The sequence below is a fragment of the Musca vetustissima genome, unplaced genomic scaffold (genome assembly GCF_032173495.1).
Source record: "Musca vetustissima isolate MV318-11 ecotype Yass unplaced genomic scaffold, APGP_CSIRO_Mvet_v1 utg70926, whole genome shotgun sequence".
Classification (NCBI taxonomy): domain Eukaryota; kingdom Metazoa; phylum Arthropoda; class Insecta; order Diptera; family Muscidae; genus Musca; species Musca vetustissima.
This window is the reverse complement of record NW_026884520.1, coordinates 1-56,421: the sequence shown is the minus strand read 5'-3', so window position 1 is coordinate 56,421 and position 56,421 is coordinate 1. Positions and strand designations below refer to the sequence as shown.

Genomic DNA, 56,421 nt, shown 5'->3' with positions numbered 1-56,421 from the left:
TATTATTTCAGGCGGGTATAACACGGTGTAATATTGATGAATCTATTGACTCAACAAATTCCAGCTCTACGTGCCATAGTCCAATGACATATCAGCGTGACGAGGCACAACTTTTGCAAGCAAGTAAGTATTCATTATTTAAAGATGATCGGCAATACATGGTTATCCATTTCATGGTTTAAAAAATAAACGTAAATAAAACGCATATCAACTCTTTTTGTATGATATAACTTTTCATACCCTTCTTCATATATATTAAATTTGCCATTTCGTTTGCAACACCTAGTCACAGGATACCACAGAACGTATATATATTCTAGTTCAGAGTAAAATTCTAATATACATGTATATCCATCGGTTATTACTCATAGGATGTTTAGCATTAAAAATGTAATATATCAGCCCACGTTTTGGTATAGCCCCCATACATCGGAAGCGCCATTACTCCCGAATATTCGGTATTTTTGGCAAGTTTGTCAACCAAATTGGCTTTTATTTTGAATTCGCATTGGGTTCTAAATCTTCCTACTGATCAATATTGGTTCACTTTTATGATAGCCCCCTATAACTGCCCAAACTCCTGAACATACAGAATAAGGTTCAGGAGATTGGGCTATTTTTTACTCTGATTGGCTAATATGTTGGTACTTTTAATGCACATTGAGTTTGCAAATCAACCTATCAAAAATTATCGATATTGGACTATTTTGTCGAATAGCCCCCACAAAACGGTACTTCCTAAATTCGGGTCTTTGGTCGCGTTTTTCAACCGAATAGCTTTAAATTTTATATTGCAGATTCTCATTGAGTCGAAAATCTCCATAACAAAAACCAGTAAGGAAAGTAGTAAAGTCGGACTGGGCCGACTATATGATACCCTTCAACACTTTATGGATATTCTACATATGTATCTTTACAGATGTCGTCTTTTCGAAGGAACATTGACATGAAATTGGACGTACTTAAAAAGCGATCTTTATCTATAAGTAAACCTACTACCATCAATCCTTACACATGCCATTCTGCAATATATTCCATACTTTTTAAATAGACTTTAAGCAAATTTTACGCACGCTAATTGGTATGATTCACTGCTTAAAATGTAATATCAATCAAGCACCCATTGATTATTTGGTTTACAATCATCATGAATAGGTCGAAATTATATATGGAAGCTATGCTATATCTAAATCTGAACCGATTTCAAGGAATCTGGCCCGAGATTAATTTATACTAATTTCAGTTCGTTTTGCAAATCGGCCTATATATGGGTCTTTAGTACACCATTTACTTAAAATCGGACGAAAGTATATATAGTATATATAGAAGCTATATACACAAGGTTATAGCAACTTCAGCACATTGTACAAAATTGTGCAGGTCGGACAATCTTTGGTTCTTTAGTGCACAATTTACATTAAATCGGATGAAAATATATATTGGAGTTATATCTTAATCTGAACCGACATTCTGAACCCAATTCAGTGCCCTATGCCAAATTTCATGCAAATCGAAATATATATAGGGACTTTGGAGACCCATTTATCTTAAATCGGACGAAAATATATACGGGATCTATATCTAAATCTGGACCGATTTTCGCGAAACTTAGCACACATCATTCTAGACTTAATTCAGTACTCTGTGCCAAATTTCATGCAAATCGAAAGGTATATAGGAACTTTGGTGCACCATTTACATAGAATCGAACAAAACTATATATGTGAGCTATATCTAAATCTGAACCGATTTCCACGAAACTTGGCAGGCATCATTCTGCACCTAATTCAGTACTCTATGCCAAATTTCATGCAAATCGAATGATATATAGGGACTTTGGTGCACCATTTACCTTAAATCGGACGAAACTATATATGGGAGCTATATCTAAATCTGAACCGATTTTCTCGAAACTTGGCACACATCATTCTGGACCTAATTCAGTACTCTGTGGCAATTTTCATGCAAATCGAAAGATATAGGGGGACTTTGGTGCCCCATTTACCTTAAATCGGACGAAAATATATATGGGAGCTATATCTAAATCTGAACCGATTTTCTCGAAACTTGGCACACACCATTCTGGACCTAATTCAGTACTCTGTGCCATGCAAATCGAAAGATATAGAGGGACTTTGGTGCCCCATTTACCTTAAATCGGACGAAAATATATATGTGGGCTATATCTAAATCTGAAGCGATTTTTCCCAATTTCAATAGGGTTCGTCCTTGGGCCAAATAATTGACTTGTGCCAAATTTCATCCAAATCGTATTATAAATGCGACCTGTACTTTGTTTACAATTTAACATCTACAGACGGACAGACGGACGGACGGACATGCATACATCGACTCAGAAAGTGATTCTATGCATATTCTCAAAAGCAACCATGTGTCTATCTCGTTTCCTTTTGCCTGTTACAAACATATGCACAAAGACATAATACCCTGTACCACAGTGCATACCCTTCATAGAACGGTTCCTCTTATTATTCTGTACTTCGGGGACTTAAGGCTTCTCAGCCAAATTTATGGTAATTTGATATTTTGCTTCTCACGAGGTTTTAAATCTTTAAATATTAATAACGACCTACTTTTAATATATTTCCTATATAACGGTACCACCTCACCTTCGATATTTTCAAGGTTTTAAGCACATTTCCAAACAATATAAACGTAATTTGGGATTTGGGAGGCTGGCATGCATATATGAAGAAAATTATCAATATGGGTCAAAGTTTGGACATAACTTCCATTTATAAGTACTGCCTTATTTACGGTATTTTGAACGTTTTATGTGCATTCCCCCTAAAAAGGGATGTTTTCCACGCAAACTGCTGCAATTTTCGATCACTTTTTCACACATTTTGGGCCGGTATTTCAGCCATAATATGATAAATGTTTATTTTAAGTGCTCAAGATTTGAAGGTTCATGTAGCTTATCTCGTAAGTTGAGAAATATATTAAAAATCCATAAAATTCTGCTCCAATATGAGGGTTCTTCCAAAATTCGGATCAATACGGAGGGATGCGTGATTACAACAGACGGGCGGACATTGCTAGATGACCTAGGCATTTTAGTCTCATCACGAATATACATACTGCGAATCGAATCTTTAAAAGTAACAAATTAGTATACTATGGTGAAAGTTACCACGAGAACCCAAATGTTCAAATTTCAGTCAATTATTTTGGAATACTCAAAGTTTATATTGGTGCTATACCCAAAAGGTACACCGATAACCCATTTTCGAACTTACTGTTTTATAAACCATATGTACTTAATTGACCTGATGCCATCTATTATTAGGGCTACATTATATACAGATGATTTTCTGCTTAAAATAAAGTGGTCTGTTTCTACTTAGCTTTCGCGATTGACACTACGGGTTTTTTCATCGCTACATTTATAATAGCATTATAATGTATCAATTGTCTAGCGATGGCTTGTTCAGCCATTTCTTTTCAATGGTGCGTGTAGAATAATAAAACATTTAGATTAAAAAAAATATAAACATGAATTGACGTGATTTCTAACAAACTCAATGAATTTGCAGACTAATAACATTTAAGACATTGTTTCTCCTTATAAATTCCATTTTGTGGAAAATTATAAAAAATGTTTTTATGTAGGGCAGGCATATTATCCTGGGAATAAAATAAAAAACCATGATGTAGAGAAATCATCAAAATGAAATATTTTATTTTTATATCCTCCATCCTGCACTTCTTGTTCACATATTTTTCGCATTTTTATTATTTTCTTGTTTCTTCTTTTGCAGATTCCGATTCCGCCGAGTCACAACAACGCAATAACAATACAGAGGCCAATATAAACATGAATGCCAATTTAAGTCCCACGATATCATTCTGGTTTCGTTTGAACCGCATCATTCTAAGGCTGTGCAGTACACATCAATTTAAAAATTTACAGGTGAGTGAATGGCACCAAAGATAAATGTCATTGTTTTTCTCAATTTTGTTGTTGTTGTTATTTGGATAAATTGAAACATTTTTATTTGAAGACAAAACAAGGACTTGACTGAAGAATAAGCTGGAGTGCTATTTATAAAATGGTTGGAAATAAATATGTTTTCATAAATAACAAAAAAGTGGTTAGTGCAGGTGTTATAATTTTTATATATATGAGGGATACATAAAAGGTGAATTAAAAAAAGTTATGAGTGCACATTTAATTTTTAATTAAAGCCAGTTCGGACCCTTATACAAGTACAATCTTAAAACACGAATTTACCTTGTAAATTGTCTGCAATCCGAATTTTTATCCTTCATAGACATATTTTGACTGATTGAATAATGCGACTAGGACCTCCAACATACTGAAAATATTTGAGACCTTTAAATGGGGCCGTGTAAAAATGGATCAATAAATATTTGCGAAAATGTTTTGTACTCAACAATAGTTTGACCACTGAGTTTGGAAAACACTTCTAAATCCTTCAAACTACAGAAATGTTGTTGAGACGCAATTACTGACGAATGATAAAAAAAATTGGACTAAATTTTAAAATTTTCTGCGGAAACGATCTACAATCCTTTCGCCCCTTATATGAGGGCAATTTTAAAACACCGATTTGCCTTGTAAATTGGCTACCAGAAAGGCTATTGTCTTACCTGTAAGGTAGAACAATTCACGTATGACCTTCAACATACTGAACATATGTTGCCACCTTCAACGGTAGACCGATATTGATAACGCGTGGTAGAGTGGAACATATGTATGAAATCTTCAAAGAATTTTAGAGTGCAAAGTTATATGAGACAATGACTAAAGGGGACTAATATTGATTTCATAGCTAGGAATTAGGGAACATTTGGAGTTATCATTATATGAGGGGCTATGCCTAATAAATGACCGATATAGCTCAATTTAGAACCCAATATTTTAGTTTTCTATCTCAATACTTTCCTTCAGGAGGTATCAGGGGGGAGATGCCTAATGTGGATGTGGATGTGGAAAATGCTACTTCATGTTTTCAATTAGTGAAAACTCAAACTTGGTTTTTAATAAATAATTGCAGCTCTGATTGTAAAAGTAATTTGAAAATGTTTTAGCACAATAGTCGAATTTTTGCTAAATAGTCTAATACTCTGTCTTTCTCAAATATAAAGAAGTTATGTAGTTCTCTTGTCTTCTTTAGCAAATAATATACGTTTAGCTGTAATTACAATCGGTGACTTTTATTCCCTTCACCACACTGTAGTACAGGGTATTATGGCTTTGTGCATATGTTTGTAACAGGCAAAAGGAATCGAGATAGACCCATGGTTTCTTTTTGAGAATATGCATAGAATCACTTTCTGAGTCGATTTATGCATGTCCGTCCGATCGTCTGTCTGACCATGTTAAATTGTAAACAAAGAACAGGTCGCATTTATGGTCCGAATTGGATTAAATTTGGCATAGGACACTTATTCGAACCCTATTGAAAAGTCCCTCCACATATCTTTCGATTTACACGAATTTTGGCATAGCGTACAAAATTAAGTCTGGAATGACGTGTGCTAAGTTTCGTGAAAATTGGTTCAGATTTAGATATAGCTCCCATATATAGATTCGCCCGATTTTAGGTAAATGACCCACCAAAGTCCTTGAAAATCATTAGATTTGCACGAAATTTGGTACAGCGTACCAAATTAAGTCTGGAATGATGTGAGCTAAGTTTCGTGAAAATCGGTTCAGATTTAGATATAGCTCCCATATATAGTTTCGCCCGATTTTAGGTAAATGGTTCACCAAAGTCCCTATATATCCTTCGATTTGCACGAAATTTGGCATAGCGAACTAAATAAACCCTAGAACGATGTGTGTTAAGTTCCGTGAAAATCGGTACAAATTTAGATATAGCTCTCATATATATTGTCGTCCTATTTTAAATAGGACCCAAAATATGTCTATTAGGAACAAAACGTGCATAAATTAGTCTAACCTATACTGTGACAAGTATCGTTGAAATCCGTTCATATTTGGATATATCTTTCATGTCTATTTTCATTCGATTTTATGTAAATGTGGCACCATACTCTTCATGTTTTTTTCAGAATAGAATGACGTAGTTGCGTGTGAAAGTACAGATGTAGCCCATATATATTTGAAACCGACTTCGTATTCCAAGTATTCAACAGGTGTAAGATTGATATTTGCTTTAAATCGATTTACATATGGATTGATCTAAGTCGATTCACATTTAGATAAAAGTTACATATTTTAGTTCACCCAATTTCATGTTAATGACCCTTCTGTTAGGATGCATCTTTTAAATATACCCATAGTGGTGAAGGGTATCATATACTCGGTCTTTACAACTTTCCTTACTGGTTAATTTTTATTCATATTTGAAGCCGATAATTATTTTTAAATAAAAATATTCAATGTCTGGTAATGTGGACCACTATATATATATGTATATATATATATATATATAATACACATCTGGAAAATATCTTTATATATATATATATATATATAGCCAACAAATCCACTATGTTGTAAAAACAATTTGTTTTTATTTTTTACCGTTGTTACGCCTACAATATCAAAAAAAGAATATGGTGGTCCACCTTACCCGAAGTTACTCTATATTTATAATTTTGTAGAGAGATATGCCATACAATAAGAACTCAAAATACTTATTTATAGCAAACTCAGTCGAGAAGTACGCTCAAAACCTCAAAAATACTGATATGGGGGCTACAGAAAATGTGGACCTATACTCATAACATTTAGTGGGGTAATTTGGTACCCAATAAGAACGAATTCAGTTGAAAACGCGCTCAAGAATCCCAAAATACCGAAAATTGGGGGGTACCTTTTTATGGGAGTTATGCCTAAACATGGACGGATATAGGTCACCTTCGAACTTGACCTGCATGCAAAATTTTGGCGATATATCTCAATTCGTTTAGAGGCGTCGTAGAATTTTACGCTGGTCAAGAATATATATACACTTAATAGGGTCGGAAATGATTATAGGTCCAATTTGCAATAACAAATATTCTATGGAACTAGCTCCATTTTAAAGTAAAATTTAAATTGCTGTAAGTCAGAGGTAATCATTCTCAATAAATAACAAGACTATATTTTCAACAAAAACTCAGTATTTGAAATTGAGGACCCTTTGTTTTAAAATTTAAATAAAAAACTTAAAACTGGAGTTACGCCTAAATATTTTGAAATAACAGCCATATTTAAACCTTGTATTAACATTTGTCAGACCATTGTAAAATATATATGCTTGTATTTGCCATTCTTTCTATTAACCCACTTTTCACAATGTTAAAATGTCTGTTAACTCGCTTTTATGTGTTAAGCCGTTAAATCCGCGAAAAAATTTACACAATACGGAAGTTGTATTGCCAAGCTACTGTTTGGCCGTTATCGAGATATGTCATCTTGAAATACAACCGTTTGGCCAAAATGAATTTTTACAATTGCAACCAATGACCCACTTCTTCTTATTGTGAACGGTGCAGTACAGTACAATACAATATATGAATATGAGTGTGTGTGTGTGTGTTTTGTTTTCGCCTTAACGAGTTTATATATGAACACTACATCCTACATATGGAACCTACAATTTACGGGGAAAAGTCCGTTAAATTGTTACACTTCAGTTCAGTTCGGTGAAGTATATTTTTGGTGAAGCCGTTGAATGAATCAAAGGGTGTGGAAAATGGGAATGTGGATTATATGGAAATGGGAATTATATTTATGTATGTACCACAGGTAAAAATTCTCCTCTGATATAAAAGAGTTATGGCAGTATTTTTTCAATCCTCGAAACACGGGTTTTTAGTACAGTTTTGAATTTTTCATTCGTATCCTCAATCGTAGCAAACCGCGTTTCATTCATCGGTGTCTTCGTTTTCGGAAAAAGGAAAAAGTTTGCGGTTATATTCTTTATTGAGCGTACGGCCTAATGGCAAGATTTCATGATGAGCCTCGCCATTGCAGTTAAAGTGGGCAAAACTTTTTTTGGTCTTGACCCTCTCAATTTTATGACATTACATACATCCATGATTCGTCACCTCTCAAATTTTTCAGGTAATCTGGATCTGGTCGTTGACGATGTTCGACAGCTCCTGAGCGATGTCTATGCGATTTTAATTTTGTACACAATTTAAGTAAAAAATCGTAGAGCTAAAAAGCATGGCCAATCTTCTTTCTATCAAAAAAAAACTGTCAATCCAAAATATAAATCGACATGTGAACCAGCACTACGGCAAAAATGTGCCTCATCGCAATATTGGTTTTGGAGTCGATTTAAAAATGTCCGTCCGTCGGGCTGGCTGGCTCTGGGACCAGACAACTGTCGAATGGAGTAACCAATTTCAACCAAACATCATAATATCTCTTTCAAATTTAGTTTAAGTTCGAAGATGAAATTTTCTGTCAGCATCCAGGAAAACATCGAATTAACCGTCATCATTTTGAGAATTTTGGTCACATTGTTCAATAGAAGTGGCTGTTATTTGGGATTTTGGTTTCAATCCTTATGTTACCGTCCGATATAACTCCTCATATGTTTGTAAAATGTGTATACAAACCAATTTTTAGTATTTTATAGTTTTTTTGTCACATTTTCAGATTATAAATGACCTATTGGCAGAAAATATCAATAGTGGTCACTATTTTGGAATAGCCACAATTTTTAGTATTTCCACCTTTGTCCCACATTGCTTTTAATACTTAGATGTTTGGTAGCGCCCAAAAGTCGTCGACACCCGTTTTTGGCTTCAATCGTTTAATGTTTCTAAAGTCTAAACGTACCGGAGAAAAATCCCTAGTGGGAACACAAAAAGCTAATATTTGTCTGCAGAGGTTGGAACACCTAGAGGCAACGGTCAATACTATAGTGTATTACTCCGATGAAAACTATATACGTCGGTATTGTAGTGTTCAGCTCCCCACCGACAGGTATAAAAGGAGGAACTTTGGTGATAATCGTGACAGTCGTCTCTTGATGATGGCTGAGTCAAGTGGGGTTGCAAAAGTAGTTAGTGTAGTAAACTACACTAGTCGAGTGTGGTTGAAAAACGAGCACTCTGTTACCTGTCGCTATGGATGAGTAGTAGTGGGATTGAAAAACGAGACCTTGTTTACCAGTTGCAACAGCTATTTGATCGAGTGGCGTTGAAAAACTAGCCCTCGGTTACTAGTTAAAGGAGCTGCTATCTAGTCGAGTGGGCTTGAACAACGAGTCTTCTTCGTACGGTATCGCGGTTTGACCTAGTGTGTTTGAAAAACGAGGCCTCGGTAGAAAGAGATAGAAGTAACTTCACTGTCATTGGTGTGCACTGTGTCTTGTTTCCGCCAATCTCCGAGTGCCGTCACTATCATCGGACTGTGTTATGCCTGTTGCTGCCAACCTCACCGTCCTTTAAACGGAGTACACCTACGATCTATCCACCTTCACCGTGATTAACTTTAACGGTCGAAAAGCTAAACCGCATTCTCTCGTGCCAAAACTTCTTCTCTTACAGCATATCCAAACTTCGTCCCATGGACTATTCCTTCTCAGAGCCGTATTGTGTGATTAAGAACAATAAGTGTTAAGTGTAGTATTTTAAAGTGTTACTTATAGGAAATAAAATCTGTTTATGAAAGAAAAGTGCTTTTTTTCTCTCTCTTTAAAAATCAATTCTTGTGATGACCCTGGGCCCCCCGCTGAACCTATCCCAGCTTCAAAGAGGTAAACACACCTTCGTTATTTTTAGATATTTACATAGTCCCATATAAATATCGCCTGTGTTTTTTGGCTAAATTACTGGAATGCTATTACTTGGAATGTCAAATTCTGGAGAAAAAATGTCAAATCTTTGCAGACGATTTTCGATGTAGTTTCATGTTTTGACCTAATTCCCATTATAAGGAAGATTCCGCCATATGTTCGATATTTGCAAAGGGTTAATAACATTTTACCTGTATGTAAATTAGCTTTCCAGATTACTGGTGAAGAATATACTTCTTCCCATAACATTTCAATATTTTAAAAATGTATACCAAGTTCTTGTTATATTGGGTTTATGTACCTAGTCTAGTCTTATAATCTTTTGGTGTTCGGGTCGTAATTTCGGAAAAAAGCTTTTCGTCGACAAAAAAAAACGTCTGCTTTATAATGGACATAATATACTGACATACATATATATATCTATATCGACACAGTTCATAAACTTGCTTACGATTTATATTTCTAAAATTTACTAATTGCCAAATTTATTTTCTTTCGACATAAAATATCCTTTTATAGCAACGCCTCTGACTATAATTTAATTGAGTGCACCGCCATCATCAGATACTCAGCAGTATTTTCAGCACAATTACTTTTTGAGGAATAATACGATTTTCACATGAATTTTAAACATTAATTTAACTTTCAATTTGGCTTTCAAGTGGCCGCTTTCATTTTGGAAACAAAGGGAAAATTTGAACAGTTTCTCATTTTTATTGTGCATTTCTTTGTTTGCAGGTGGAAATGTTGTATCAACGCTATTTTCTGCGCATGAATCAAAGTAGCACTACTCACATTCTGGTTCTGCTATTGGCATTGGTCTTGGCCCTTTCCAGTGCCCACATTGTCTTCAAGACAATGCAAGTTCGGCGTAACGTTATGGCTACAAGTTTTCCTCACATCGAAATGAATTCCAACAATTTTAGCGATCCGGACACCATTGTGCTCAATAATAACAATAGTTTCTCCTATCCAATGCAGGCAGGGCCGCAAGAGGACTATCCACATTATGTGCGACCGGAACGTGATAAACAGGCAGCGGCGGCGTCGGCACCTGAGGTAGAAGAATTCGATGCTACATCCGTTGTACAACAAATGAAAATGCCATATCATTTACCATTCAAAGCTGAAACGGATATTGTGGCGGAGGCGTTAGTGGCGTCTCATGCAACAGCCAATTTGGCCTCAAAGGAAAATGAATCGAAAAATTTCGTGGCGGTATATTCCAATCAACGCAGTAGCAATGCCAAACAAATGTTATTTGACAATGATGGCAACGATGATGATGCTGAAGACTATGAAGTTGATATTCATAATGGAGATGTTGTTGGTGATGAAAACATTGAAAATTTAGCGGCTTATAGAAATAGTGCCAAAAATAAAATATCATTGCCGTCGCCATCGAGTCTAAACCAATACCCTGCCAGCGATGAGATGAAATCATCATCATTGGCAACAGAACTATTTAAACGACGCAAAAGGAAATTTCTAAATAGACATCAATCAAAACATCGATCCAGGTAAGTTTATTTGAATTTTGTCGACATGTCGATTTACAGTTGGATTAATTCACAGTGTTCCGAATTGAATAAGAAAATAATATGATCATGCATCATTCACTTGTGTACTGAACATTGATGTGCGAGGTCTGATAAATAATACGTTATGTATACTGTTTCCTGAGTGATTATTTATACTCTTTCGAGTCGAAAATTACTTTCAAATGATCACTACCCTTACAAGGCAAAATTTAAATAACAAAAAAAGTTTCCCGTGTTTCTTATGGTAAACATGTCTGCTATTGTATCCGCCAATTTGGATTGTCCATTTGTTTTGACAGATAAAAATGTTGGGACTCCCATAAGCAGAAAAAAAGTTCAGTTGTGGTATATCCGCTTGATAAAAGGTCGAGAAGATGTCCGAAAGAAGCGTGTCACTTCAGTCAAATGTGAAAGATTTGATCTCAATTTCCTTAGACTGCAATGACATGATGGATGATGAACTCTTTCGACATGGTCGTATAGACAATAAGGAAACAGGCAGGTCCTGGATTTTGCACCATGAGCGCGACACAATTCATACATCAATACTTGTGTGTATGACATGACTCCCGATGAGTACTTCATGTTCCTAAAACTGAGGACACCATTTTACTATGGTTGAGGCGATATAACAAACATCGAACTAGGGATTGTAAGGCATTTCAGAAGTGTTTCGAGAATGGAAAAACTTTTGCATAAGACATTCAAAACAATTGATGATGGAAAAGTCCTTACTATTTTGTTATATGTTAGATTGTCGCATTTCCATTTACTTATCATTATTATTAGATATATTTAATAATAATATACAAAAATAAAAAAAAATATTCTGAATTTTAAACACTGTTGTCTAAACATAACATGATTTTTATTTCCACTTAATTTGAATGATGTGTAATATGTTGGTATAAGTTTCGCATGGACGATTCGTTGTATGTTAATTTTTTGATAACGTTTAATTATTTCAGTTGAATAGACAAAATAAAAGCGAAAGTTTATAATAATTAAAACGTGCGGTTGGTACAATATTTGATGGAAATTAATTGTTCATTCGTTCATTAATTGATTCGGAATATAAGAAGATATTTTTTAAAACTGTTTCTATGTGGGAAACAATTTATGATGATGCTAATAGAAATACTCAACAAATAATGGCAGCTAGCAAAACCGGATATAAGTTGGGGCAACCTAAAAATGAGCACCACGAGGAAAACTTAAATCACTTAAACAAATTATTTCTAAAGATATACATGTACCTTAAACTTTTGAGTCGATTAACGCGTATGCAGATATTTGTAGGTCGCCTTAATTTTCCGAATGCGATGACATTTGGCACGACTCATTAAATTGTTTTAAGGAAGAATCTATTGATTTGAATAGGTTGATATGTAGATGCAGCTTACCTATACCATCAGTTGGCTCGCTTATTGAGCTGGGCCGTTCTCACAACATGACCTAGCCACTGTAGTCGCTGAAGCACGATATGTCTAACTATGTCGATGTCTGAGAATAGATGGTATTTGGCGGTTCATTTGGCGGTGATATTCACCGTCGACGCAGATTGGCCCATAGATTCTTCTGAGATTTATCCTCAGATACATACATCAACACGGGCGTCAGCGTCTTGTGGAGTGTGAGTTTGGTCAGGCGAGAGGTGACCTTGTTTGTGAGTTGCTTACTCAGACCATAGTAGCATCTGTTGGCCAACACTATTCTCTACCGCATTTCAAAGCTGATGTTATTATTAGTTTTGTTTATGGTGGTACCGAGGAATATAAAATCGTTTACCATCTCCAAGATTTAGTTTTCAAGTAACACAGTTGGTCCGAGTCTACTAGACGTCTTGCGCGTTAATACCATCAGCTCTCAATATACTGCCAGTCCCAATTTGGCTGACTTCTTCTTAATGCGTTCAACGGTTCACATTTGCATATCGTATGACCTTTTCCAACTGGATATTAAAAAGGTCACATGACAAACTGTCCATGGCTTTAGACGTTCACACAGCATGCTGGATTGCACTCTATATGCGATGGGAAGGTACATATCGTCTTGTCTTCTATTATGTGCACGGGACAAAGAATGATAAGGTTCCAATCATTGGGCATGCATAAGGTTCCAATCATTGGGCATACTAATCAGTTGATGTATGCTCCTCATCAGCGTCTGATCACCGGTCTTGAATAGTTCGGCAGGTAATCTATCGGTGCCTGCTATCTTGTTATTCTGACCTCGTCTTAGCTACAATGCATCTTCTTCACCGTTACTATTTGATACCAGAATTTTTGAAAAATTGTCCTTCCAGATCCTCAGTCTTGCTTTTACTGCACTATATCGCATCTTTGCTGCTACGAGTGCGAACCTTGACTGCTACAAGCTAATGATCCCAACCAATATTCGCTCCTCGGATCGATTGAACGTCTAAAACACTGGATGAATATCTTCCATCTATTACAATATGATAAATCTGATTTCTCGTTGTTTGATCTGGAGAAAGCCATGTTTTTTGCTGCCGTTATCGGATGTTTGTTCATGGCGTCTGAATTTTATCCGATGGAAATCTTCTAGCAGAATTTTAATATCATTGCCAGGACAGCGGCAATTTTTAATGCTGCTTTTAGGCAGTCGTAAAATATGTCATTGATCTGTTCATTTTTGTCCTCCGTCGGACCATGGGCCAAATAAAACTGACGTAGAAGAACTTCGCTTTTATATGGATTATAGCACTTCGCTCATCTACTGGAGTGAATCTTGAGGCAAAGTCTTTTATTTGTCTGATTTGGTTTCCATTTTCGTTGCTTTTTCATAGTAGGAGGGATTTTCCGAGTGTGGGCAACTAACCTGACGCCTCAACCCATTTTTATAGTTCTTATGGGGTGTCAGATTCTCCTAAATATATATTGTATAGCTCCTGTATAACGGTACCGATCCATTTTCCACTTTCCCACCGATGCGTTTTAATTTGGTACTAAGGGTTCTTGATGGACACTGACATACATATATACAGAATTGTGAGTATTTTAAAGGTTTCAGCAGCATTTTTGTATTGTAGTAGCTGTAATGTGGTATACCGGGGCATTGGAGCGAATACATATTTTTGCCAAAAGTGTATATATAGTTCCGTTTCGTTTTGAGAATATTTTAGATATTATCATCATTTTATTACATTATTTTCGAAATTAGGTCCTGTGTTGATATGACGTATAAAGGGCCCAATATATTAAAACCTTCAGTCGAATTTTCACTAAACTTGCTGGAATTTTGCTGTGTTTTTGGAGAGCGATTAAAACGTCTTGATATCAATCAATGTGTTTAGAATTGACATATCGGATTTCTGATGAAAAAAGCGCTGTACAGAAATGATTTAACTAATGTTTATGTTTTATTAAAGCCCCATACGAATGTCCCGTTTATTTTTCGGTATGTTGAAATTATACAACAGTTTTCGAACCCGAGTGTATGTAATTTGGGGCAATATTTTTTGAGTGCACGATAAACGAACTCTAGATGATACCGAACTTTTAATGCCAACATTTTTTAAAGTTTGTAATGCCATTTAATTTAAAACACCTAAAAGAATTCTCGCATTTAACTATGAACCTCGGCTTAGGCCATAATATCTCTTTGGCAATATTGTCCATATATGTTACCAGCGTTAAGGCATTATTCCGTTGGTAAATTATTATTTACCTGTAGATTGTAATAAATATTTTCATTTGTTCTTTTATATATAAGGGAAACACACACCGACTATTACGTCTATTTTTAAATATTAATTTCCACAGTCATTTAATTGCAGGATTTGAATAACTTGAAGTGTCATTATTCTCTTATTCATTGGAGTATCCTTGGTCTCAACATCATAAATTTAACAAGCACATCATTCGTTCTCAACGTGCATCGGACTGCCTGTTGAAAAATAATCATTTTCTCAAGATTGCTGCGATTTCTGCAATGCGCCCAAGAGACATTAAGAAAATGAAATTGCAATTCAAACAAATGAACGAATGAACACAAATACATCACATCACAGATTCACTATCACGTTTTCGTTGCAGTTACTTTTGTACTTGCAGATGTGTATGTGTGTTTAAATCACTTATGTAACGTATGCAAGAAAATCCACAATTCTCGTTTTTAAAATCATTACCTAAGAATCATGTTTAAAAATGTGACAAATCACACAATAATATCAACCTGAACCGATTTCAATAGAACTCAACACCTTTCATTCTAGACTCTGCTCAAACGCTTTGCAAAAAAAAATAAAATAAAATAACAAAATAAAAATCAAACGTAACGTCTTTGGTGACCGTTTACATTTAATCGTACGAAATTATATATGAGAGGTACAGCCTAAATCTGAACCGATTTCGACCAAACTTTTACACGTCATTCTAGGCTCAAATTGGTACGCTGTAAATTTGTGTTAATCGAAAACCCATATTGTAAAATTAAACGAAATTATATAAGGTGCCGAGTTCCACCAATGAATAGGAGACGTTCTATGGTCGAACGTCATTATTTGGCCAAAATTACTGACAGAGACTTTCATAAAATGACTCACACAGCGATTCTATGCATTTTCTTAAAAGCAGCCCTGGGCCTATCTTTATTTCTTTTGCCTGTTACAAACATACCCCCATAGGACATAATACCCTGTACTACAGTGTGATAAAGGATATAAATATGAGTGGAAAGTTTACATACATCATTATGGATGGATGCTATTCAAGCTATTCAAGATTGGTGGTAAGACGCAGATCAGACGCAATGATTGGAAACTCGGCATCATGTGTCCCGTGCTCAAAAAAGGAGACAAGACAATATGTTTTGAAATTCGAAGGAGAATAGTGTTGGCCAACAGATGCTACTATGGTCCGAGTAAACAACTGAAAAATAAGGCCATCTATCGCCAGACCAATCTCACACGGTACAAGACGCTGATACTGCCCGTGCTGATGTATGAATCTGAAGCATGGCTACTTGTACAAGCAGATAAGGCAGTTCTTGGGGTGTTCGAGGGAAAAAATTTCGAAAGATCAATGAGCCGATATGCGTCGACGGTGAATATCGTACCATCCATTCTCGGACTTCGACATAGTCAGACGTATCGAGCTGCAGCGGCCACGTTGGCTAGTTCTTGTTGTGAGAATGAATGAGGATGTCCAGCACAAAATATAAGCCAACTGATGGTTTATGCAGGGAGGGGAAGGGGGAAGGTCTCTCTCACAAGCCAGCTAAGTGAGTATAGCAGGTCAGAATATTCTACAAACATTTTTGCCATTAAAATATATTATAAGTCTCAGAATTCGAAATCAAAATATCTTAAAAATCAACAAACTCATTTTAGGGTTAAAATCTATCTTATTCTGAATATGTACCAATGTTTCCCACTAGATGTCGTTTTAGAAGGATGCACTATAGGTCAAATGACCACATTTTCTGTGCAAAATTAATAGCGGCAACAAAATCGTAGTATTCGTCATGAAATTTGGCCCAACTGATTTTTTTGTTACATGAATCGTTATTTTTGAATTTGGAAGAAATCGGTTCAGATTTGGATATAGCTCCCATATATATATTTTCGTCCGATTTTATGTAAATGGTGCGCCATGCTGCCAATATTGGTCCGATTTAGACAAAATTTTGCACAGAGTATTGAATTAGGTCTAGAGTGGTATGTGTCAAGTTTTGTTGAAATCGGTTCAGATTTAGATATAGCTGCCATATATAGTTTCGTCCAATTTTATGTAACCAGAGCACCATACTGCCAATATCGGTCCGATTGAGACAACATTTTGCACAGAGTATTGAGTTATGTCCAGATTGATGTATGCGAAGTTTTGTTGGAATCGGTTCTGATTTAGATATATCTCCCATATATAGTTTCGTCCGATTATAGGTAAATAGTGCACCAAACTGAAAATGTTTGTGCGATTGGGACAAAATGTATTAGCATATTTCCGTAGACATTTTTCAGTACTTTTTCAACAAATTGTAAGAAAATAACATGAAACTTAATTTTTTGACCATAGTCCCGAATAATGACAAATTATACATAAAATTTCACTATAAGTCTCAAAACAAACTATATATTTCAATTAAATAGTTTTTTTTTTAGAAATTTACAATATAATATTAAAAATATTGGCAACAAATTCTTTGTTGAAATTTTGAGATCCGGATCAAAGATATCAATTGTAGACCCCATATTTCTTTGGACCAAATCGGTTTCAGACAATTTAGAAATGATTTGCACATGTCCGTCCGTTTGTCTGAGTAGAGCGATATATAATTATTTATTTCATCCGCATATTGTTTATCGTAATATTTTTTCCAAACTTATATTAAGTTCGAAAGTGGGAAATATTGATGATTAATATTTTGCAAATAATTAATTTGATAATATTATTCGAACCAGTATCAATTTTTAACCAATGTTTAAAGAACTTAATTTTATAACCATGTCTGATGATTGCAGATATCGGTGCACCCATTCAAGTACCTCCCCACAAAGTGTGAAAATTTTTAATCTCAAATTATTGAATATATCCAGGGAAATAACCATGTGACCTATTGGGAATATTATTACAATTCGTAATTTTGTCGATGGAGGTTGTAAACTAATGCTGGGCAAGCATGGGAACTGGTGCCCTTGTTTACATGTATCAATGAACTCGTTCTCTGCGTTCTCTTTTTGTAAGACATTTCATATGGCGGTTTCTCCTTTACTCTCCTCTCTTTTTTACTCTCCTCGATTTTTGCACACCTCTATTGAAAACACTGGTTGGCGCCAGATTCCCAACAACTTGTTAGTCTCATGGTTTTGGTTTCAAGTTCAAGGCTGCGTATGATTACCAGCAGTTACTTACATTACCACACAATATAACGTATACGCCGAGGAGTACCACAGAATTCCATTAGTAGTGAAAACATCGATGTTAAATCAATTTCATCATTTCATTACTCAGTCTTCTTGATTGATTCCATATAAAATCGAATAATACACCACTACAGAACTTCAGCACAAAACATGGAAGAATACACTTCAATAACTCATGACTGCAAAATAAAATGAATGATAGTAACAAAGAAAATAGATTTAATAATCAATACTCGCTACTTCCACACACACATATACATACACACACCGAATCAAAATAAGAAAAATAAATCAATTTTGATTCCATTATTGTCATGCTTTTGTTTGCCTGCTTTTATTTACTCGACAATAACAATACAAACATATTGTGAAACACAAACACACAGCGTTACTAACTTATGATTAAATGTTACGAAGCAAAACATAGCATCGTTTTATTTGTGTTATAATGGGAATTATTTATAAGAAAAGAAAATAGACTAAACAAAATGTGTATAACCAGCAACAAGCTGTTCTGGGATACTAAGAGACAAACATAGAGGACGTGGAAGAAATCTTTGTAGGAAAATATAAGTTCGCAGAATAAAATTTAACATTAGAACTTGCGATAAACTTATAACAAGCACGCTGGCTTCTTATTATTTGAACGTTTATGATCGTATGCAAGTATTTTACTTTATTCAAACAGCTACGCTTAATCGTTTTGGGTGGTGGCCCCGTTTTGATATAGCCCCACATAAAGGAACCGTCCCATATACGGCACTTTGAAGACTTTAGATACATTTTGGCATTTTGGGTTCATGACGGGTGAAAATCTTCTTGGCAGAAAATTTAAAAAAAATATATCGATGTTTTGACGTCGCCCACCATAAACTGAAGTGTATATTAAATTTACCATTCCGTTTTCAAGACCTATAAATATTCAGCGGAAACTCCACAAAGGAGATATATTCTTGATTAGAGTAAAATTCTATGTCGACTTATACGGGTTCGTCTGTTGAAATCACTACAGAGATCACAATATTTAAGATTGAGCTCCGAAATTAGGCACATACATTGCTAGTACTCGTTGGATGTTTCCAAGTGGGATTTATCGGTCCACGTTTTGGTGTACCCATACTTTCCCATATTCGATAGTGTAGCGATTTGGACACGCTTTTATACCCTCAGCTTTATGGCTAATGAGGGTATAAACACTTTGATATGGTGAAAATGTGCCACATCGAAATATTCGTTTTTAACCCCCTATTTCTTTGGATCAAATCCTTTTCAGAAAACTTTTAGCTGGTGCGCACAATAACTCTCGAAGGGAGAAATCGATTTCATCCAAACTTCGCATATCTATCCCAAACTTAGTTCACGTTCGAGGATGGGGAATATCGTTGTACTTCTTCTGGTAGCTCCAAACACAATGTTCAAAATTGTACAAAAAAAGAAAGAAAGAAAATAATAAATCTATATATATATAAAAATGAATTGCTGTTCGTTAGTCTCGCTAAAACTCGAGAACGGCTGAACGGATTTATGTTATCTTAGTCTTGAAATGTTCATGGAGGTCCAGGGAAGGTTTAAAAGGTGAGAAAATAGCGAATAAATGCCGCGAAACATCTAAAAACTGGCTTTTATTTTTCCCATACAAATGTTTTCTTAATAAAATGTAGAGTCATAAAGACAATTTGCATTTTGTGTCAAATTATTTTTTTAAGTTTGTTAAATTTTAAGTTTCTGAAAGCAACCATAATATTCGACAACAAACTAATATTTCAATCATTTTGTAGCACTTCAGAACACGGAAATTTATGGCTTAAATGTTTTAGTTACGATAATCTATGAGTGCATACTTCCAACTTTGTGAGTGACAATTATCTTTTGAGATAGTGACTTTGTATTAGTTACTCTTTATTTTTCAGTAAGTGCGAAATTTCCTCACTTTGATTAATTACTTTAAGATGCCGAGGAGAGGACGACCTGACTTAGGTCGTCACTGTCATTCAAATATGCGAAGGGAAACCTCACGTGCCAATCGCACTGATGATCAGAGAGGGACAGATCAAGGAAATATTCGTATTGCTATGGCAAAATTGGGTTTTTAGTGAGTCACAATGAAGTAGATAGGCTATGATCCGGCAATTGATTATTGTGCCGACAAATTGGTAACAATTAGGGAATTGAAAATAATTGGTAAATGTTTTAAAGCGTTAAAATACACTGGGGAATCTATTGGATTATGTTGTCCTGGAGGAATAGTGAGATTTCCACAATTAGTCTTACCACCAGATCCTTTACGCTCATTAGTTTATGGGATTGAAATTGATTTTATGCACTTCTTGGTCAATATTCAGTAATATAACAACTGTTTCCAGATGACGTCATTTGACGCTACACATATTATACAGGACAATTTCATGCGCACGTTCAAGGTATAAAACCTAAAAAAATAATTTTTTAATATTCCAGTTTCTACTAAAATAAACATCGGAAGTAAATTTATCTTATCTTAGTCTTGAAATGTTCGAAAAGTTTCCTCAAAAATGTGTTCTGATCATCTAAAATGAAACATTACAGCCACTTTGGTTGTAACACTGGGCCAAACTGCCCAAAATACAAATATTATGGGTACCGTTACGTGGGAGTTACCGCAAAGAGTCAACCAATATTGACAATTTTAATAGGATTCATTCTACCAAATAAAACAACGAAATACCAAATAAAAGACGTTTCTATATATAAAAAAACGTGCTCCAATCCCCCACATCATGCAAAAAGGGAATATTTGGAAGCATGGGCGAATATGAAACTACACCAAATACCGAATATTAAGGGATACCAATATATGGGGGCTATATGTATACTTAAACCAACATTGAAAATTTTAATTAGGGATATTTTCTGCTCAATAATTATCCCTAATATTAAATTAGAAGCAATTCCGTTGAATATTATATGGGGGCTACCCTAAAATTGAACATTTTCTGTACCAAACATCTTATGAGTAATAGAAATGTATGAGCAAAGTTCTATCTAAAACCGTGGATGGAGCAACAAAACTCTCTCATATTGTTAATTTATGTGTGCTCTGACAAATACCAAGTTATAACAAAAATCTATACACTCCGTCTTATGATGGAAGGTATAAAAACAAACCTAAAATGCCGAAAATTATACATCAATAATATTGCTAGGCAAGACAACGTTTGCCGGGCCCGCTAGTATATATATATATAATATCATACGAACGGACTATTTGATTTTTACCAAACTTTGTACAACCTTTTATATTTATCAAGCCTAGATCAAGTAGGAAAATGGACCAATTGGTTCACTCCTTCTGGTACCTTCCACACAAAGGGTCAACATTTTCAATATTTATAAATCCAATATCAGGTCAATGGAATATCCTATTTGAACCAAACTTTGTTCTTTTATGGGACCCATTGGTCCACTCCTTCTGGTACCTCCCCCACAAAGGATCAAAATTTGCAATATTTATAAATCCAATTTCAGGCGAATGGAATGTCCGATTTGAACCAAACTTTGTACAACCTATTCTATTTACTAAACTCAGATAAAATCCGAAGATGCGATCCATTGGTCCAAACCTTCTGGTAGCCCCCCACAAATGGTCATTTTCAATTTTTATAAATCCAGTATTTGGTGATTCGATTTTCTTTACAAAGCCTAGATCAAGCCCTTCCCCAGAAAATTTTAATATTTTATAAACTTTTAAAATTTAAAAAACGGAAGCAATTGGAATAACCGATTTGAGCCTCTTTGATAAGAACATACCTTATATAAAGCGAATGATAATCATTTTTGTATTCTGGAACACGATTTTCCAATCAAATTGACGGTAATGTTGTATTTTGAGTTCTCAATTATAGCACATCTTGTACTAAAATCATTAATATTGAATCAATTTTAAGAATAGCTCCTATATAACGGTACCACCACATCTCTTTATTTAAAAATAATTAAAATTGACCCAAGTCGGTATTTTGGACACGTTTTCAAGCGATTTGGCTGAAGATTGTATTATCATTGGTTATCAAATTTCGCCACCCAGAATTAGTAATATTGATCCCCGTTTTGGTAAAGCTCCATTAAATGCTAGCCCCTCTATAAGGTAATCATATTTTTCTCACCTAGTTTTTCGGTACATTCAAGGTCGTTGCATAACATTAGTTTTCTCCTAGATGTAGGGACATCTAATTTTACATATTTAGAATTTTATGTTCATTTTGGAGGGTATACAAATTTTGATTAAACTTCGTTTTAAATTGTTTTTAGAAATTTTTAACTTTTAACCGATGTGGCTATAATTTGACATCTTTGCCGAAAATTTCCCATATAGGACCATGTTTTGACTTAGCCCCTATAATGAGCTACAGTGATATTTCGGAGCTTTCCAGCCGAAGGTGTGGAAAGCTTCTTAGCTGGAATTCTTCGAAATAGTTCCATGTAGTTCCGGGTCGAACGTCAGCAAATAAATTTGACAAAAATTAATTTATAAGAATTGCAGATATAGCCGAGGTATAAAGTGGAGAACCTCGCCTGCAGCTATGATAAATGACAATAATTAAGCACGGTATTTTTACTCCTCCTATATATATAGTTATATATATCACTATGTACTTTGATTGTTTCTTGTCTTTCTATTCATATTATAGATTAAAAAGAAACACAGCATTCGATGCCAGTCAACAATCCCAGGCGTCACAACCTGTAGCTAAAAACATTGTATTATCGTACAAATTGAAAGGACACACTTCTAGTCCTTTCAATTCAAAGACGCATCAGAAAACTGTCCAGCATGGAAATGAAAATGTTATCGGTGACAACAAACTGATGGAATATCATCGTAACTTAAATAACATAAATTATATAGAATACACTAACAACCACCGAGAGCATTCCATAGGGAAACGGAAACAAATGTTAAGGATGGCGCATCAAATGACAAGTAAACGACAAAAACTAGGAAATATGTTTCAAGCTGACGATGACAATGCGGTTAACAAAGTTGTCGTTGTTGATTCATTGAAATTGAGTAAAAGTATCAAACACCACCACCACTACCACCATGGACACCATGACATTTCTGTGAAAAACAACAGCAACAGAAATATAAAACAAAGACAAGAACGCCACAAACGACAAAGATCCAAACGACATGATCTGAATGAAAATGAAAAAATATCGAATATCAATATTGAAAATGAGAATATGGAATTGAATACTCAACTACAAAATGAACTACAAAAACAACACCATCATCATCGTAGCCATCAACATAAGTTACATAGACACGATGAAAAACATCATCATCATCACCACCAGCCACATCATGCTCAACATGAATCCCACTCCACTCCGACCCTTGAGATTGGCCATGACTATGTAACTGAAGTCTCGGAGATATCATCACCGACATGGCAGGACACAAGCAACAACAACAAATACAAGCATTTTGACACTGTCACACATGAAGAAGCTATCGATAGCACGGCTGACTACCCAATTTCCGCCATCAACAAGCCATTGCCCCTGAAACAGATGAATGGAGACAACGATAATAGCGACTTTGTGTCGCACTCTTTGGCCAAGTTACCCACATTTCAGAATGAGAGTGTCCTTGGAGCGGACAACAGTGTATCATTCACTCACAGCGGTAGTCTTTTGGATGTTATGCCCAAATCTGTTGCTGACGGTAATGAAATTGATTTCATTTTAACGGTGATTGGGGAAATCGATGAGAAAATGTGGGTGTTGCTGATTGTCATGGCCATTTGTGCCCTGGTCTATTCGGGTAAGTTTTATAGTTTTTTTTTCTTTTTCGGATTGTTGTTAAACTATTTTTTATGAGTTACTTAGTCGTGTGGTTTGTACATAAATGATGTGGCACAGTGAGTAAACTTAAGTCGAATTTTACTTTTCTAAGAAAAGGAAATGTCTAGCGCTATAGTAGGGTTGAGAGAAATGTTCTATATATGAGTCGTTTATTTTGAAAATGTTTTATATACTGAAATATTTGAAGGTTGGGGTTTGATTTGTTTCAAAAATATTATTATGTGATATTAATATTGTTTGTGGCTTTGTGTCCTTAAATGTAAAAGAATATACAAATATTGAAAATTTTGTAGAAAACCGAAATTTGTATCAGAACCTAAAATGAACTTAAACCATTTTGAAAAATAACGACTCATATAATGGTTATATGTTTTAAGCAACTAATTAAATAGTTGTAAGAGATAACATAACACCCAGAAGGAATAACCCAATTTGAAACTAATACTAATGAACGGTTTACTAGATACCAATAGTCGAATGTGGAAATTGTCAGGAACGAGTAGGTATACACATAACGCAAATGTATCTGCATTTTGAAATTCCACGTTGGTCTTTATAAAGACCTTTTCAAGAGTAATGACAGATGTGGAATATTTTTGTTCCAAATATTTACTTTCACTCGACTTATTTTCAGAAAGGATCGGTATACTGATCAATTGGTATTTCAATAGGCATCATACAGGCCAGTTGGTCTTTATAAAGACCTGTGGTCTCAATACAGACCTATTTGTCTCAATAAATCCAATTTTAATATTAGGTTGGGGGAAAATAAATCCATAATTTTTTCGGCGATCAAACAATTTCAGATTTATTCTCCTTGGAAGGGTGACATTTTGCAGTAAAAAAAAATATTTTGCTGTTTTTTGTTTGGTGTATTCAGTTGTGAGTTACAGGGTATTAAAAATGTATACGAAAAAAGTGAAAATTCGGTACATTTTACAGTTTTTCATTGACAAAGGCGAAAATGCATGCCAAGCGGCTTAAATTGTGAATGGTGTTTATGGTTCCGATACTGTAACATCCGATTATGTGCAATTTCGGTTTCGTAGATTCCGGTTAGGAAATTTTGATGTTAAAGATGCACCTCGCCGATCGTCGAAAATGTCGATAAAATCGGAGAAATGATCGAAGTTGATCACCTAGGAGCTAAAAGTCAGCCATAAAACTGTTTGAAACCACTTACAATTGACCAGAATTGACCTACAAGAGAGGTGTCGTGTTCCACCAGGACAACAGTAAGAAAAACACATCTACAGTAACTTGCCAGAAACTTCGAAACGATTGCATTGTACAATTTCTTTAACCTTCCCAAAATTGGTATATAGGGAGGATTGTGAAAATCGACTACTAGAGTTTTTATACCCATATATAGTTTCGCCCGATTTTAGGTAAATGTTCCATTAAATTCTCTGCAAATCTTTTGATTTGCACGAATTTTGAAATAGCGTAATGAATTAAGTCTAGAATGATGTGTGTTAAGTTTCCTGAAAATCGGTCCAGATTTAGATATAGCTCCCAAATATATGTTCGTCCGATTTAATGTAAATGGTGTACCAAAGTCCCTATATATCTTTCAATTTGTACGAAATTTTGCATAGCGTAAAGAATTAGGTCTAGCATGATGTGTGTTAAGTTTCGGGAAAATCGGTTCAGATTTCGATGTAGCTCCCATATATATTTTCATACGATTTTATGTAAATGGTGCACCAAAGCCCCTATATAACTTTCGATTTGCACGAAATTTGGCATATCGTACTGAATTAAGTCTAGAGTGATGTGTGTTAAGTTTCGTGAAAATCGGTTCTCGGTTCACAAAATTGTGCACAGCGTAGTGAAGTTAGTATAGCCTAACGTGTGACAAGTTTCGGTTAAATCGGTTCAGATTTGGATATAGCCTCCTATTTTAAGTAATTCCTCCTATTTTAAGTAAATCATACACCAATGACCCAAAATATGGCCAATATCACTGGTTTCTTACTGGTTTTTTACAAAAACAGAGCAGGCCTTCTATGAGAGAGGCATTATGAACTTACCTTTAAAATGGCAACAAATCATACAACAAAACGGTGCATATTTGGCCCTAATCGGATATTCCAAAGCATGGTTAATAAAGTCCTATAGTTCATATAAAAATAATGGATTTCTTTTTCCCCAACCTAATATAAGACGAAGACTACTTAAGTTGTTCGTGAAGGAAGCAGTTCGACTTATTCGATAAAACCACATTTTGCTTTCTTACAATCTTCGGACAAATTTGCAATACGAACAAGAGAAGACGAGTCGACGAAACGAGTTCTAACACATCGACACAAATCAGCGTCTATTTGGCTGATAAAAACTTGGACTTGATATACCATCCGTGATACGGCACTGACTTGATCTATAGGTGTTTCGACGTTGGAAATACGTAAAATATATGGACTATTGAGGTGCAGTCCAGCGTTCCAGCGTCGAATCTCGACCTTGTGGGCTGCCACCTTTGCGTACTCGCGGTTTCATAAAATGGAGATTAAATTGGATTTGTAATTTAGTTTGCAACTCCTCGAAATATGCTCCAATAATGCGATAGGATAGAGTTTTTAAAATTATTAAGGATATAGTTTTTAAAATTCGATTACTCCTAGTATATTCGTTATTGAATATCGTATACATAGGCCGACGTTGTGGTATTATCTCCATGTAACGTACAGCCTCCTATAATCGGTATTTTGATGTATTTGAGAACGTTTTCCGTCTGTAGTTAGTATTTTGAGTTCTAATTGGGTAGAAAAATCTTTTCAAAATTGTTCCCTTTTTAACCGAATTAACTTTAATTTGATATTTTGCGAGCTTATTGGATGATAAATCGTTTCACCAAAACTTATAAATAGCAGTTGATCAACAACAACACCTTTATAGGAATTTTGATGGTACTAGCCGAATTTGCCTAGCGATATTAATATATTTTAGCATTGCATAACATATACTTTTTTTGATAATAACTTCCTTACATAACATTTTCAATATTTTTCCATATCACACACAAAGACAACGCGATATTTCCTGTATGCTCAAGGTCCTAGCCCATAAAAAATTCCGATCAATATTATAAATTTCAAATGGCCATCTCATGGTGAATGGTATAAGAAGTTCGCCCCGGTCGAAATTAACGACGTTTAAACATAATTTTTTAGCATATTATGAATGAAAATCCGACAATTAATCTCAAAATATTACATTCTCTTTAAAATGCCAAGATAACACCTCTTATTAAAAAATCATGTAGTTATAACATATGACAATATTTTGTGAAAAATAAATACTATTTCGTAATAGTGTGCCTCAGATTTCTCAGAATAATCTAGTATTAGGTTTTTTAAGATTTTCGTTTTTTTTTAGATATGAAGTTTTCCACTTCCTATACTTCCAAAACAATTTCCTTTATCACTATTGAACGTTTCCCATTACCGTAATCTTATTTACATATTTATATCATTTGCAGTCCTGCTGTGTATCCTGTCAAAACCAGCAATGAATGAAATATTTTTGGTACTCGTGTCTTATGTAATCGTTGGTACATTTGTGGCCATACAAATTGCCGTGGGCTATTCAACACTACCAAGGTAAGTAGTAGAACGGAATGAAAACCATAGCAGATAAAGGCCGGGTAAATTATTATGGGTGGGGAAGTTCGCTCAATACAGTAAGTAATTGTTTTAATCAAATGATAGCACCGGAGAGGGTTTAACACAAAAAACGTGCAGTGAATTTCAATGTGTATTCTTTGAATTAAATTTACGGCACAGTACACTTTGTTGAGATTGCTTTGCCATATTTAATAATGTAATGTTATTTATTGGAATACCCAGAAATCGGTTATTTATATGCTACAAAAAATAAATAAATAAATTAAGCGAAGAAAATTAGAATTTATGTTAAAGATAATTTGCAAAAATTCATATTGAATTAAGTTTTTAGTATGTGTTTTAATAATATTTACACTAATTAATTCCCATCGTTGTACTAACATGAACATGTACATTATCTTCTCTATTATAGCAAATCATTTAATGGCTGTGCTTGTTGTGTCATCTTTGTCTACATGACATACACAATGCTGCCATTGCGTCAGCGAGAGTCCCTGGTCGGTGGTATCATATTATCAGCAACACAGATTTACACTACCATAAGCCATGTGGAGGATACATACCAATGGCAAGAGGTAAATATTTTTTCCAGGATAAGTTTGAAAAATAATATCTCGTTTATTAACTATTTGAACATGATCATAAACACATTTTATTCAACAAAAATAATAAATTTACTCTTTATGGTTTCGCCTGATTCGGCACTTCCAAACTTATTGATTTTTCATAACTATAGACGCACTCATACAAAATTAAATAATAATATTTTTAAAAAATTTAAATAAAATAACATTAATTAAAAATGGTTAGGGCCTCCCTTATTTTGAATAAGTTCAAAAATTCTATTCATCATACTGTCTATGAATTTTTTTTTTTTGGAAATCTTTATCGATTGAGTCTAGAGTGATGTCCGCCAAGTTTCGAAAAAATTGGTCCACATTTAGATATAGCTCCCATATATAGTTTCGTCCGATTTCATGTAAATGTTGCTCTAAAGTCCCTATATATCTTTCGATTTGCACCAAATTTGGCATAACGTACTGAATTGAGCCTAGAGTGATATCTGCCAAGTTTCGAGAAAATCGGTCCAGATTTTGATATAGCACCCATATATAGTTTCGTCCGATTTCATGTAAATAGGGCACCAAAGTCCCTTCGATTTGCACGAAATGTGGCATAACGTACTGAATTGAGCCTAGAATGATGCCTGTCATGTTTCTTTGAAATCGGTCCATATTTAGATATAGCTTCCATATACAGTTTCGTCCGATTTTATGTAAATGGTGCACCAAAGTCCCTATATATCCTGTAGGATCATTAGAATAATTAAACAGGAAGTAGCAAACTCAAACTCAACCGACATATGGAGTGGCCTTAATCGGCACAGAATTTTACTCGGATCTTCAAATATATATAGTAAAGTACGATTATAGCGAACTAGTAGGGGCCGAGTAAATTAGTTCGTTATAGAAGAAGTTTGTTATATCCAAGGTTAGGCAAACCCCATATATTCCTTTTCCAAATTGCCAGTTTTTGTGTCATTATACCCTATTTTTGACAATAATTAAGCTGCTTCGCTTTTTTTTGACATTTTTTAAAGGTTGTCATCGTTAGGTATTATGTATATTTGCAACAAGATCGTTATAACAGAATTAAAATAAATGAAAACTAGAAATTGGTACCGAATAAATAGCTAGTTATAAGAAAAGTTCGCAATATCCGTAGTTCGCTATAAGAGTAAAGATTTGTATGAAAAATCTATCTTAAAACTTCGGGACCAGAAAATGTGTTCGCTATAAAGAAATTTCATTATAAGAGTATTCGACTGTATGAATATTTTGATGTGTTGCAAAAGGAATGACTGAATTGTTGAGAGTATTCAAATTGTATTGGGTTATTAAAGACATTTTGGGTTCTTCGACTCCTACTCTTTACTATTTTTAGTGAACTTAAGTTTACAAAAAATAGGAAATAGTCTCATTCTATAGTAAACTTTAAATATTCATGGTATATATTACATAAAATTAACATAGTTTTAGTTAACCTGCAAAAAAAAAATACATATAAAATAAATAAACAAACGAAAACTTGGCATTATCCTGCATATGTTTAATTGAAACGGTATCTTCGTATTTTACCTTTACCCTTAACAGGATTGCTTCCAGTCACATGTAATCGTATTCTGATCTCATGTTTGTTTTCATTTCCTTTGTTTTATTTTTTTTTTTTTTTTGAATAAAATACAAATAAAAATAAATATATATGTCGATGGTTTTTTATTCATAGATTTGATTAAGCTTATACAATAATACAACAACAACAACGTCTAGACAATGCTATGTGAACCAAATAATAAAAATAAAAATTTATTGACCATCTACTGTTTTTTTTTGCCATTGTTGTATTTGGTTGTGTGTGTGTGAGTAAGATACCCCTAACTAACATGTTTTGTATTTTTGTTTTCTCATTTCCTCTTTTTTCTCCTTTGTTTATTTCTGCCTTCTTCCGGTCAACATGGTTTCTGCTGTTTTCACATTTGTTGCCGTTGTTGCTGTTGGCAGTTATTCAGCACTTTAATGGCTTTATTTTTATCAAATCTGACCGGCATTTATACCCATTGGCCCAAGGAGAAGGCACAACGTAAAGCATTTATCGAGACGCGTCAGTGTATTGAGGCTCGTCTGCGAACACAACGAGAAAATCAACAACAGGTATGTATCAAACTATATATGTGTGTATTCATCTATATGTATGTGTCATTTACAAAAATGTACACACTTTTAAACAAACTGACAAACAAATAACAATTACAAAATAGTTGAATGAATAAGCCTGCGTACTCTTTGGTATAAAGGACATTGTTCGGCAATTTACACAGGTGAATAATTAAATTCGTCCATTAAACGAACAACAACGGCGTATTTCTCCTTCAGTATTTTAGTCATATATTTGAACGTCAAGATGGACAATTCAAAATGTATTTATATTGAAATATAATTACAGAAGAAAAGTACAAAACTTGGAAGTGTCCGACCATATGATACCCTTCATCATTTTGGCTATACGCAAGAAATACTGCTTAGATTTTTATTGTAAGAGGCGTGGTATGTGTTAAGGATGATTGTCGTGAAATCGGTCGAATATATAATATATTTCAAATTTTCAAAAAATCAGTTTTTTTTGTTTTTGTGGTATATTAATGATTTTTGGAACACATATAGAGAAAAATTTTCTGACTCCGAAACCGTTTTTTGGTTGATGCGCGCGAAATTTTTAATTTTGGGCATAAGAAACAAATCTTAAAATTATGCCGTTTATTATATTGACCAAAATCGCTGATACAGATCTTCTTCCGTAAAATAAGAATATTAATATATTATAATAATAGCGATAAATTTGCACATCTTAGCGAAATATGATAAAAATATAGGAGATTTCGTCAATATTTTCATACTCACACCTAAACATTAATTTAAAAATATCTTCATAATCTAAACACCATGATGAATCAAATGATATCAACAAGTCCGTGTAGCGGTTTGTAAATTACAGCGAAAACAAAACAACACATTGAGGAAAAATATTTGTTTTTGGTTCAAAGAAATAATGTCATCATATTTATTTTTATACCCTACACAACTATGTTGTCAGGGTATTATAGCTTTGTGCATCCCCAAAAGTTTGTAACGCAGCGAAATATTGGTCCTAGACCCACCTTTAAGTATACCGATCGTCATATCTCGACTAGTTGAGTCGATCTAGACATGTGTGTCCGTCCGTCCGTCCGTCTGTCCATTATAATTTGTAAACACGATACAGGCCACAGTTATGGACCAATCTTCACGAAATTTTGCATGTAGGACGGGTTCTGGCCAATGAAGACCCCTATTGTTTTTGGTAAAGATCGGTTAATATTTAGGGGGTGAAATTGACCATATACTAAATTTTTGTCGATGTTTCTGGTCTCTCCAGAGGCCGCAATTATGATCCGAACATCGCGAAATTTTACATGGAGAAGAGGATCGGGCCAAAGAATAAGCATGCATGTTTTGATAAAGATCTGTCAATATTTGCCGGGTCAAATAGACCCTGACTTTTGTGTGAAAAATTACAATTTTTTTATTCTGGGGCGTATATACTTGCTCCTGAAGGACATATGCCCGAGAAGTTGCACTTAAATATTTACAGGTGCTTCCTGTAAATAAATCACTCTAGAGGGCGGAAATATAGCGCTGATCACTTTGAAATTTTCCATGAGGATCCAGGTATGGTCAAGGACAACGACTATATTTTTCGGTGATGATCAGATAGATTAGGAAGAGGTGCTGTTGCCTCTAAACGGCAAGAAGGTGAAGCTATAACGAAATATTACCAAGGCTCGGAATAAAAATCCGCAGAAAGATAGAATTCCGTAGTAGTTGTGTAGGGTATCGTATGGTCGGCCCCGTCCGACTATACTGCTCCGCTCACTGGTTTAATTTTATATATGAAATTTCAGAAAAAAATGTTAGGGTTATTCTTCTATTTTAACCGAATTTTGCCGAAAAATTTATATATATATATATATATATATATATAATCACTCCTTGTGCATATGTATACACTTGCGGATAAATTCCGATAAATTTTGGGGTTCTATAAATAGGAAAAAATATTAAAATAATACTATGAAATATACATTTTAAATTGTCTCTAAGTCGCGTAATTCTCAAAATCATTTGATGCGCATGCGGTTTCCAGGAAGTACTGAAGTTTATCTTCCAATCCATATATATTTTGCGAAACTTCATTTGACGGCTAAGATTTACTACATGTTGCGTTGAAGTACCCAAAAACTCGTAAAACGCGAGTAATTTCCGAAAACTGTATATGCCATTAAAGCACATCCGATTTCAGTGTGAACCCTATAAAAATACATCGATTTATGGATGACCTATGAGCTCAATCTATTTTTGAGATAAATTAGGTACATCTATCTTTCGGCTGAAGATTTTAATACTCTCTTTTCGCAAAAGTACAAAATCCCTAACAGGTCATTTATTGAAACGGAAATTATCCAGAGAAAACGCAAATAAATCCGCGATATTTTCAAAATATATATCAAATTACTCAGATTCGCGACTACAATAATCTTAAAATCGATTTTTAGAAATTCCTGTTTGCGCTTTAAAACTAGAAGTAAAATTCAAAAAACAGTCAAAATCGATCTTTGAAATGTCAGCAAAATTTAAAGTAGATGCAGTTTAAATTTTGAAAAATGATACATAAGGGGCGTATTCCCCATTTTGTTGGCTTCTAGTTTTACTTTGACACGAAGACCGTGGAATGAGTGGCTTAATCACAAATCGATGGAGAACATAAAAATACTGGTGGGCCTCAAACTGTTTTTACACATTTTTTATACCCTTCTACACACTGTGGTACAGGGTATTATGTCTTTGTGCATATGTTTGTAACAGGCAAAAGGAAACGAGATAGACACATGGTTCCTTTTGAAAATATGCATATAATCACTTTTTAAGTAGATTTATGCATGTCCGTCTTTCCGTCCGTCCATGTATTTTTGTTAACAAAGTACAGGTCGCATTTGTGATCCGATTTGGATGAAATTTGGCACAGTTCACTTATTTGGCCCAAAGACGAACCCTATTGAAATTGGGAAAAATCGGTTCGTCCGGTATTAGGTAAATAGGGCACCAAAGTCCCTATATATCCTTCGATTTGCACGAAATTTGGCACAGCGTACTGAATTAAGCCTAGAACGATGTGTTTAAATTTCGTGAAAATCGGTTCAGATTTAGATATAACTTCCATATATATTTTCGTCCGATTTTAGGTAAATAGTGCATAAATAAATGTAACCTAACATGTGACAAGTTTCGATGAAATCGGTTTAGATTTCTATATTTTGCTTCAAATTTAATTACATAATTGTGTCCATTTGTAAAAAGCAACTCTATATCTGACCAAAATTTAGTATAGGTTGCAGAATGACATGTGTAATTTCATGTTAATGGTCCTTCAAAAATGCGACGTCTGTTAGGATTCTCTCTGTTGGATTTCTGTTGACCTTTTGTGGGGGAGATCCCGACGAATTTACTGAATTTGCATTTCAGGTGGTGGAGGGTATTTAAAGTTCGGCCCGGCGTAAGCGACGTATTAAGAAGAGTAGGAATATTCCTCATGTTTGTTGCTATGGTACATTAATTGCCCTTTCCACCATGAGGAGACAAAAATAGAAACAAACATTCCGATTTTACCATCACAAAGGGGGTATCGTACCGTTGTATGGTGGCTTCCCAGAAACTTCGGTCAATATTAATAATTTTTAGTATGGATATGTATTATTCAATCAGAACTCAAAATATCAAATTACTACCAATTCGGTTCGAAAACCTGTTCAAAGTCCTCAAATTATCTAATATTGAGGGGGGAACCGTTATATGGGGGCTATCTTAAAACTTGGGTCACTATTAATAATTTTTGATACAGTTGTGTGTTATTCAATGAGAACCAAAAATACCAAATAACAGCCAATTCGGTTGGAAAACGTGTCCAAAATGCCCAAAATACCGAATTGGTGGTGCCGTTATATGGAGGCTACACCAAAACGTGGACCGATAAATCAATTTGCAATGCCAAACATGCTAAGAGTACTAGTAATGTCTATGTAAAATTTCAGAGCTCTTTCTTAAATATTGCGATTTCTATCGTGATTTCAACAGACAGACCGATATGTGTAAATCGACATAGAATATATAATAATTTCTGGGGTCTCCGGTGAATATTTCCAGGTTTTGCAAACGGAATGACAAATTTAATATAAATTTGTCATTCCGTTTGCAAGGGTGTGAAAAATAAGGAGATATTAGGAAAGTGCCATCGTCGAACGGGATGACGATTCGGTACATATATATATATATATATATTGAAGTCTAGAAGTACGTGAATCGGCTCAAATTTAAATATAACACATGTGCCTCAATCAATGCCTTTATACATAATAAAATACATTAATATAATGTTACTTCGTTCTTAAATTAATATACATAACAAAAGAATAAATAATTTATTCTATAAAATTGTGAAATTTTTTATTCAATTTATATAATACCATTTCACTATCTCGCCAATGTTTCCCTCCAATTGAAAATCATTCATGTTTTATATGTTCATCGTTTTTTCCTATTGTCCACGGTATTTTTAAATTCCTGCATAAATAAATACGAAATCCCCATTGATATTACTCGGCTCCATGCCCTGTCATTTCCAGCATTTCAGCATAAACAAAACATTCGCATGTATCGACATTGATTTTGTACTCGTATTGATTCTAGCAATCATCAGAATACCTGTTAAGCTCCTTTTCGGCTCGAATACAAATGTTCAATAAATATTATTCTATATGGTGGTGGTTCGTTTATGAGATTTATGTGCTTCGCATTTTTTGCTGGATTTTTAAAAATGTTTACTTTTTCTAACAATTTATTTGTAGATATATGTATAGGTATGTATTTTGGGGTTTGTTTGTCCATTGATTGTCGATTTATAACATGTATCTGCCATTATCCGATATCGGTTTTTGGGTTAAATTGAAAATAAATAGAAATTGTAGGTACCCTTGTCAATGCTAACAAGTTAAGTAAGTGCGATAGTGCGGGAATGTCGGAGGGAGTGAAGTAGATATATGTGTGCCCCCTTTGCACCAATATCAAAGTTCAAAATTACAAAATAACGCACCGTAAAACCATTTGCATGTAGAATGAAACTTGTTATCATATCTGCACATGTTGCTTTGCAAATGTGTCAGAAAATGGGCTAACATTTTTGCAATTCTTTTTGTAAACTAAACAACAAAAATGAAATTTTAAATCTACGTAAGAAAAGTAAATGGAACATGTAAATAAAATTATTTTAATTTGTGCTGCCAGTGTGCCGTAGACTTGTCCAATTTTTGAACCGATTTATCCGAATGTTATACACAAATATTGTTGTGAACTTACTACCAGGGGGTACTAATATTGTACCACGTAGATGTAAGATAATTCTGTGCTAGAGCTAGGGTTATTGTTCGTCGACAAGTATTTCTTGGTTGACCTCGATTTCGTTATCCTTGGAGATACTATTCAAGCGTCATTTCCAGGTTCGTTACGTTCAACTGCTCTACGTTAATTATGGTGTTAAGCCAGACTTTGTGGATATAATACTGGGGCATTTTTTAGATACAAGCTGGGGTACGTCATTGCTCTATTTTGAGTGTTGGTCTGGTCTACATAGGTCTACTTTATTTTTGGTCTGAAGTCAACTTGTAGGAGTGAACCGATTAGTCCCATCTTCGGATTTCATTTAGGCGTATAGGTTGTGCACAGTTTGGTTAAAATGGAACATTCCATTCACATGATATTGCATTTATAATATTGAAAATGTTGACCATTTGTGGGGCCGTTACCAGAAGAAGTGGACCAATTGGTCTTATTTTTGGACTTCATCGATGCTTGGTAAAGATAATAGGTTACACAAAGTTTTGTTAAAGTTCCACAGTCAGTTCGCATATAAATTTAATTTTTGTACAATTTTGACCATTTTGTAAGTATTTCGTGTATAAAACATTCCAATTTTTAAGGCCGTATTGCATTTCCCCATAAATATAAATAAAAGTATAAAGTTTTTAAAAGATTTTTGAAAAGAAAAAGGACACAAATTTTGAAATGTTGTTCAATCAGCCATATACAGAAAGTGCCTATATTATTCCCTTTACTTGTTTTTGTCTTTAAAAATAATCTTTTAATATTGTTCGAAATTACATATATAATACCAAACGTGCTTCTATTGACGAAAATGGAATGGAAAAGCTATTTCTGATGGTGTGTCTGGCCTTGAGACGTCAATGATCAATAATAAATTGTTCTAAAATTGTGAAATTCGGAACACTAAAAAATAAGTCATTTCATTATTATTATTATTTTTGTTAAAAGTAAAATCGGACGACAGTATATATGGGAGATATATAAAAATCGGAATCGATTTTAACTAATACTTTACAAAAATCAAGCTGGACTTAATTATGTATGCTGTGCAAAATTTTGTCTCAATCGGACAAATATTGGGAGTTTGGTGCACTTTTTAAATAAAATCGGAGGAAAATATATATGGGAGCTATATCTAAATCTGAACCGATTTAACAAAAACTTCGCATACGTCTATCAGCACCTAACACAGTCCAGTGCACAAAATGTTGTCTCAATTGGTTTACCCTTGGAGTTTGGTGCACCATTTACAAAAAATCGGACAAAACGAAATATAAATCTGAACCGATTTCTAAAAAAATTTGTATACGTCTATCTGAACCTAAATCAGTACGCAGCGTAAAATTTTGTCTCAATCGGACAAATATTGGGAGTTTTGTGCACTATTTACATAAAATCGGTCGAAAATATATATGGAGCTATATTTAAATCTGAACCGATTTCAATAAAACTTCACAGACATTAAACTGGACCTAATTTAGTGTGCTGTGCAAAAGCTTGTCTCAAACGGACAAATATTGGGAGTTTCGTGCACTATTTACAAAAAACACAAAATCGGACGAAAATATATATGGGAGCTATATCTAAATCTGAACCGATTTTATGAAAGCCATATCTAATCTGAAACGATTTTCTACAATTTCCATAGGGTTTGTCCGTGGGCCAAAAAAGTTTCTCGTGCTAAAATTTATCCAAATCGGATCATAAATCCGACCTGTGCTTTGTTCACAAGAATGCATGGACGGACGGACGGGCAGATGGACATGCATAAATTAACTCATAAAGTGATTCTATACATATTCTAAAAAGGGACAATGGCTCTATCTCGTTTCGTTTTGCCTGTTACAAACTAATGAACAAAGACATAATACCCTGTATCACAGTGTGGTGAATGGTAAAAAAAATCGAAACCGTATTGGGTACTTCCACTCACCTACCAATCACCACACTGTGGTACAGGGTATTATGTCTTTGTGCATATGTTTGTAACAGGCAAAATGAATAGAGATAGGCCCATGGTTCCTTTTGAGAATATTTTTGTGAAAAAAGTACAGGTCACAATTATAATCCGATTTGAATGCACAGCGCACTGAATGCAAAGTTTTGTTAAAATCGGTTCAGATTTAGATATAGCTCCCATATATAGTTTCGTCCGATTTTTTGTGAATGATACACCAAACTCCTAAAATTTGTCCGATTGAGCAAAATTTTTGTACAGCGAATGCAATTGAGGAAAAAATAATGTGTGATAAGGTTTGTTGAAATCGGTTCAGATTTTGGTATAGTTCTTATATGTACTTTCGTTCGATTTTATGTCAATGGTGCCCCGAAGGGCCTATGTTTCTTCGATTTACACGAAATTTGGTAGAGGATATTAAATTTAGTTCCGAGTGATAACAAAAAACAAATGGTGTATGCAACAATTGCTCAATTAAGTCCATGTGTTTATATATAGCTCCCATACGTAATTTTACTCGATTTCATACAAATGGTACATCAAAGAATCCCGTGCCCTTTTGACATGCAATTTTTCATTGATTTCAGAATGGTATTGGGGTTTTCAATGGGTTCAAATATCTAGATAGCACATTTAATTTCACCCGATTACATCTGAATGGTCCTCCAAAGATTCTATGTCTTTTCCATCTACAGGATATTGTAGATATTGATATCCCTTGTATATACCCAAAGTGGTGAAGGGTATCATATAGTCGGCCCCGTCCGACTTTTGAACTTTCCTTACTGGTTATATTTGAATATCATTGCTGGTGGTCTTGTTCATGGTATTTACCAACCCTGAAAAGCATCAAGCCGTTTTGTGTATTTTGGCAATTTGTTAAGATTGATTTAACCTGTCTTGTATATGGAATGTCATAAACACAATTTTGTCTGGTCTAATAACATGTTTCAATAATTTTCCCCAAATTTTAACCTTCCATTTGAACAGATATTTTTCATTGACAAATAATAAATTAATTTTTTGGTATTAACTTGTTTCTATACTTTCATTCTATTCACAATTTTCCCATTGTTCCCGCTGCAATTTCCGGCTGTAACAAAAAGGAACGTCTTTTACTGTCAGTGCTGCCGAGGCATGTAGCCATGGAAATGAAAGATGATATCGCAGGACAACCGCGTGACACACAATTTCACAAGATCTATATACAACGACACGAAAATGTCAGGTGAGTTTCGAAGCACAATGGAAAATTTAAAATGACCCCCCTTCCACAGATTTCTGAGTTTGAAATAATTCCCAACAACGCATGCACACATCCGTACATATGTACATTCTCGTGTGTATGTAGGGGTGTATGTAATTTGTAAAAGATAACTGATTCTTATTAAAAATTACTTTAAAACATAACAAATGTAAACATATGAGTTTACGGTAATTACAATGACTTATTTTGTGTTAGTGTGTGTGTGTGTTTGTATGTCTGTTCATATATCCTCTTAACTTGCCCCCTCGTATCAGAAAACGTGATGTGTTGCCAATGAATGGAAGTCATGTTAAGAACTTCACAATAAGTCAAGTGAATCATTTGAGAATAAAAATGAAACAGAATGAAAAAAAACACACACAGACACAAATGTGAACATCTATTCAAAATCACAAAATATGTCACATAATTCCAAACGCGTGTGATGGCCTTCATGTGTACGTATGTGTATCGGTGTGGGTGTGCATATGTATTAAGTTTTCCTTCTCAAGTTTGATAAATTTAATGCTGTTTTTTATGATTTGATACAAAAATGAAGATGTATGCAAATGGCAACTGTAATGACGATGTTTATTTGGATGATAAAAAAACAACAACAACAACAATTGAGAAATGCTTTTGTTTGCCACAAACAACACTCCTTCAACAAATGTCAAAAACACATACAATTCAACACGAAGGTTATTAAGTTTTCATGAAGACTGAAAGCCTCATTCTTTCCACTCCCCTTCTTCCTCAGTTTTTTCAGTTATAGAAAAAAATGACACACCATCTTATTTATTCAATTGTATTTTATTTATAGGAGCACTAAGAGATTTTTTTCCAGTGATTGAAAACACTCGTTGTGGTAGTAACAGGTGGGGGTGATGTAATGCGAATTTGTGTGGAAAATAAAGTGACACGTTTTAAAATGTTAATAAATATTAATATAACGCCTGGCTAACTGAGGTTGTCATTGGAATCATCTATAATAATATGCATCATCTTGGTGGAAAGGTGGAAATTCTTTTTTTTACGAAAGCCTTTGCTGATATGATAGGAATAAAAATGCGTCATAGGTCAAATTTGAGCCTTTTCCGAAATTTTTTAGGTAACCTCGAGTGAAAGATTTTTTTGGAGAGCATCTAGAAATGAAATAATAAAGAAATAATAAAAAGCCAGTAAAGAAAGTAGTAAAGTCGGACTGGGCCGACTATATATTACCCTTCACAACTATGGTTATATTTTACATATCGTCAGCTAAAATGCAAAAAGGTGTAACTAAAAAAATCATAATTGTGTAGGAGAAGCAAAAAACAGTTTTGAATGAAAACTAAAAACATGTCATGTGAAATGAAAAAGTATGCCCGGCTGGGTGATATTGCATATGACGAATACTATACTTTATCAAATAATACATTTATCAAATAAACCCACTTGTAGTTACGTCTTTTTGTTTTTTGTTAATAGAAGCTCCTCTTTTGACCGCAGACGTGTAAAACATTGTCAACACATATAGTTTATTGACATTCACAATATTCATTCAAAAAGTCAATTTTCAATTTTTTGTTAGTTACGCCTTTTTGCATTTTAGCTAACGATAAGTCTCGCAACGTCGCCTTTTCGAAAGTTTAGAGTCGTTTTCGAACAATGGGACAAATTTATGTAAATCGATTTAGAGCAAACTTTATACAAGCTATTCGGTAGAATGCACTCTTCAAAATTTAATCTCATTTAGACACCCGTTTGAAATATATATGAAAGCTCTGTCTGCATCTGCATTAACTTTAACAAAACGCAACGATGCCATTCTGTTGTGCAAAATATCGTGTAAATCGGACAAACATTAGGAGTTTGGTGCACCATTTAACTAAAATCGGGAACTATATCTAAATCTGAACTGATTTTCAGGAAACTTAACACACCTCATTATAGACTTAATTCAGTACGCTGTATAAAATTTCGATATATAGGGACTTTGGTGCACCACTTACATTAAATCGGACGAAAAAATATATGGAAGCTATATCTAATTTTGAACCGATTTTTCCAATAGGGTTCGTCCTTGGGCCAAATAAATGAGCTGAGTCAAATTTCATCCAAATCGGATATTAAATGCGACCTGTACATAGTTTACAATTTAACATGGATAGAAAGTGATTCTATGCATATTATCAAAAGGAACAATGGGTCTATCTCATTTCCGTTTGCCTGTTACAAACATATGCACAAAGACATAATACCCTGTACCACAAACCAGTAAAGTAAGTCGACTAGACAAGTGGTCCTAACATTCTTTTTGTTATTTTTCAATGATTTGGTCGCTTATGAACAATTAGCCGTATCCCCAACGGCGTCCTCGGGGCAGATATCATCTCAATAGTCAAATTTGGAAAAATGTCAATAATGATTTGGGGATGCATGACAAGCAAATCGTTGAATTGTGAAGGTTATGCTCAGTCTTTCCTTCGTCTGCAATGGTGTGCTGAATCACGAATTCTTAAGGCCAATAAAGAATACTACATAGAATTTATGCACCATTTGGGCGAAACTATTCGCCAGAAACGCACAGAATTGTAGAAAACCCTATCAACCCTATTGACGTCACACCATTGCATCCAGAAAATGTCACTGTTTGATACCCTCTTTGGTCCGAAGATCTGGTTGGGTCTTACATTCTCGAAAAGGTGGAACTTTTTGTCACCTTATTTTCGTAAAATCGCTATGTTTATTATATACCGTTATTAAAAAAAGTGTTTATTTTGGTTGCTTTGGGCGTTATAAACTAAAATTCGCTGTCGTTTGTATGTATATAGGGATGACATGGTGTTTACAATTGACTAGACCTGTAGTCTTTAGTTCATCTAATTTGAAAAACAAGTTTTATAATTAGTGGAGTAGAAAAAAGTTTCTCCCTTTTTATTTGAGTTGTGTAAAGTGTTCAACGTATAAACAAATCAGCTGCGGAGGCTTGCGGCCTTAAAAGTTATTTGATACCACTATTGATACATACAAGGCATGCTAATATATACAATAACCGGTAGATAGAACAGATATATACTCTTTAGAGGACCACTGAAATGGAATCGGGCGAATCTAAATATGTGATGTCACATGTCATTCTGCAAGCTATGCTAAATTTTGTAAATCGATTTAAAGCAAACTTGACACACATTATTTGGTATTCTGCATGGTTTAAAATGTAATCTCAATCAGACATCCATTGATTACTTGGTGTACAATTAACATCAATAGATTTAAATTATATATGCTATATCTATATCTAAACCGATTTCAAGGGAACTTGACAGAGATTAATTATATACCAAATTTCGTGCAAATCCAAAGATATATAGGGACTTTGGTGCACCATTTACATTAAATCGGACGAAAATATATATGGAAACTATATCTAAATCTGAACGGATTTTCACCAATTCCAAGAGGGTTCGTTCTTGAGCCAAATAAATGAGCTGTGCCAAATTTCATCCAAGTCGGAAAGTGATTCTATGCATATTCTCAAAAGGAACCATGGGTCTATCTCGACTCCTTTTGTTACAAACATATGCACAAAGACATAATACCCTGTACCACAGTGTGGTGAAGGGTATAAAAATGCAAAGTCCGTAACAGCAAAATGCTAAAAAATGTGCTAAATGTTAAATAAAAATGTTGCGGCTGAATCAAAACATAAAATGCTAAATTTAGGAATGCTAAATTGACCACACTGATCATATACTACATTGTGATATATTGTAGCGACGTGGCCAGATATTCCAGTTATGTATTCATTTTTGGTCTAGGTAGGCATATTCATTTTTCATTTCATTATACCCTTCACCACACTGTGGTACAGGGTATTATGTCTTTGTGCATATGTTTGTAACAGGCAAAAGGAAACGAGATAGACACATGGTTCCTTTTGAGAATATGCATAGAATCACTTTCTAAGTCGATTTATGCATGTCTGTCTGTCTGTCCATGTTAAATTGTAAACAAAGTACAAGTCGCATTTATGATCCGAATTGGATGAAATTTGGCTTAGGTCACTTATTCTGCCCAAGGACGAACCCTATTGAAATTGGGATATAGCTCACATATATATATTTTACCGATTTAATGTAAACGGTCCCTATATATGTTTCGATTTGCACGAAATTTGGTACAGCCTAATCATCTAGGTCTAGAATGATGTCTGCCAAGTTTCGTGAAAATCGGTCAAGATTTAGATATAGCTCCCACATATAGTTTCCTCCGATTTCATGTAAATGGTGCCACAAAGACCCTATATATATTTCGATTTGCACGATATTTGGCACAACGTCCTGAATTGAGCCTAGAATGATGTCTGCCAAGTTTCGTGAAAATCGGTCCAGATGTAGATATAGCTCCCATATATAGTTTCCTCCGATTTCATGTAAATGGTGCACCAAAGTCGCTATATATCTTTCGATTTGCACGAAATTTGGTACAGCCTAATCATTTAGGTCTAGAATGATGTCTGCCAAGTTTCGTGAAAACCGGTCCAGATTTAGATATAGCTCCCATATATAGTTTCGTCCGATTTCTTTAAATGGTGCACCAAAGTCGCTATATATCCTTCGATTTGCACGAAATTTGGCATAACGTTCTTAATTGATGTCTGCCAAGTTTCGTGAAAATCGGTCCAGATTTAGAGATATCTCCCTTTTACTACAGATTGATTTTAAGTAATTGACGTACTTAGGAACCAATATGAACAAAACGTTCTGAAATTAGTATAACCTAACCTGTGACAAGTTGGTTTGAAATCGCTTAATATTTGGATGGAGCTTCCATATATATTTTCGCCCGATTTCAAGTAAATTGGGCATCAAACTCCTCATATTAGTCAGATTGACATTAAATTTCGTACAACGTACAAAATTGAGCAAAGAATTACGTAGTTGCGTTTTCATGAAGTACAGACATAGCCCAAAGGATGACCTATTTATATTTGTTTGAAGTCGATTGACATACTTTATGGATAGATCTAGGTAAATTCACATTTAGATAAATATCACATATTTTTTTTTCATCCAATTTTATGTTAATAGTCCTGTTTAATATACCCATAGTGGTGAAGGGTATCATATAGTCGGCCCCGTCCGACTTTACTACTTTCCTTACTGGTTTTTGGTTTGAATCGGTCAAAATACAGTTCCCATATGGGAAATTACAAAATTCTTTTAAATTCTTTCAAACTGAGGTTTGCAACCTCATAACTCGCGAAATATGAACATAATGCATATAATTTAAATTCATTTCCATAAAGTGAAGTGTTCTTGTCAAAATCTTAAAATATCGATAATAAATAATGAGTTGGGTGAAAATGTGTTTTGTGTTCTTTTCTGATTTGTGACTAAACTACACAACGCACGCACATTTGATCAGTGACTAAGTTAAAGAATACCCCATGGACAATATGGTTCTAATGTATGATTTTTCGATATAATCGCTGCATCCACCCAAAATGGATGCAGACGGATTTTGGGTGTTTTTTAATTTTTCTTATAATCAGGACGCGCAACCAGAGTCTAAATTTAAGAAGGTCCGCTTAAATGCCGTAGAACCCCGCGTTTTTTTACGTGCCGAATCTAATGAACTCAACCAATTCCGCTGAATTAAACGGCGGATATAGGTACCTTAAATGTAGGAAAAACTGAAAATCGCATTTTCTTCGAATTGATTCTACATATATTCGTGCTTGTATTATCATATTCGCGAATATGTGTGAAAATAGGTCAAAAAGACATCGATACGCGTATAATATGCGTACTTTATCCAAAACTGATTGTGGCGGCGAATTAAACAATTCTTTTAATATAGGTGTACTTTTGTGTATTTTTATAGGAGATGCGCATAAAAATCGTATGCACGTTGCGTCATTTTTAGCCATTTTTAGGGTTTTTGCATAGTAAAGTGCAACGAGCAGCATACTTTGGCCGCTAAATAAAACATCGAAAAATGCATAATTATTGGAAGAGATTGATTAGGTTTATACGAAAACCGTATGCGCATCAGCTGATTTCAACGAATACGCGAATTGCATGCATTTTAATATGGATCATTTTGATGTATTGTACGTGTAATATATTGAGTCATTTCTAAAGTCGAAACTCTTATCGGATGAATCTAACGATATTTAACAATAATATAAAAGAATTTGCAGAAGAAAGCGTCGCATATTTTAGAAGATTAAGGCAAACCCGGATTTCGTTAACCATACTAAAAAAAACGAAAATTCAAATAAACGTTTTGTTTTAATTAAACAAATAATTCATTTTATTTTCCAAAAAAAAAATACAAAAAAAAAATCAGGCTGAATCCCAGTTTGTTGTTTTTATTAAAAAAAAAACTATTTATTAGTGGGGAATGTATGACATTGTTTGCCGAGGGGTAAGGCAGGGAACAATATAGTTTCGGACCACGCCACTGATCCTCATCAGTTCCCTTAGTTTTTGTTGGGATATTCTCCCTAGAAGCTATTGCTTCTATAAAAAAAACCTTTCATACCCAGATGTCTCTTGTAACAAAGCGAAGTACTTAGCAAAAAAATGTCATACATTCCCCACTAATTAATAGTTGTTTTTTTTTATAAAACAGATTTCGAATCAGCATATTTTCCTGTATCAAAAACCATGAATGTGCTCGCAAAAACAATTTTTCAAAAATTTTTTATGGAATTTTAAAAGGATTACTAAGGATTACTACATGATTTTTAAAAGCACTTGTTTTATATAATCAATGTAGCTTTATGTGGTAATTTCATTGAAACATTTTGTATATATATTTTAACATTGAATGTCCTCTTGCGAACATTATATCCACGTGACGGCTTTCATAATCTTATAAGCTTGACTAATTCTTGGATGAAAACCATGCTTTGTGTTCATATTACGCGCCACATTATTTATTCACGAGGGTCATAACATATTCCATCCCACAGCAAATGTGTGCGGTCATACGAAATAAGTAGCATACTCGTATATATGTACGTGCTATCGTATATGTCCACATGTTTGTGTGTCATGAACACGTGAATAGCTGAAGCTGTTGAGTGATTATAAATTACTTTTGGGTGTACTAAAATTTCTTTTTACAGACAACCTTTTGTTATCCCCACGTTTGTTTTTTCTGGTTAACCTTAAATTACCAATGAAGTATGAGGTTGACCTGGACCAGCCCAGGGTTTCCATTTATGAATATTTACAATTTTATGAAGTGTAAAATTGTTACTTTGACGTAGTGCTGAATTTTGACAACTTGTTGTCTGTGTTTTCTTTAGGGGTCGTATAATAATATTTTAGATAAAGCTCTTTTATTATGAAGATGTTTGCAAAATTGACAGTAACCTCGAGTGGGGGTAATGTTATGTGCAAATGAACATAAAACCTTGTCGTAAATAGACACTTTATTTTATGTATGTACGTGGAGTAGTAGTACATACTAGACTTACTACTAAAAAACAGCTGCTTTGCGTAATTACCCCATTAAAATTAGTCTTTTCGTTAGAGAATATTCTTTTACAAGGCATATGGGCATTTCCGCAGTCACACACACGATTTTCAGAGCAAAATCAAACTTTAAATGTTAAATACATCAACAACAATTACATTTTTTACAATTATCCCTTAAGAGGAACCTCCATTTCCTTAATACTTTTATGTAGAACTTTAGGAGTACTATCAGTTGTAAAAAAATTGAGTGTCTCCGGTTTTTATCTTTCGAGTTAAACGCCACAAAAGAGCGGTCACTCACGGACTTCAAATACACATGACTTTAGACACCATTGCTTATAAAGGGAAAACTTTGCGAATTGTGCGAATATTTTGAACCTTTTATATTCTTTACATAAAGAAGAGATAATAAGCATTATTGCTTAACTTTCAAAATTTGGCATATCCTTTATTTGCGAAGGATTTTTCTCGGTCACTCACGTTACATTTTTGATTTTGCAGTTTTTATACCCTACACAACTATATTGTCAGGGTATTATAGGTTTGTGAAGCCCCAAGAGTTTGTAACACCGATCCTAGACAGATCGATAGTATACCGATCGTCATATCTCAACTAGCTGAGTCGATCTAGACATGTGTGTCCGTCCGTCCGTCTGTCCATTATAATTTGTAAACACGATACAGGCCAGAGTTATGAACCAATCTTCCCGAAATTTCGCAGGTAGGAAGAGTTAGGCCCAATGAAGACCCCTATTGTTTTTTTTAAATATCGGTTTATATTTAGGGGATGAAATGGACCAAATACTTAATTTTTGTCGGTTTTTCTGGCCGCTCTAGAGGCCGCAATTATGGCCCAAACATCGCGAATTTTTATATGGAGACCCCCTTCTCCAAATTATAAGCATAAATGTCTTGATAAAGATCGGTCAATATTTAGGGTCAAATGGACCATGACTTCTTTGTGAAAAATTACAAAATTTGTATTCTATAGCGAATATATTTACTCCTGAAGGACATAGAACCGAGAAGTTGATAGTATATCCAAGACGATTGGTTGACCTTTAAATTGATACCAATTATTTTGCCGTATGTACTCGGATGTGGGAGTTACACGAAAATATTTACAGGTGCTTAAGTATTTAGATATTATTTAATGAACCATTACCTCACTAGAGGGCGGATCGCTTTGAAATGTTCTATGAGGTTCCAGTTGTGGTCAAGGACAAAGCCAATAATTTTCAGTGATGATCAGATAATAATTTTGGGTTTATCTATAGGCTACTATTATATGCCGAAAATCACAACACAACCCACGCTGAAGGGAACGTGGACAAGTAATTAGAAGAGCTGTTCTAAATATTGGTAATATTCGGAAAATATGTCAGGACAAGGAAGAGGTGCTGTTGACGTCTAATCGGGCAAGAGGGTGCAACTATCACGAAATATAACTCAGGCCCGTAATAAAAATCCGCGGTGACAGAGTTCTGCGGTAGTTGTGTAGGGTATCGTATAATATCGTTGTGTAGGGTATCGTATGGTACAAGGCTTTTTCTATGAAAAACAATTCTTTTAGCAATTTTGTTTGATATTTGTACTTAAAGTACTAAATACGACAAAATGAGTAGAGGTAGAGACAACAAATTAGAAAATAGGAACGGTTAGGAACAGATATCCGAATTTTAGTATTTATCTTTGACTATGGTAAATAAAATGTTTTATGGAAAGGTTTTTCGAATAGTTTTACTAAAAATTACTAAAGGTTATATGAAATATAGTTTGATTATGTGAATTTCGGTTAAAACTTCCAATTTGGTAAAAAATGGACAAGAAAAATAAGTGAAACTATGCAAACAAGCGACTGAACACCACAAGTACTAAAGTGTAGGCACTTTTAAACGCAAATGTTTTACAAAATTTCTAAAATAATAGTACTGATATTTATTTCGAATGATGTTTCCAACCACACTGAAATATATTATACTACAGCGACTTCAGATGTAAATTATAACGCGCTGGATCTTTATGTCGAGGATATTTGTAACACTTAACGCACCAGAAATATTAAATTTCTGCAATTTTAATGAAAATCTTCCATTATTATGCAGGTCTCTGCATAATAAATGATGCAAAATTGTAATTCGTACTATAAGGGTACTACTATAAGTACTAAAACGTACTACATATTTTACCATTAGTATTAAATTACCGAAATGAACAAAAAAGTTAAAAAAAACTATTATGGTGCTATATGCATTGGTCCATCGGGAGGATCGAGAAAATATTACACTTTCAGAAAATATAAAAAATAAGTAAGTTTTACTCGATTTAGTAGGGTAGAGGCATCAACGTTTCCGTTCCAATGAAATACGGAGTAATATCTGAGATTTTTTAAAAACATTTCAGTAGGACGATTCAGTAACTTATAACGTTCCGACAATTTTGTCTGCACAAAAAATCGTTTGCAGTAACGAAAATCTTATTCTGTAAAAATTTTGACAAATTGTCGATAAACTTTCAAAAAGCTTTTAATTTTGAACATTTTGAAAACAAAATACATACAAATTCAGAACAAAACAAGGCGTGTTCAATATTGAAAAATATTTGTCGATAAGTTAACATCGAAAAATTTGGTGTTGTTTATTAACAACATTTTTAATAATTGTTGTTAAAAACTGTTATAGAATTGAAATATTGTTTATTTTGTCGTTATAATAGTTTATCGATTTGAGAATTGTTTAAATTTTATAGTGAATCGACCCACAGGTATAATACCAATAATTTAAATGTTTTCAATTTATACCTTACACAAAAGTGTATTGTATAGCTGTGCTAGTATACTATATGATACATCACTTTCGGCATTCCGATGATGGAATGACAATTTTAATATAATATACATCCCCCATGGTGGATGGTATAAAATTAAGCCGTAAAATCCAAAGTCCAAATAAATTATATTTTATTATAAACGAATTTGATAGCCTAAGTACTACGAAATCGCAATAACGAATATCACTTGGAGAAAAAAAAATCCTATAAAATATTATAGACTTTTAACATCTTTAATAAGAGCCAACTTTTATCCTGCATACTTTCTCAACATGTCAGTAGCTGTTCTGCAATTACGTTGTCATATCGTGTTGTAATGTGTTAATTACAAAAGAGAAAAAGTGTGATAAGTCGTTCGATTACATATCCCAGTAAACATGTTTACCATAAAGTATGTACGCTTAAACTTCGGACCATACATATTCCCACAGGGTGCAATATTACACGATCTTGGTAGCCAATCGTCCGCCTAAAAAAAACTGAAATAATCTGCTGCAATGAATCCATAAGTACGGATGCAATGTGTGAGAAGTTATTTGAAACTAAATATCTATATTAATTAAAGAGTAAAGCGATTAAATAAACGATTGAGTAAACGAATAATCAACACCCATACGAAACGACTGAAGCTACAATTTTTAACTTTGGGGTGAGGGTCGACCTTAGTCCGAAGATGTAAGATAAGGCTGGGTTTTTGGAAATTCGTGCTAGAACTTCATGGCAAGTACTAAATATGGTAAACCGGTACAGCTAGAACTCTAAAATTTGGAATGAGGGTCACTGATAGAGTTTAGGATGGTTTTTTATACCCTCAGTCTTATGACTAATGAGGGTATATACACTTTGATACGGTGAAAATGTGCCTCATACAAATGTTGGTTTTAGACCCCATGTTTCTTAGGACCAAATCCGTTTCAGATAATTTGGAGTCGATTTACAAATGTCCGTCCGTCCGAAGGTGGGACCCGTCTGCCCCCTTCTCTGGTACTCCCCCACATATAATATATAGCTGGAATGCTGAGATTTGAAATTTACATAGCCGCTGGAGTGTAGGATTCAGATATGTAGTTAGTTTGGAAATGTATAAAAAAATTACTAAATTGTACTATATTTGGTAACATTTTATGTGTGAGTGAACCTATGGAGCTTGAACACTGAAATTTGGAAATTAGATTACTACTGTATTGTAGAATTGTGGTAGGTCGTTTTGGAAATTTATACTTATGTGTCTTAATGGCACTAAATTTAAGATTTGAACTTGATATTACCTTCGAAGTGTAGGATTTGGATATGTAGTTAATTTGGAAATTTGTACTTATGTGTACGAAAAATACTGAATTGTAATATATTTGGTCAAATTTGGACTTTGGTTCCACCGATAGAGCTTGAAAATAATCAAAGACATAAAAGTATAAAGATAGGTACTACTATGTACTAACTGGTACTAAACTTATTATAACTTGGATTTATAATGAATCCCAAGGCCTGGGATGGTAATATGGGCAAATAAAATTTTTATTTTATTGTATGATGAAGGTAGTTATGGAAATTTGTACTACTATTTTTATTTAATACTAAATTTTATACACTTTAAATTTAGGTGGTCTGGTAAAGCTGAAATCCAGCAATTTGGAATAAAGATTACTGTTGGAGAGTATTTGGGTGTGTGGGAAGTTAGTCAAATTCGTACTATATGGTACTAAATTTGGTACAATTTGGATTTGGGTGAACCTATCGGAATCGATATAGGGAAATATAATTTCTTTTGCGATTATTGAGATGGTTATTCATGGAAATGTATATTAATGTGTACTAAATTTGGTAAAATTTGGATTAAGGTGAACTCATAGAGCTGAAATCCTGAAATTTAGAATTAGTTTTGGAAATAAGTACGACAAGAGTGCAAAAGGCACAAAAGTTCTAAATGAGTAGGTAATTTGAGAATAAATTGCACCAAATTTAATATGTAGCTAGATTTTTGTTGCGCTCGGAATTTGTATGTAGTGTTGAGATATGGAGGTAGTTTTTGAAATACGCACTATAAGAGAAAATATTTACAATATTGTATTCAAATTTTAAATAGGGTCGATATTGGTGTGTAGATTGATTAGCTCTTGCAGTTTTCTATGAAAACGACATAATATGTTAGGAAATTGCGAGTGCTGCAATGAAAAGGAAAGCCATAGCGGACTTCCATACCCACCGAGTTGTTGAACATTTGTATTTATATCGAAGCAATTACGAATTTAAATCTGAGAATTAAGTTTCGTTACGTTTGTCAGTCATGCTCCCCTGTACAAGAATATTTTGTAGTGCAAGTTTCATGATAAAGTTCTGTAGAACGGGGATGCCGAAGAGATAAAACGTTGCCACTTTCTACTAAAAGATATATTTCTGTTTCATCTTTCACGACTACGCCTTTGAAGTATTTATCGGCATCCAATTCAGGGAGGGATAACACTTCTGGGTGATTTCAATTGAAATGTTCACAGTTGCCTTTAGCATTGCACTAACATTGTTCTGTTTGATTTTCGGCACCTGGCCGGGTGGTCAAACGTATCTGGGCTATTGTTTCCTTATGATGCATCTTTATTGTGCCCTCGGCACTGTGGTAGAAGTGACAGTAAATTATCGATATTGCCTTGACTTGTGTCGAGAATAAAAAGGGAAATATATTTCGTTTGGAGTGTCGTGCGGTACAATTCATTTTACTCAAAAATAAATTTCCACACAATTATATCATACATTTGGATTATTGGTCCTTAGAAGAAAACCATGGCGTTTTTAGTTGTATATAGTAGGCTAAATTGTTTCAACAAATGCTGATTTCTAAGCAATTATCTTTATGGCAACACTTGCAAAAATTTAGATATTGTGTTCAACGATGAAGCTAGTTTTTTGGATCAATGCAGAATTGTTGATTATGGATCAGACAGAAGCATTGGAAAACCTTCCAATGCCTTCTAAAAAGTCACAGTTTGGTGAGATTTATGGGCTGGTGTCATCATTGGACCATATTTCTTCAAAGATGGTAGGAATAGTAACGTAACTTTGATTGGTGAGTTTTGATTGTATGTAGCGTATTTTCATGACATAATTTTTATGTGATTTTTTTTCGACAAAACTTTCATTTGAAAATCTAAATGGCTCCATTTTGTCCAAAGACTATAGTCGGGGTGTTAGAAAATCCATCTGGGGATGAAAGCCCTTGCGAATAAATTAAGAAACCAGAAAAGAAATTCATTAGATTACATAGATATAAGTTTTTCGGTACAAGTATTGGGTAAAACTGGTAGAGGATGAGAAAATAGAGAGAGATGTTCACCAAAATCTAAAATGGATTTAAACCATTTTCAAAATATGGGGCTCATATATGAATTTAAAATGAGTACAAACCATCTACATATATGAAAAAAACATTGTGTTATAATAAAAAATACTTTTTTTCATTTCGAACCAGCGGTAATCAAACAAACCTTGAGACCATTAACATAAAATTGACCGAAAATGTATATGGGAGCTATATACAAATCTTCGTTCTTGAGTCAATTAAATGAGCTGTGCTCAATTTTATTTCATGCCACCTGTATTTTGTTTGAAATAATACATCAACAGACGGACGTACAGGCATAAATAGACTAACAACGTGAATCTATGCATATTCTCAAAAGTAACCATAGGTCTATCTTGATTTCATTTATCTCTTACAAACTTATGCACAAAGACACAATACCGTGTACAGTATCTGCCAAACACTATGCACCCCATCGGAACATCTTCCTCCACCAAAATGTAGAGTGCATATTAAATTTGTTATTCCGTTTACAACATATTGAAATTTTCTACGGAGACCCCCTATATTCTTGATCAGAATAAAATTCTATGTCGATTTATGCCTGTCATCACGATAGAGATCGCAATATTTGAGAAATAGCTTTAAAATCTTGCACAGACATCGGTAGTAGTTCTGGGATTTTTGGTATTGCAAATGGCTTATATCGGTCTACGTTTTGGTTTAGCCTCCATATAACGGTACCCAAGGACGAGCCCTATTGAAATTGGGAAAAATCGGTTCAGATTTGAATATAGTTCCCAAATATATTTTCGTCCGATTTAATTTAATTTCGCTTTCAGAGAAAATTGGTATAGCGTACCGAATTAAGTCTAGAATGATGTGTGCTAAGTTTCGTGAAAATCGGTTCAGATTTAGATATATCTCCATATATATTTTTCTCCGATTTTAAGTAAATGTTGCACCAAGGTCCCAAAATATGGCCGATAGACACAAAATGTACTGAAATTTGTATAACCTAACCTGTGACAATTTTCGTTGCAATCGGTTCAGATTTATATATATCTCCCATATATATTTTCGTCCGATTTAATATAAATGTACTTAAGTCCCGGTATATCACTCGATTTGGACGAAATTTAAATCTGATTTAAATCTAGAATGATGTGTGTTAAGTTTCGTGAAAATCGGTTCAGATTTAGATATAGCTCCTACATATATTTTCCTCCTTTTTAAGTAAGTAAAAATATGACCGATATTCACAAAACGTTCTGAAATTAGTATAAACTAACCTGTGACAAGTTTCATTGAAATTGGTTTAGATTTTTTTAGATATTATTTATTTTTGTGTCATTTAGTACGAATTTTCAATAAACCAAGCCTCCTATTGGTACATTCAGATTTCTATCATAGCAGTTCCATTGCTTCCAACAGTTCCGGAGTAATGCAGTTTTAGTACTTTTTAGTACCTTTTAGTACTAATTTCCAAAAAATATTTTTGCCCATCATTATATTTGTAATAGCTTAAGCTAAATACCATGTTTCAGTTATCTGTCTACAACGGTTCTAATGAAATATAATATTTAGTACTTTTTAGTACCTTCTAGTACTAAAATTTCAAAATTTTTTTCACACATACCACTTCGCTTATCGTAGGCAAAGCTGCATACAAAATTTCAAGGTTCTAAACCTATTCGTTCCCCAGTAATACAGTTTTTAGTACTTTTTAGTACCTTTTAGTACGAATTTCCAAAAACCCCGCCTACACACCAAACCCCACCTACACACCAAACCCCACCTACACGCCAAATTTCAAGCTTTTAGCTTTGGCCGTTTCGTCTGGGCGTTGATGATCAGTCAGTCACTTATAACGCAACTCTTTTATATATATAGATTACTACTTCGACTTTTCTACACGATTAGAAAGATGATATATAGGAATGGTGTTTAAAATCTTAGGGATTAAATAGGTTGTAAATACCATACGCTAATCATTGTCGTTCAATAATATTAATACTCAAGATTTAATATAAAGGTGTATTGAGAATGACAAATTACCCTTGAATATTTCTAGAATAACTAACCAATTCCATACAAATATGACGACTAAATATATACACAAATTTGTATCTTCAGTACATCAACTAATGCCAAAATGACTCTAAAATTCTAGTCTATAAAAAAGAACAAAGCAAACAACTACACACCTAAATATTCTTAGTTGATACAATGTTACATTTACCTTCAAAATTCACCTGCTGCGATGTGTGAACAACAGTAGCTAATAAAAAGGGGGGAAAGCTACAAACAAAGTTCAACAACCTAACCACAGCGGGAATTCTTAAAATAGACTCTTTAACCCCATAAATGTTTTCCACTCAATTTGCTCAACGTAATCAAATATTAACAGATTATGTTCCGATGAACCTGTTGCACGGAGTGCCACAATGGGGGTTTCCATTTATTTTAAGTTGTTTTTGTTGTTCAATCTTCTTAACTTTTTAAAAAGAGACATTAATGCGTTTTTTTTCCTTGCTCTCCCTTTTCATTGTCCTTGTCTTTTTTTTAATTTCATTAAAATTTCAGTATTCTGTTTGCTGACATCTGCGGTTTTACAAGTCTCTCGGATCAATGTACAGCGGAGGAGTTGGTGCGTCTACTAAATGAACTTTTTGCAAGGTAAGTGTAAAGTCCTCACACAGGAGCAAAGGTTGATTAGCTGTCAATGAATAATTAAGTTCACGCCATATTAAATGAAAAAAAGAAAAGAAAAGAACACATCAACGATAATAAAAATTATCCTTTGTAAAATTTGTTGACATAAATAACATTTTATAATGGCACATTCTTGTATTTAATATTACTCATTCTGTGATAAGGAAATTCCAAATAATGCAATTAAAGGAAATGGAAATTGGCAGTTTTTAAATATATAAACAATCTATACTTGTTTCATAGCCATTTAAAAATACTCTTTAAAAATCCACGCCTGTTGCTTTGATACTCCTTTAAAATACATTCTTTAAAAATCCACGCCTGTTGCTTTGATACTCCTTTAAAATACATTCTTTAAAAATCCACGCCTGTTGCTTTGCTACTCTTTTAAAATACATTCTTTAAAAATCCACGCCTGTTGCTTTGATACTCCTTTAAAATACATTCTTTAAAAATCCACGCCTGTTGCTTTGATACTCCTTTAAAATACATTCTTTAAAAATCCACGCCTATTGCTTTGATACTCGTTTAAAAATCCACGCCTATTGCTTTTTTTAAAATATATTCTTTAAAAATCCACGCCTATTGCTTTGGTCCTTAAAATATATTCTTTAAAAATCCACGCCTATTGCTTTTTTTTAAATATATTGTTTAAAAATCCACGCCTATTGCTTTTTTTTAAGTTCACGCCATATTAAATGAAAAAAAAGAAAAGAGCACATCAACGATAATAACAATTATCCCTTGTAAAATTTGTTGACATAAATAACATTTTATAATGGCACATTCTTGTATTTAATATTACTCATTCTGTGATAAGGAAAATTCCAAATAATGCAATTAAAGGAAATGGAAATTGGCAGTCTTTAAATATATAAACAATCTATACTTTTTTCATAGCCATTTAAAAATACTCTTTAAAAATCCACGCATATTGCTTTGATACTCCATTAAAATACATTCTTTAAAAATCCACGCCTGTTGCTTTGATACTCCTTTAAAATACATTCTTTAAAAATCCACGCCTATTGCTTTTTTTAAAATATATTCGTTTAAAAAATATTCTTTAAAAATCCACGCCTCTTTGGCAGAGTTTTTTAAAATATTTTCTTTAAAAATCCACGCCTATTGCCTTAGATTAACCATATATTCTTTAAAAATCCACGCCTTTTGCTATGGGTTTTTAAAATATTCTTTAAAAATCCACGCATTTTGCTTTTTTTAA

The 56,421-nt window shown here is 34.0% G+C and overlaps 1 protein-coding gene across 1 annotated transcript; it reads left to right on the top strand.

Annotated features, from left to right (window-relative positions):
• Positions 1-27,682: 27,682 nt before the first annotated feature.
• LOC133331489 (adenylate cyclase type 5-like) lies at positions 27,683-55,160 on the top strand (the record flags this gene model as incomplete). The annotated part of the gene is made up of 5 exons (XM_061539879.1): positions 27,683-27,708; positions 28,065-28,227; positions 30,214-30,363; positions 38,743-38,864; positions 55,068-55,160. Coding segments are annotated over exons 1-5 (554 nt in total), but the record flags the coding sequence as incomplete, so codon positions are not given.
• Between the last annotated feature and the right edge of the window lie 1,261 nt (positions 55,161-56,421).